The 61,061-nt window shown below is 48.6% G+C and overlaps 1 protein-coding gene across 2 annotated transcripts; it reads right to left on the bottom strand.

Annotated features, from left to right (window-relative positions):
* Positions 1 to 17,402: 17,402 nt before the first annotated feature.
* Positions 17,403 to 41,768, bottom strand: LOC109280990 (C-type lectin domain family 2 member B-like). 2 transcript variants are annotated; one of them, XM_059715071.1, is made up of 7 exons: positions 41,449 to 41,768; positions 36,617 to 36,765; positions 24,121 to 24,676; positions 23,047 to 23,142; positions 21,942 to 22,108; positions 20,275 to 20,378; positions 17,403 to 19,271 (listed from the first exon to the last, which is right to left on the bottom strand). In XM_059715071.1, exons 3-7 carry the CDS (start codon positions 24,260 to 24,262, stop codon positions 19,100 to 19,102), a joined length of 681 nt encoding a protein of 226 aa, XP_059571054.1. In that variant the 5' UTR covers positions 24,263 to 24,676; positions 36,617 to 36,765; positions 41,449 to 41,768; the 3' UTR covers positions 17,403 to 19,099. The 2 variants fall into 2 exon arrangements, with proteins under 2 accessions (XP_059571054.1, XP_059571055.1); XM_059715072.1 differs by lacking the exons at positions 36,617 to 36,765; positions 41,449 to 41,768 and adding an exon at positions 29,361 to 29,428.
* Between the last annotated feature and the right edge of the window lie 19,293 nt (positions 41,769 to 61,061).

The following is a 61,061-nucleotide window of genomic DNA, read 5'->3' as shown; positions in this document are numbered from 1 at the left end:
ACTCTGTCCAAGTTTGCAGATGACACAAAGCTATGGGGAGAAGTGGACACGCCAGAGGTCAGGGAACAGCTGCAAGCAGACCTGGATAAGTTGGACAAGTGGGCAGAAAACAACAGAATGCAGTTCAACAAGGAGAAATGCAAAGTGCTGCACCTAGGGAGGAAAAATGTCCAGCACACCTACAGCCTAGGGAATGACCTGCTGGGTGGCACGGAAGTGGAAAGGGATCTTGGAGTCCTAGTGGACTCTAAGATGAACATGAGTCGGCAGCGTGACGAAGCCATCAAAAAAGCCAATGGCACTTTATTGTGCATCAGCAGATGCATGACGAATAGGTCCAAGGAGGTGATACTTCCCCTCTATCAGGCGCTGGTCAGACCGCAGTTGGAGTACTGCGTGCAATTCTGGGTGCGGCACTTCAAGAGGGATGTGGATAACCTGGAGAGGGTCCAGAGAAGGGCCACTCATATGGTCAAGGGCCTGCAGACCAAGCCCTACGAGGAGAGACTAGAGAAACTAGATCTTTTCAGCCTCCGCAAGAGAAGGTTGAGAGGCGACCTTGTGGCTGCCTGTAAGTTCATCACAGGGGCACAGAAGGGTATTGGTAAGTATTTATTCACCAAGGTGCTCCCGGGGGTTACAAGAAATAATGGCCACAAGCTAGCAGAGAGCGGATTTAGATTGGACATTAGGAAGAACTTCTTCACAGTTCGAGTGGCCAAGGTCTGGAACGGGCTCCCAAGGGAGGTGGTGCTCTCCCCTTCCCTGGGGGTCTTCAAGAGGAGGTTAGATGAGTATCTAGCTGGGGTCATCTAGACCCAGCACTCTTTCCTGCCTATGCAGGGGGTCGGACTCGATGATCTATTGAGGTCCCTTCCGACCCTAACATCTATGAATCTATGTCAGCCCCAGGGGTAGTCACAGCAGCGGGAGACCCTACATATTCCTGGACAAGCTGCCTTGGCTCCGACCCTCCCATGACTCGTCCCAGCCCCGGGGACCATTCACCCCAGCCCCCCTCCCCCTGCTGTGCTCCCTACCTCACCGCCGGTGCCTCAATCTGTCCCCCCCATGCCCCTTCCCTTCCCCGCAGCCCTCTCCCTCCACACATTTACCTCCTGGGCTCTGCTCCACACATGGACCGGCTGGGCTGAGTTTCTAGCTGCCTGTGGACTCCGGATGCTCATCTGTGTCTGTGCACATCCTCTGCTGCAGCCACCCAGAGCCTGCGCCTGGGCTGCCCTGTGGTGCTCAGCCCTGCCACTGCTGCCCTGCGTTTGGGGAGGGCTACGCGCCATTATCCCAGCCTTCTGCCACCTATGGCATTGAAAGCCTTCAAGTATCAGCCCTGAGCTCAGGCCACTGGAGCTGCAGCAAGATGCCTTAACCAGCACATTTGAATCAGAGAATCAGAGAAAATGAGGGTTGGAAGGAACCTCAAGCGGTCACATCTAGTCCAACGCCCTGCTCAAAGCAGGACCAGCCCCAACTGCATCACCCCAGCCAAGGCTTTGTCTAACTGGGTCTTAAAATCCTCCAAGGATGGAGATGCCACCACCTCTCTGGGTTACCTGTTTCAATGCTTTACTGCCCTCCTAGTGAGAAAAATATTCCTAATATCTAACCTCAACTTCTCTTGCTACCACTTGAGACCTTTGCTCCTTGCTCTGTCACCTGCCACCAAAACTTCCAAAACTTGAAGATTCCCAAACTTGATTCAGTCACAGCCTTCCTTGCAGTCAGGGAAGTGTCTGTGGTCCCCTACATGGAGCGCTCCTTTCCAGGTACCAGGGAGAGGCAGCTTGCAGCGAATGAAGCAGGGCTAAGGGCTTTGGCACAGGTTACGTGTGCATCATCAGAAACCTGTAGTGTGTTGTGATGTCATAAAGTTATGGCACGTTTAGAGTGGTCTCAGGGCCTTGTTACATGTTACAATGTGACCCGCACAACTGTTGATCCTCTTAGTGGTAGTTTGCAGTCACACCTGCAATATCTGTGGGAAATGACTGGGTTATGTGGAAGAGGAGCTGGGTTATGAGGATCCAGAGAGAATCCTGCCCTGGAGTGGCATAACTTGGAGCCACATAACAAGTGCTTTAAGCCACTTAAAGGTGTTAACGTGAGGACAATGCAGAGGTTAAGGGCTCCACGAGCCCCCCAAATTAATGTATAACAAGGCTCTCAGATGAAAGCATCCTGTTGTTTCAGCCTGAGTGTGACTTGCTCCTAGAGGGCTGGTAAACTGGGGCATGGACAGGAAGCCAGCCTTCCTCCCCTGTGGTGGCAGAGGAGCGGGGAGTGTGGCATGTAGCATTCAGGTGGAGAAACCAGAATGGGGTCTGTGGCTTCCCTCCCTCCACAGCCAGCAGGAGCCCAGCCAAAGCAGAGAATGGGAGGGGAGAAATCTTGAAAAACTGAAGTGAGTTTAGAGGGAGTAAAGAGAAAGGAGTGGGGGGAAAAGATTTAAAAAGAACCAATTAAAGGATTAAAATCTTGCATACATCTCACTAATTGGGATTGTGTTTGGAGGAGTTGGGTTAGGGGCAGCAGAGGTCATGCTGCCTGGGATGGGGGAGCTGTCCTGGCTCGGAGGACTAAGGGAGGGGAGGAATAGCCAGGGCACAAGGCTGAAAACCAGCATGTTTGCTGCATGGCACAGAGCACACATCAGGGCAGAACTGAGAAGCAGAGGGTTTGCAGGGCCAGGGGGACTGAGGCAGAACGAAGCTTCCCCCGTTTTGTGGCTTCCAGTTAACTGAGCCCCTGCGGCTCCCCATGAAGCACAAAGCCCCACACATGGAGACCATGCAGCTGGGACAAGTTGCACCATCCCCCTTGAATAGAGCCCCAGTGGTGCTGAGCCCCAGTGCTGAGTATGGAGACCCCAGGCAATGAGACCGTGCAACTGGGCTACATGGTTTCTCTGCAGCTGAACACTGAAAGGGCTGTTCTCAGCATGAAAGCAGGGGAGGGGAAGACCACTAGAGATTTGGTGCGTGGGGAGGTTGGGACCTGTGTATCCTGGGATGAAAGTAAGTTTTATTTCCGCAGGGCATCCATACAATACTCTGAACATCCTGGGCAAAACAAATCAAGGAGAAGTCTCAGCTGTATTGGCATATTTTTGACACATTTAGAGAAGTGGTTTTCAACCTTTTTCCATTTGTAAATCCCTCAAAAAATTTGAATGGCGGTGTAGACCCCTTTTAATCATAAGTGTGGATAGTCACACATTTTTGATTGATCACAGTCATCTTTTGTGGACAGCTTAAATATAGTCTGCTGACCCACAGGGGTCCACACACCACAGGTTGAAAACCACTGGTTCAACGGTTACTTATGGTGGTTTACCACCTCTCATCTGCGGTCCTTCTAAATATCTGTATGATGTTTTTAAGGCAGCCTGTGGCAAAGCCCCACCCTGTTCCTGGACTGAAGGAGAGGAGAGGAAACAGCTGAGGTGCAGTAAGCCTCTGCCCCTTGCTAACTGCAGCAGCGAGCGGGCTGTGCATTTGCTTGGACCCTGCCACAGGTGCAGGCTGAGCAGAGCACGCTGCCTTGCTCCCTGTCAGTTAAAAGCACTCGGGGTAATTGTGGGATTCAGGGAGTTGGAGGCAGAGAGGGATTTTGGCTTCACTTGGGTTTGCAGTTCCTGGTTTGGGAATTGCTGACTTCACTGTGCTGTCACAGCACCTCCTTTCTGGAGGGCGAGAAGGAGGGAAGGGTATGGTGGAGAGGGACTTACTGGAAATACCCAGAGCCCCAGGCATGGAGGTGGAGAACAGGGGCACTTGTTGGAGATGAATAGCCAGGTTGAGAGGATAAGTGTGGGGGGGCCTCACAGAGCTCCTGGCATATTGGGGAGAGAAAGGTCTGAGGAAGTTAAGACATGTAGTCCCCCACCCCACCCCCTGCAAGAAAAACCCAACCCTCTTGGTGTTACAAGAGACTTGTGAAACTCAGAATAGCTTGCCAGGGAGACTGGGATCTGTGGAGTGCACAGATTGCATAGACATTAGGGCTGGACGGGACCGTGTAAGATCATCGGGTCCAGATCTGCTCATGAGGCACGCGGGTTCATATCTGATGACACACAATGGAAATTATGCTTTTTTGTTCTGTTTTTTTTTTTTCTTCTTCAATAAGGAAATGACTTGTGATAATGTATATGTTAAAACCACAGTGATTTACGTGGGTTGGGCATGGGAATATTTATGTGGCGGGCCCCCCTCTATTTTATTTTGTAGAAATATAGATAGAAGGAAAGTTTTCTGAGTGCTTTCTGCAAACACTTTTCTTCCTGCCTCCAGGTGCAGACCTGTGGGCAGCTGAGCATCCATTTTTGCTAGGGATGTTATGAAGTCAGGGGTGTCAAATTCCCACTGGCTTGCCCCCACCCCGGTCAGATCCAGACAGTGGGGTCCTCATGGGCTGGATCTGACGGCAGCAGCAGGTGAGTGGCAGCAGCGGTGGTGGGGGACTAATGCTGCCATTGCTCAGCCCAGGCCACTAACACATCCCAGTGGGCCCCCATCCCCTTTGCTCTGGTTTCACTGGCTTATCAGCTGAAAAAGCAATGACATAGTTTGATTCCCTTAAAGGGCGCTCGTACAGGAAAGGTGACAACGGTTCTAACCAGACGCTCAGGGAGAAAATCTAGCTAATTGTTGCTGTAGAGCTCTTGTTTCCTTGCACCGACCTGCTCAGCAACCGTAGCATTTCCTATGGGTTTCATGGCGGCATCTGGACTTGGAGAAGACAGAGGGGAAGAAGGAGAAGAAGAAGAATCTCAACCTACAGCCTGCTCTCCTCTGCGGAAACACCTGCAAAGGCTGCGGATGGATCCATGGTTCAATGACTGAATTCAATCACTTCCAGACCCATCAATGATTCGTGATAGAGATCAGCCTTAGTATAACGCCTGCCCAGCTTAATGGTAAAGTGCTGCTGAGATATCTTATTTCCTGCTTCCTGGCTGATACTCTTGATGGCTGGCAAAACAAAAGCACAGGAGAGCTCATGCTCTGTAGATCCGTGGTTCTCAACCTTTTTTCTATCAGGACCTATTTGTAAACATGAATGGCCAGTCCCAACCCATTGCCCTCTACCCCCAGGTCCCAGCCCCTCAGTGTGTGGGGCTGGGAGGTATGGGGAAGGCGGGGGCCAAGCAGTGCTTTGAAGGCTGGCACTTGGCCAGCTGGCAAGGGAAAAACCACGGTTCCCCACCCTTGTCTTCTTTAAAGGAGAATCCATTTTTAAAGTTTGTTGGTCCATTTTTTAAAGTTTGTTCGTAACCCTGTCGTGTATTCTCGTGACCCACTTTTGGGTTGGTACCCAAGGGTTGAGAAGCACTGCTGTAGAGCTAGCTCTCCCTCGTATCAGCTGCTCTAATCTGTTCGTTGATGTTGCTTACTCATTTTGGCCACTAAGTCTTCATACTGCCACACCAGCCTCGGTAGATGCTGAGCAGGCAGCTGAGATGCTGCCCGGTCCTTGCCCTAGGCATCAAGTTAGTGTGCAGGGCTTTGTGGCATCTTCATGTGAGTCTTGGTCTTTGCAGGATGAATGACGTGGCACTAGGCTGGCACGCAAGAGGTCAGGGGTTGGCTCCCACTTCTTCCACTAACGAACGGTCCAGGGCAAGTTGCTGCATTTCCCGGGGTCTTAGTTCTGCACCCCTGAACTGGGGCTGGTCATGCTTCTCTGCCCACGTAGCTGTGTGCTCTGTGAGGCAGCAGGCATGGTTTCACCCAGTCTTCCTGCAGAACCAGCACAGGACCCTGATCTCAGCTGGGCCAGGGGCCCTGGGTGTCTGTGCAGCACCCAACACAACGGGCTCTGTGCTCAGCTGGGAGACGGAGGCAGTTTCTCTGGGGGTTGCAGCAGTGCTGGACACAGCAGGGCCCTAATCCCCTGCTTGCTGTAACGTGAACAACAGCAATGAGCAGGCTTCTCCCCATGTAGGCATTTCCAATCAGCTCTGCGTCTGCACAGTAGGTACCTGCTTGTGTTGGGGCGGATCCTCTGCAGAAGCATGTTAGCCACAGCTGGCTCTGGTCACAGGCACCGCAGCTTCCACAGTACAGTGGCATTGTGCACGTCACACCCCTCCACACAGTTTAGGTGACAATGCGGTGTGGTCTGTAAATGTCAGTGCTAGAACAGGAAACGGAGGCTTTTGCCACAGATCCAGTTATATAAAAAGGAGAAAAACAACTCGACACTCACCAGATATTGCACATGGCTCTTTTCTACTTCTCTCTCTTTTGTGCTGAAAAATTGTATCCCTTCATAAAGATCTCCAGGTAACTTTCACCAGGTTTTCACACTTCTTTTTTTTCTTTTTCTTTTTGCTCTGAGAAGGTCCTGGACAGACTTCACCGCAAAGTCCCAGAATTATGAAATATGAAGCGTGTTAGGAATTGTTTAGACAAAGGGAATACAGGAAGTACTTGGACTTATGACACAAGTGGTTCCTGAAAACCGCATCTTAAGTCAAAACGTGGTAAGTTGGAACTAATTTTGTCATAAGAAACAGTGTTATAATTGGGGGATTGGTTTCTGAACCAAGGCCCAATACCCTATTTTCACCAAAAATACCCCAGAATTATGTACTTGAACAATTATAAACAAGTAATATAGCTGCATTAATGTATTTATATTGTAAATAACAAACATATTGATTTGGAAGCACTTCTTTGAAGTGACTTTGCTGGACTTTTTGAAGGGTTCTCGGCTAGAGTCTTCTCAGGAGTCCTGGCTGCAGGTTTTTCTGGAGTCTTGTCTGCTTTCTTACAGAAAGCGCCCAAGGAAGTTTGGACAGATGTTCTCCAGGGAGATGAGCGATGCAGCAAACTTGTTTGCTGGTGTAGTGTTGCATCGAATCAAGTGTTGAAAAGTTGAAACTGATGTCAGCAAATTGAAACAGGGTGTCAATTTATAAAAGTTGTAAGTGCAAAAAGTTGTAACTCGAAACATTGTAAGTTGAGGACTGCTTGTATTAATAAACCTGGCATCCAGAGTATTTAGAGCGGCTGAAAGTTGGTAGTTGGCTGACCCAGGGTATTAGTGTTTCAGCTGCAAGCCATTTCTAAGGTGATCATATATGCGTAAGTGAAAACTGGAGGCATTTTTAGGGCAGAATATTTCAATTAAGAGGAAATGTTTAGTTCTGGTTGTGCTATTCTTGCAAAATTATGGATGATGTTTTCTTCTCAGTATGGTAGTTTTCTTTTTGTGACTTCAGGTTGGTCTTTTGTTTTTAGCATGAGAGCACTCATGTTGAATGAAGATAGTGGCTCTTACAGGAAATAAAAGATATATATCTTTGACCACCCCACCTGGAAATAAGATTGTTCTCTTCCCAGTAACAGGTTTTCAGCTTAGGTTAGTAGGAAACTCTAATTTTAGATGGATTTGAGGTGTTTTTGCTCATAAAAAGGCCACTTGGGCTTGAAGGGCCAGGTGACAAGGAAGGATGAACACCAGGGCCTGGTCAGGCAGATACTTAGTAAAACAGGACACAGCACCACAGTTCATTCGCAGCTTTACCTATCTAAACAATTGTTTTCCATTTCCTCCCTCTTGTTGGATGGGCTTGAGCCTGATGGCTTTGGACCCTAGACTCCCCCTCTGCCAGACTGTTTGTTGTGACTTCTTATTTCACCTTTCTCTGCCTCATTTTCCCTCTCTGTAAACTGCGGATCCTGTTCCTTCCTTTGCCTCAGGTACTTTGGGCAAGCAGTGTTTCTTGATAAATGTATGTGGGTGCATCATCCATCAGAAAGAGGCCTCAAGTTTACTGCCACAGGACAGAGAATAAATATCAGTGACATTGCAAAGAGCTCCCGGTCTTGCCTGGCACAAAAAACCAGAAGTGCCTAGTTGGGTCCCCATCCACTTAGTTCGGTCCCCCATCCGCATAGTGTCACCGACATTTTTGGTGCTTAGATGCTGGTTGATGGGAAGACTCTGGGACTAGGGGTATGTTGATGCTGCTACCTAGACCCTTCTCTCAGAGCTACTCTCTATCGTCTATCCCATATGTATTAAACAAACACTGTCGTCAGGTTGCTCCCTGAATCTCCTGAACACCATAGCTTGAAGCTGAGCGTTCATCTAGCTCGCCCTTCCCAACAGAGTGCTCAGAAAGATGGAGACACAACAAATCTTCCCATGACCCTTCTGCACCACTCTGCCTCCAGGCTACGCTTCCTATCATTCAAGCACGAAAGGACAGACAAATAGTCAGCATGAGCCCTAGAAAGGCTCTGCTTGAATTTTGTGCTCCTGCCCTGTGGCGCTCTTCCAGGAATCAATGTGCCCTCTCCTTGTCTCTCCTCTGCTTCCCACAGGCTGCCAAAGCATTATAAGATGGACAGGGAAGAGGGCTTGTGTGGTTTGGGAGTGAGCCTTCAAGTCATGTCAAAAGAGAGGTACAGACATGTCCTATGAAGCTGTGTAATAGTATGGATCTGCTCACATGTTAGGAGAGGAACAGGTCCTGTGTTGTAATTTAGCTAAACCTGGATGGGATGGTGGAGGGAAAAGAAGTCGGATGTGCCCCTTCCACAAGGACAGGCCTGGGCGATGCTGAGCTCTAGGTGCCACTCTCAGCTGGTGTAAATGGATTGCACCTGTAGGCAGGCAGTGGAGCTTGATCCAAGCTGATGTAAATCCATGCAGGTCCACTGGGTCAGTGGGTACAGACAGATCCCCAGCTGTTGTAACTCCATCTTCTCATTGATCTCCCTGTACATCTGTCCCTCCAGACATCCCCCCTCTTTCCTTGCAGCTAAGAGCTAACAGTGACCCAGGGAGCAGAGAATAAATTGGGACCCCAGACAGTCTGGGGAGAATTCAAGTGAGATCAGGTAGGAGGGAGAGGGCTTTGAGGAGACAGCATCCAGTGGGCACAGGGAGTGAGGGAACTAGAGGAAAAACCTGGGCACTCCCCTAGAAGTAATGTGGGGGGACATGCTATTGGCTTGATCTTCTCCCCTAGCCCAGATTAGGAAACATAGACATAGACATTAGGGCAGGAATGGACCTTGGAAGATCATCGACTCCAGCTCCGTGCCCCAGAAACCAACCACATATGTTGAGGGAATCCCCTTTGAAATGGAGATGTCCTCATCATAGTGAAGAGCTAGCACAGCCAATTATAAGACTTCCCTCTCCATAGCTCCCAGCACTGGTGCCAGTGAGTACAAGTGGTTAGAACCAGTCTCTGCTGGTATGTGTCTCCTAGATGACTATTTTCAATTGATGCAAGTTAGTGTCACCATTAGCATGTTTAAATTGGCCTTGGGACAGTGAATCAGGGAGCTGTAGCCTCCCACCACTGTGCTCAGTACTGAATCAGGCCTTTTGACTGCAGTTTCCATGGAGATAGATTGGATGGGTCCAGGAGTCAGTCAGATGAGGGCCAGTTGGAGTAGTGGGTGCCACCTTCCCGCTGTGCCTGTCAGAGCCAAGCTGGCTTGGCAAAAGCTCTGCAGAAAAAGGCCTGGGGGTGACAGTGGACAATAAGATGAATATGAGCCAGCAGTGTGCCCTTATTGCCAAAAAAGCTAACAGCTTCATTGTAGAAGTGTTGCCAGCAGGTCAAGGGGAGTGATTCTTCCCCTCTATTCAGCACTGGTGAGGCCACGTCTAGAGTAGTGTGTTCAGTTTTGGCCCCCCCACTACAGAAAGGATGTGGACAAATTGGAGAGAGTCCAGTGGGGGGCAACAAAAATGGTTTTTGGGGCTGGGACTTAAGAGGAAAGGCCAGGTGGTGTGGAGATCAGGGTTGCAAACCGTGTGGGGTTTGGACTGGGAATCCAGGGCAGGAGCCATTAGCTCACCCCCACAGCCAACCAGGCTGGAGCAGAGATTGGCACTCCCTAGCAGTTCAGCAGCCTTACGTCAGTTCACCAAAGGGAGCTTGACAACGCAGAGGGAACTGGCACCTCCCAGTGGTCAGCGATGGTGAGGGAGATTATGAATTCAAATTCCCGGAGACCGTAGGCACCTGGTAGGGAAGCATGGGGGGGCATGTGCCCCCACTGTGACAGGGCCCTCCCCCACCACCGCTGGTGGCTTTTGAAGGTGTTCACCAGCCCAAGCCCCACCACCAACACTGCCAGCACCTTCTGCAGGTGCTTGCCAGCCCTGTCCCCGCTGGCTTCTGCAGGCAGTGGCAATGTGTAGGGGATGCATGGGGGTGCACTTGCACCCCCTGAGAGTGCTGGTGCACGGCCTGCCTGGCCATGCTCCCCGCGTAGGTGACAGGCAAAAGGGCAGGCAGGAGCGCCGGTGCCCCCCTGTGAACACTGGCCAGGGAGCGGGGCTGCCAGGAAAAGTGGCCACACTGCTTTTTGGTGAGTGAGATCAGCCCCCCGGTCAGTGAGATTGGCTGTGGGGGACCCCTCCCCCCCCGGTCTGTGTGATCACCCACTAGGGGACCCCCTCCCCATTCCCTGACTCAAGAGGCACCAGTCACCCATGTCAGGGACTAACCCCTTCTGGGTCGAGACTCTCTGACTGCTGAGCCTGGGGTTGAAGGCTCCCCAGTAGGGTAGGAATGATACAGGTTATACTTTGAACTGGGACAGTGTGTTGGGGTTTTTTTGTAGTTGTATTTTGTGTTCTTATGTTGCCTCTGTAATAAGTCAGGGGTTTGTCTTCATACTGCTTGTCTGGTAAGGGTTTTTAGTTTTATTGGACAACCTTATGATTCATTTGGTGTTTTCCAGGTAGTCTGGGTGAGGGCTTGAGCCAAGGTAATATATATTTAGTACCCCAAAATTGAACCCGACCCTTGTTGCTGCTGACAGGTGCTCAGCAGAAGGGTTGTATTCTGGAGGCTTGACTAGGGTGTGGTTTCATTTTGGGTGACTACACTCAAAAATGTTTTGGGGTGTCACTATACCCTGAGACATTTGGGGGTAACTGCACCCATGGTATTATTGGGGTTCCTGCTGCATCCCATGGTTTAAGGAGGTTATATCCCAAAGTTTTTTGGGGGGTGCTCTCTACCCCTTGCCAGCAACTGCACATATTAGTGAATGAGATGGCACTGTCATTGTTGGCAACTTGGTGTGGGGAAGTGCAAGCAGATCCAGAGAACTCCTTACTAGTCATGGGTATGTCAAAGGAGCTCACTGAGGAGACAGTAAAGGGCCTCTTGCAAAAATTTCTCCCTTATCTTAGAAAGTGCAAGGTGTGAGGACTGAAGGCTAACCCAGGGAGAAAGGCCAGGCTGTGCTGCGTGAGCTACCAGTACCAAAAGGCCCTTTGAAAATCCCATTATTGCTGGAGGTGGATGATAAATGATAATGAGGTTTTGACTTGGACTGCTTCTAGGGGCCTGATCCAGGGTGTGCCCAGTGCTGAAGGTCCACCCAAGTCAGGGGAAGATGGGAGCAGGGCAAAAGTAGATGTGTCTCGTGGGGTAGGGTTTTCTACCCCCACTTTAAACATAGCCACCCTGAGAGATCCTTTGGAGAAATGGTAGCAGCGCCATGGCAGGCTATGAAGGAGGCTGTGCAGCCTCATTCGGAGTCTGTTCCATATAAGAAGCGTAAGGTGTTTTCAGGGATAAACCCCCACATTGCCTAGTGAGGAACCACTTGAAGCCTGGTATTCTCATGTGTCGGAGACACTCAATAAGTGGTAAGTGCCGGATAGGGAGAAACGATGCTATCTAATGGACAGGCTTGGGGAGTTGGCTTTTGGAGTGGTCTGTGCTTTAAAGCGTGATGATCCTATGATAATTACCAAAGAGTGTCTTGAAGCCTTGGTCGGGGTGTTCGGAGGAGCAGAAGGGGACGGTGAATTGCATTATAACTTTTGCAGCACCTACCAGGATAAAGGGGGGAAGGTGTCAGCTTATGTGCTGCAGTTGGAAAAGATGCTAGAGAAGGTGATAGTCAAAGAAGGTCTCACCCGAGAAGGAGTGAACCTTGCTAGGCTCAACCAGGTATTGATAGGGGTGGTATGCAATAACAAGATATTGGACAGCCTTAACCTTGCTAACCAGAAGGCAAATCCAACAGGTCTTAGACAAGTGATAAAAGACATCCAGGAAGTGGAAGGTCAGCAAGCAGTGAAGGAGTCTATTTGGCCTTATGGCAAGGCCAACCCTCATCCTGCAACCATTAGGACTTTGGTAGTGGACACCCAGGATCTCCAGGGGCGGGATGAGGCCCTGAGGGAGCAGGTGGCTGTGCTTCCAAGCAGGGCGAATCCAACAGGCCCCAAACTTCGCAAGTCTGTTGAGCCTGCTGGAGCCACTCGGGGGTTAGTCACCCAGCAACCCCGTAATCACATTGGGCATCCCTTCTTTTGCTATGAATTCGGGGAGGATGGGCATCACAGTAGGCATTGTGGGAATGCTGAAAATCCCACAATGGCATGGCAGATATTAAGAGCTGGCTGGGAGGAGCTGGGAAACAGGGAGCAGGTAGGGCTAGGAGCTGCCAGAACCCGCAAACCCCAAAGGCTCCAACGTCCCAGGCTCACCTGGACTCCTGCCTGCAGGATGGGTGGGACCCCAGGCACGGGTTGCAGTGAAGATCAAGGGGAAAAAATGCCTTACAATACTGGATAGTGGGTCTCTGTTGACTATCATTTTCCAGCCATTTTATGAAGAATAACTGAGGCACTTGCCCCTCCAAACTTTAATGGGTTTGGGTTTGTGTGCACTGAGCCAAGAGCAGTATCCCTACTCTGGCTATATGATCATCTGATTGGAGTTCAGGGAAGAAATTGTAGGGGTCCAGGAGGAAGTAACTTCTGCTGCTCTGCTGTGCCTAAATCCAAAGGTTATTCAAGGTGCTGCAGGAAAAGCGGGCACCAACTCCAGTCTTTCTAGAATATCGGTTCAATACTGTAAGCAACAAGCAGGGGAGTGCCATCGCAACACTTTAAGGACGCATTATTTTTGCGCCCAGGCGTACAAACGAATCATCCCCCCTGCTAAAGATGGGGCCTGGGAATTGGGGGGTGGGGACCCTGTCTTGGAGTATTATGCTATAAAGGCAGGACTCCTATATAGATGCCTGCAAAAAGTAACCAAATGCAGTTGACCACTTGCTCCTGCCCAAATGGTCATTGCAGCAGTGGAATGCCCCAATTGAGCCATCCAGTGGAGGATGCTTCCCTAGAGGGATGTTGATCCCCAGGGGGGTGGTCTTAGTAACGGGTGGGTTGTGAGCAGAGATCGGTGCTGGTGGTAAATAATATTGGCACAGACCATGTAGTGAAGGCCAGCCAGAGGGTAGATGACCTTGTAGAAGTCAATGTTGTGATAACTCCCCCTATTGTCAATTTTGTGATATTTCATATATTTCATAGACATTAGGGCTGGAAGGGACCTCGGAAGATCATCGAGTCCAGCCCCCTGCCCAAAGGGCAGGAAGTCAGCTGGGGTCACAGGATCCCAGCAAGATAAGCATCCAGTTTCGTCTTGAAGGTGTTCAATGTAGGTGCTTGAACCACCTCCGGTGGCAGGCTGTTCCAGACCTTGGGGGCTCGGACAGTAAAGAAATTCTTTCTTATGTCCAGCCTGAAACGGTCTTGTAGTAGTTTATGACCGTTCGACCTAGTCGTCATCCCTTGGGGTGCTCTGGTGAACAAACGTTCCCCCAGATACTGGTGGTCACCCCTGATAAATTTATAGGTGGCCATCAGATCACCTCTGAGCCTACACTTTTCCAGGCTAAAGAGCCCCAGGGCTCTCAGCCTGTCATTGTAGGGTCTGCTTCCCTGACCTCTGATCATGCGTGTGGCTCTCCTCTGGACTCTCTCAAGCTTCTCCACATCCTTTTTGAAATGTGGAGCCCAAAACTGGACACAGTACTCCAGCTGCAGTCTCACCAAGGCCGAGTACAAGGGGAGAATGACGTCCCGGGATTGGCTTGAGAAGCATCTATGGATGCAAACCAGCGTTTTGGTCGCTTTACTAGCTGCAGCTTTACTGCTTCCCCTATTGTTGTAGTGTGGAAAAAAAAAGTGGAAAAATTAAAATGTGCATAGATTATCGCATGCTAAACAGTTGCACATTAACAGAGCAGTATAGTTTGCCTAGGGTGGAAGATGCCTTAGATTGCCTGGTTGGGAGTCAGTGGTTCTCCGTATTAGACCTTTGGAGCGGGTACTACAGGTTTCCACTGGGGCCTGAAGATAAGGACAAAACTGCTTTTATCTGCCCACTTGGCTTCTGTGTTTGAATGCATGCCCCAGGGAATATCTGGGGGTCTGGCCACTTTCCAGAGACTTATGGAAAAGGCTGTAGGTGACATGAACCTGTTGCAAGTTCTCGTTTGTTTGGATGACATTACTGTGTTTGGTAGGACTTTGGAGTAATGCGAGGAAAGGCTGATGAAAGTGCTACACTGACTGGAGGATTATGGACTAAATCTAGCCATTGTTAAGTGTCAGTTCTGTTAAATTTCTGTCAAGTATGTGGGTCCCATGGGGTCTCAGCAGGAGGTCAGTACTGAACCAAAGAAGATTCAAGCAGTGACTACTTGGCCCCAGCCCAGGAACTACTGAGAGTTAAAAAGATTCTTGGGATTTACTGGTTATTATTGACGGTTTATAAAAGACTGTGCCATTATTATTAAACCATTAAATGATCACACTTGTGGTTACCAGCTGGGAAAAACCAGGAAAATTCCCAAGAGGGAGGAAAAGGAGAAATCTGTGGGTGACCCTTTAGTGCTATTTGGACCACGTTGGGATAGTAAGTGGGAAAAGGCTTTCCAGAACATAATTACCTGGCTCACCCAGGCCCCAGTGCTGGCCTTTGCAGATCCCAGCAGACTCTTTTTCCTCCACACTAATGCCAGTTTTGAAGGGCTGGATGCTGTTCTCTACCAGGAGTGTGAGGAGTGAGGAAGCCCGTGGCTTTTGCCCCCAGAGGACTAGTGGACAGTGAAACCCACTATCCTATAGACAAGTTGAAGTTTCTCACTTTCAAATGGGCTGTTATGGAAAAGTTCAAGGATTACTCGTATGGGGACAGATTTGAGGTATGTATGGACAGATTATAGCCCCTTGACATATGTGCTGACTAGCGCCAAGCTGGATGCCACAGGGCACTGGTGGGTGGCTGCATTGGCAATTTACGTGTTTAGTATCCACTATCATGTGGGGAAACATAATGTGGATGCTGTCGCAGCAGCCCCGTGGCCCTGAAACTAGGGTGATATCCGTGGATGGCATAAGGGGTATATGCAATCACAGTGGTCACCAAAGTGCACTGCAGAAATGCTGGGCATACCCTCTGAAAGTGTCCCCCAGGTATTTCTTAACTATGTGGTGTTGAACCAATTCCCTTTGCCTAGACTAAATGCTGCTGGTCGGTGAGAAGTACACAAGCAAGACCCAGACATATGGGATGTCCTAAAAGGTGAATGACAGGGGAATTCCTCCCATCAGGTTAGTCCCAAAACTGCAGATGCTAAGCTGCTCCTAAAGGAATGGGGAAAAATCTAAGCTGTCTTCTTCTTGACTTCTAACTAATGAGGCTAGCTCCACCTATTGAGAAGAGCCCAGAGGAGTAGGAACTGAGCACCCAGGACACACAGGTCCCTTTGAAGAATACCATACAGGGTACTTTGACAACCATGAAGTAACAGGGGTGATCCTGCCATGACCAGAGGGTGTAGCAGATGACTTCCTGAGGTCCCTTCCATCCCTGTATTTCTATTATTCTTGTTTATTCTCTCTTACTTTGTTTTTATAGAGTTCTGTTTCGGAGACTAGCCAAAGTTTTTTTTGTTCTGCTAGTAATTAAAAAACATCATAAAAATGTTTGCATTGACCCAAAAACTGATTTTAAAAATGAGTTCCTGGTAAAATAAGTGGTGAGAAAACTATTTGGATATCAAAAGGTTTGCTTCATTTAGACTGTACTTTTATGATTATTAATCGTTTAAACTATAAAACAAAAAAATTTAAAAGAGAAATTTTCCAAATAAAAATGGTAAGATTTCACTTTTAAAACACCCCCCCGCCTATATTTCAATTTTCAGATTGTTTTGCCTTGTTTTTTAGGTGTTTTGATTCAGAAAATCATTGTTAATGTTGCATTTTTCTGGAAAAAATGTTTTGGGTGGAAAATTGGAGAATCTTAAGACACAGAATGTATGAAGAGTTTGTAAGGTCATGGCCTTGAATTTGTTTCCAAACTGCTGTAGTTAAATGGGTGCAAAGTCACAACTAATGTTCTTATTTTGTTTTTCTTTAAAACTGATCAGAAGCAATTAAAACCAAAATAACACACTCCTACACTGAGATTTGACTATCCACAGAAGGCAGAATTATATTATACTTTGCCTACCTAGACATGTTTTTCCACCCTGGTAAGAGGTGTTTTACACAGCGTGCAATTCTCTTTTGGGTCATGACCCATGGGTTGAGAAACGCTGATATAGGGTAACCCAGTATTTCCATGCAGAAAGCGTGGCATGGTGGCACCTTCGAGACTGTCAGTCCCCAAGGTGCCACTATGCCTTGATCTCAGACTAGCATGGGTAACTTCCTCTCTCTACTCAATATCTTCATAGGGGAGACCTCATCTTGGTAGCAAGGGTAGATTTATCTTATCTACCCCTTTTCCACTTGTTCTTCTTCTCCCTTCCCCTCTCCCTCTCCGGGTGGTTCACATGCACCTCCTGCTATAATACATTAGGAAAGACATTTCTAGGAGGTAAATTGGTATTTGACTCCCTCTATTGACACCTGTGGGGAATGCCACACGGGGGTTTAACTCATTCAAAAGCACAAAAACATCAGTTAGGCACACACTCGCACACCGTGCATACACCCACACACTACCAACTCAGGCACACACACACATCCAAAATTACCAGCCTAGACACACGCACACCCCTATTACCAATTCAAGCTCATACACACTATACAGATGGAAAATTAGATCACAATCGGTTGTCAATACCCACACACTCAGTACACATACACGGATCACTAATTTATATGTCATGCATACTATATGACATGAACATCAATTCACACACACACACCACCCACCTACACATACACACAGGTAAGTTCCTAACTTGGATGGTATGGGTGTGTGCGTGTGTGCTTTGGGTACCTGGGATACTTGGGGGAAGGTTAAGGTGAGAGAGAAAGTGTAGGTAGTGAAAGTTGCCAGAACTGGGATTTCAGCTGGTAGACTAGAGAGGAGCTGGCTGAGGAACTGAAGCTTTGGATTCCTTAAGGTCAAGTGGCCCCGGGCTTACTCGAGGTCACTGGTGCAAGGGAAAAAGCCCAGTGCCAAGGAAGAGACAGCCAGGAAAGAGAGAGCGGCAGAAAGCTGGGAGCTCAGGCAGCAGATAAGTGGTGGCAAGGAGTAAACAGTCAGGAAACAGACAAAAACCCACCTCGGGGTTTCAAAAAAACAGGTTTATTAAACAGACAAACAAAAAATTTGATATCTTTTATATATTAAAATAATTAGCCTGATGAAGGGTTTTTGAACCTGAAAGCTTGCTTAATAACTATTCTCCAACCATTTGGGTTGGTCTAATAAAAGATATCAAATTCACCCAAGGAACCTTGTCTGCCTGTGTCCTTAGACCAACACGGCTACAACCTAAACCCCTTAAACAGACAAGACACTTCAGAGCCCATGAAGGTCTTGGTTCCTGCACACACACAAGCACTCACATTGGTATCAGGAGAAAGAGACTCAGTGGAAGGGTTGGAGTCCAGGTAGGGCAGAGAACCAGAGTCCAAGTCCTTGGTTGAAGAGATGGTGGGGGTGATAGCTACGTATCCAGGCTGGAAAGGGGTCTGTGTCTAGCAGGTGTTGGCCAGTGGTGGGTCGCTGGCAGTGCGTCTGGGTGGAGAGGTGGTGTGGCATGGTGCTGGTCCAGATGAAGAGGGCGTGCCACTGGCTCTGTCTTCACTACCCTTTTTATGGGGGATACTACCCATAACCCTAGTGGCAGGGTTAGGCCCAGGAAAGAGTGAGCCCCTGGTATACTGAGCATGTGCACTCCTAGGTAAGAACAGGCAGTTTCAGGTGTCTGCGATGGTGGGCTCACTGATTTCTGCAGCACTCTGTCTTCCAAATTGTGAGCCAGGGAGGGGCAATGCGGGGTGATGGTTGGGTCGTCAAGTTGATGGTTCGGTCTTTCAGAGGGAGCTATTTTTAGCCGTACTGCCATTGTCTCTCAAGAGCCCTCATTCATCCCCATTCATTCAGGAACCAAGTTACATAGGAGGGCTAGGTGTGAGTCATAGGTTACAACATACTTACACAACAGGGCATGGACACAAGATGGGAACAAGATGGGAACCTGTCACATAAAATGGATACTTGACATCACTCATGCCAACCCGCACTGCAGGCCTAAATCATACACTGTTAATATGAAACAATACAAATCAATGCACAAATGATAGGATCCAATCTGATCCAATATACAACAGTAAAAATGAATACAAACAGAACACTATTTACCATACAAAAAGGGACTTATTACAATAATAGCGTACAGGAGCTTAGCTTAGCTTACCTAGTACTGCTTGTTATCGCTTAAAAGGGATAGAGAGGGCAGAGAGAAAGTCAGAAATGGTTGGGGAAGGGGAGGGAATTAATTTTAAAATTAAAAAAAAAGTAAAACGGGGGGTGTGCTATACCACTGTTCACAGGATTAGTCCTCAGGTGTTCCCTTCCCCCTGTGGACTTTTCTCTCTCCTCCTGCACCATCTCTGGAGACTCGCTCCGCACGCCGCCGCACCCTCTTCCCGGCCGATCTGTCCTAAAGTGACAGCTGCTCTGGAAGCGGTGTTCTCCTCTCTTCGTCACTTCTTCGTTCTGTATCCTTGCAGCGTTAGTCAATGTCTCTTCACACACCTAAAGTGGTGGAACTGCACCGGATGGCTCGGCTGGAACAGGCCCACTCAGCACTTCGGTATTTTCCTGCTGTCTCCCTCTGAAGTCCTGTAGTGTAAGGTGTTCAGGGTCTGGCTGCTGCTTTCCTCCTTACTTCAAGTAACAGAGTTGCATCAGCTCCTGATGGTCATTCAATGGCAGGGGCAGGAACACACAAGTATTGTGATTTACCTTAAACAGTTATAGTCTACTTGGGAAGGGGACGATTGGAAGGCTCACTTGCCTCAGTGGCGATGAGGTAAGGAGTGGGCGCGAGATACTGCAAATCCATTTCCTATCTGTGGAACAACTGGAACTGCCAATTCCTCCATCATTCAGATAAGCACAATCACCTCCTCCTCGTACTGTGATCCTGCACCACCAATAGAAGCAAATTATTCTTGCTACTCAGGCTGCGTCTACACAAGATGTTGACTGTGCAGTAGCTCACTACTACTATGCAATAGCATCACGTGGCATGAAGCATGATGCGATGCTACTGCGCAGTAGGAATGCGCTTCTGTGCAGTCAGTATCACCTAAATGCTGTTGGGTGTTGCTAGTAATGCAAGTCCTAAATGACTGCACAGTAACAATTGCACAGTCAGCATCTCTTGTAGACACGGCCCTTGTGCAATAAATATTCAGCCCTGTTCTGTGCGCTCAGGGAATGAGTTTTGATTTAGCTCACTAGCCTTTTGGAGGCTGAGAAGGGTCCAGTGTAACCACTGGTGATGTGTAGGTGGTGCATGCGGGTGCATGAGCACCTCCTGAGATTGGCTGTGCACCCCATGGAAGCACCAGCTGCAAAACCGGAAATGCCAGCAGATGTGCACTTCCAGTTGTTTCTGTGCACTTGCAGTGCTCAATACAAGGAGGCCTGTTTTTATTTAGGGACTCTGGGAGCTGCTAAAATAGACATATTCAGAATGGGTTGAAATTTTTCACGTGAAAAATCCAGTGAAAAGGTTTCATTTAAAAAAAATGAAATATTTACATGAAATGGTTGGATTAAAAAAAAAATTCTAGGTTGAGATAAACTCACAAAATGAATTTATCTTTATACTCCCTTTTCTTTGAAAGCAGAGCAGAAGGAGGGAAGGAGAAAGAGGCAATGGTGACGTCTCAAACCCAACATTTTAAAACAATTTTTTTGTGAAAACCTGCACCTTGTCCTACCTTTCAAGCTGAAGGTGACTGCAGAATTTTCCCACGTCCCACCTAAAAAGCACCACTCTCAAACTACCTCTACATCTAAGAACATCGAGAGCCACCACTATACTAGTCTGCATCTAATACACAGAAAACCAAGAGCTAGTCTTTGTGTACGGGGAGCATTGCAAATGCGTGCTTTAACTCACTGGACAAAAAGCTCACCCTTCATTGAATGTTGTGCCATTGGCCCATTTCCAGGATTGGTCCAGATCCCTCCAGAGGCCGATCCAATGATCAGAAGTCCCTTTGTAACGCAGCATGAACCTCTTTTTAAAGAGATATGTAAATGTACATTGCAACCCTCAATCTTCCTAATTTTCTCTACAGTCCCCCTTCTGTATTCGGTTTGAAGCACCTGCCTAACTTGAAGCACATGAATAATCCCAGGAAAGTTCATGGACTTTGTTGCTTTGCTGAAGTGCCTTGCTGAAAGCTGCCACATGCGTCATTGGGCCAAACGTCCTCACTGGGAGCTTTTCACCCAGAGTTTCCACTGCTCAGAGGTGTCTCCCACCTTAGGATGGACATATTACCAAGGGGAAAGCCCAGCATGGCAGCAGGTGGTGATGAAAAGAGATGGGCAAGTTTCCTATGTTGCCATCCAAGCAGCAAGCCCTCCTGAAGCGTGGCACCCTCGTCTCCTTTGAAACCATATTGTCCCCTTCCCAGGTAGTCTCATGCAATCATGAAAAAAAGAGGACTGGCGTGGCTCTAGAGCAGTCACATCTAGTCCAGCCTCCTTCCAGGAGTGTGTGGCTAATGTAGCTAGGGATGATCTTGCCGCAGGCAGGGGGTGGTCCTAGATGGTCGCTGGAGATCCCTTCCAGCCCTACTTCTCTATGGGCGTGTCTACATGTGCTAATTAAGGTGCCTTAGCCTTATTTAAGGCACATTAAGGGTGTGTGTCTACATGTGCGCACCCTTAATGCACCTTAAAAATGGCAATTTTAGGCTATTCGTGCCTAAATTTGAAACCTGCAAAAGGAGATATCAAATTTAGGTACAAGTAGCCGTGAGTCCAAATTGCCTTAATGTACATTAAACTAATGTGCATTAAGTTTAGGCATGCCAAATGCACGTGTAGACGTGCCCTATGACTCTATGGTTGTCTCTACAGAAGCCTTTGTTGCATTTGAAGACTATTCTCAAACCCCCATCATGACCCTCGAGTTCTCTCTTCAAATTAAATAATCCGCATTGTCCATACTCCTGGTGACATAAAAGGCTCTCGCTGTCTGGCTCCCCCTCCTGTCCAGGCTTTTGGAGAAGCAGCAGCTTCAAAGTTGTTTTGCTCCCTACTTCCCATCCCTGGCATTAAAACAGCAGTGGGCTTCAGGTGTTGGGCTTCCTCCCTGGGCTCTGACCTTTCTGCCCCTCTAGGGGCTGTACTCAGTCATGCTTGGATTTAATTTACACAGCAAGGCGAGCCCAGTCTCGTGCATCTAAAAAGTGCCTGTCTCCTTGCCTGAGAGGCGGGACTGGAGAGCAGCGGGATACCCCCAGATGGAAATCCCTCAGCCCAGAGAGTTTCTCCACCATCAGGACAAGTTGGCACTACTCATGCAAACCAGCAGCAGGTGGCTGAGCTGCAGCATATGCCCTAAAAATACCTGCCTGTTGTAGACTAAACCACTCCATGTCACATCCTCTCACAAAGCAGCAGGCTGAAGCAGGAGAGTGTAGGCGCCTGCGTGTGTGGTACCTGGGAAGCTGATAAAGGACTGGCCACACTGGGAGAAGCCCTAGATTACGAGGGGCACCAAGCCACCTTGGTCATCCCAAACCACTCCACACCTCCTGGATTGGGCATCTCAGGGTCCCTCCCTCACCTGTTCCTCCTCACTGTCAATCGCAACCAGTGAAGAATTGAGCGCAGAGCAGTGGCTCTGGCCTTGCGTCCAGTTCCCTTCGGCCTCTGAGAAATAGTAGCATTTCCTCCTGTACACAATCCAGTCATCCCAGCATGGGCTGGCCAGATGTATTTCAGCTGTTCTCCCTGGCGGGGAGAAAGCATCTTAGAGACACCAAACAGATGCATTTATCAACATCAACCCCCTCTTCCCAGCAGTCCTCCGCTATTCATCACAAGGCACCTTCCCCATCACGCACCCTGCCCTGGAAATGCAAGGGGCTTTCCTCACTGCAATTCTCCCACTGATGCGCTCAAAGAACATGTCTACACTGTAGTGACACCCTGCCCCCGCTCTGATGTTTCCCAACATGTCTTATACACCACCTCCTCCAGCTTCCAAAGTGGTGAGCATGATCTGGGGTCATCGCCAGTGGCCAGAGGCCGCGGTCTCAAGACAAGCTGCAAAGGGGACGCCCCATGGTAGTACAGTCATGCCCAGTGTGGACATCTTCCACTGGATGGTTCAGTCACCTTGCAGTGAGGCAGTCACCTGTATGACCTGAGCCATTCAAGAGACAGTGGTGGGGGAGGCCTTGGTGAAAAGTCAGTGCTTTACACTAGTATTGTGATGAAAAATCTGCCCTTCCTCCCATTCCCCTCCAGAAAGTCATAACACTCATATTTGCCTTATATACAGGGTTGACCTACCCTCCAGCACCCTACAAAACTGACATTTGCACTTGCAGTGCTTCTGCACATGCAATAGAAATACCAAGTGTGAAACCCCATGAGTGCAATTTCCCCCCAGTATTTTAGTGTATTCAACTGTTGGGCTTTCCTTGGTGTTTTGGTTTCCTGTGGGATTTTATAAGGAGCCATAGCAGTGCTGGGTCTTTATCTTTGATTACTGCCTTGGATTCAGTGGGTGGGGGGGAGCTGCTTTTGTCCACTACAAATAAAATCTGAAAATGTGGCATTGACTAAAACAATATGGTCAGCTGAGGACTGGCCCAATGTCAGATGCTGACATTTTTAGCACCGAAATGAAAGCAGAGGTGGGCCAAAGGAATCGTTCCACTCACATGGCTGTGCAATGAAGAACCCGATCAGAATGATGTTGAGAGCCATGCTCATCACTGCAACGGCATACAGGGATAGTTGGACCCTAGGGACAGAGGCTGAAAGAGAAAGAGTCATTAATACAATTCATCTAACGTGCTTATGGCTAAGTAGCTTATGGCTACTTTTCCCAAAGTACTGACCCTAGGACCACTCTGTTGTTAACAGTATCACGACTGTACAAAATTTTAAATAAAATAAAGTGGCTTCACTAACCTTTTTTTTAAAATTTAAGAAATAGATCTTCTCCCTCTTAAAAACATTTTCTTCACTTCATAAATCTAAACATACCTAAAAAATATTTTCTGATTTAAGATTTTTTCTAGATTTATTTTTCCCTTTTTTGTAATTTTTCTAGGGGGAATAAATGAATGAAGTAAAAAGGGAAGGAGGGGAGAGGTATTCAAATCTAGGAAAGAAAGAACTGTAAACCTCTTCTGGCTTGGGGAGAGGAAAATGTAAAGTGAAACTTTTTTTAAATTTGCAGTGAATTTTTTTCTTGTTCGTTTCATTGCTTTTTAAGAAAAGCAATCCCCCAAAATTTCTAATGAAATGTGTTGTTTGTTTTGTTGCCTCAGTAAACTGAACAGAATATTTTTTCCGAAGGCCTTGTGTTGCCATTTTTGGCTATCTTGGACGAAAGAGCATCCTCTTAAAGACTTTTCCTCGTGCTCCCTACAGAAGAGAGCAAGTTCAGATGGCCTCCCAACCCCGCATCCCCAGCTCATTCACTCACCCAGTTACCCAGGTAGCTGGGAAGTTCAGTTATATATAAATTTACATTGTTACGAATTATTCCATATAGGGGACATGTGAAAATGGCTGATGAGGGAGCCAGGGTTAACTGGTGCACTCAGCATCAGGAGGAAGAATGGGAGTAATTAGGTAGGTGTAGAATCTGTGATCGGTGCATCCAAAGGCACTTGCACACATCATGGGGTTTAATCCTCATTAAAAATACAAGTCTTTCTGCCCACACAATTACTAAGAGCAGTCCTTGTCTAGGGGAAAAGGTTCCAAAGAAGACTGGTTTGTACCTATAAGACATTCCTTGTTCCTCTTGTCATCCTTTTGTGGGATTTTTACATGAGTTTCTCCATTTTGGTTTACTGTATCCTCCTTGGAAATCAGGAGTCGAACTGGGTCTGTCGCCTCGGCAGAATGTCGCAGAGGCTCCATTGCTCCTTTGCTAGCAGGCCTCGGGGACTCTGACGCTGGCACCAAGCTCTTTTGATTCAGCTTTTAGGAAATGAGGATCGTGCTGCCCTGCTTCCAGCAAGGCACGGTGATAGCTTTTGCAGAGACTGTTTCAAAACAGCTGATTCAATTACAAGTCAAAAATGGTTTGGCTAGGTAGGGTGATGAGAGAAAACCCTTTTCAAATATGACTTGAACTTGAGCTATGCACTAACACTTCAACCAGCAATGCTGTCCTGGAGCTGTGTTTGAATGTTTTAAAACAAATCACTGATGCCATTTCTGTCATCAGGTTCAACAAGTCCTGAACAAATACGGACAATAAGTTCCTGTTTGCCACCTCAGTTCAGATCCTTCTTGTGTAGTCTCTTGTTCAGTCTGCATATGAGGCTTCAGCTGTGGAAGCAATTTAGAGTTATTATGATTGGTTTCATACATGTGTACATGTGTATACATATGAGTATATCTGTGTGCACGCTAGGGCTGTGCGAAGCTTCGGGTGGTGATTAGATTCGGAGGAGATCTGGCCCGATTCGGTGGCTGAACCTCTGAATCCGAATTGAATCAGGAGACCAATTTAAAAGTCTGAATCGATTCAAAGTGGTTTGGTGATTCAGGCAGTCCCCGGTGGCTGCAGCAGGGAGCTGCAGCCACTCTGAGCGGGTAAGTATTAGGGGCGAGGGGAGGGGATCATAGGGGGACCCCTGCCAGTCCCCCTCGACCCCCTCGCTCCCCCAGCCCTCCCAACCCCTGCCTGCTCCCCCAGCCCCCACACAGCTGCCCCCACCGCCCCAGCTCAGTACCTTAAAGAAAAGCCCCAGTCCTCACCGGGTGCTACCAGCAGGGGGTGATCCCTGCTGCCCACCACTGCCCCATGCTGCACGAGCCTCCTAACTCCCCGCTCATTCCCCCGGCCCCCCACGACTGCCCCATGCAGGTCAGCTCCGGCCCTCTAACAAAAAAAACCCAACAAAACACTGAGAAAAGCCCCAGGATTCACTGGGGTCCTGCAGCAGCCTCTGGGCTTCAGGGTCTCATGCAGAGCCCCCCATGTGGCACGGGGAAATGGGGGGCAGTGGGTATCACCCCCACTGGCAGGAGTGGTGAGTCCCGGGGGTTTGGGGGTTTTTTTTTTCCTTAAAGGTCCAGAGCTGGCCCATGTGTGGCATCGGTGGGGGGGAGGGGGGGTTGGGGGGGTGAGTGTGGGTCAGGAGGCTCATGCAGAGCCCCCCATGCAGCACGGGGCAGTGGAGGGTAGCAGGGATCACTCCCCCGCCTGGCAGCCCCTGGTGAGCTAGGGCTTCTTTGTTTTTTTTACAAGTGCCAGGAGCTGGGGCAGCCATTGGTGGACTGGGAGAGGGGCGGGGGTGGGGCCTGGCCTCCTAGTTAATTCCAAGATTCGGCTGCTGCCAGATCTCTGAATCTGATTTGGCCGAATCAAATCGAGACAGTGATTCGAATCACCGAATCGAATCAATGTCCCCCAAATTGGCTGAATCCAAATCTGAAGTGAATACTAGCCACTTCACACAGGCCTAGTGTGCACCTCCATCTGCCTTGCTCACCAAGGAGCCTCCAAACTGCTAGCAGTATAATTACACCGGCATTTCTAAAATGCTTTTAATCTGAAGGTCCAAATTTCCAGATAGACCTCCAGAAAGACAAAATTATTTCATGCTGGAAAGAGACCAGAGCTGACTGGGAAAAAAAATCTCCCTTCCTAAAATTTGAAGCTATTAACTCACATATGCTCAAGTTTTTGAGGAAAATTTTAAGTTGGGGCCAAAATTTGAAAATCAGAATGTTTGGATTTGGAAATTCCCTGGTCGTTCCTCTTCTGGGCCATCATTCAGGTGCCTGATTATCAGGGGTTCTGGTTTCCTATGATTAAAAAATCACAAATTCTCTGATATAAAATGGCAAATTCTCTGATAAAGACCCCAAAAACCGTGATTAAAATGAAACACTACTATATATACAGGTATCAACTGAACTCAATGTTTTATTGATATATTTCCAATTGAAAAGCAAATTGGAGGCCTACCAGTGCCTCAATCACTATAATAAAATACATTCTAAATACCTATACATTTTGGTGTTTAATCTGGGTTATTTTTTTTTTTATAATGGAAAATCAGAGCTTCCCCTGCTCCCTTTGCTCACAGACTGCAGGTCAAGGCCCCTCGTCCCAAGCCCTAGCCCTGCCAATGCCCCTCACTCTCCACCGACAGCCCCATGGCCCAGCCCTGCCCAACTCCCTCCTTCCTTATGGAGACCTCAATCCCCCTTCCCCACCCGTGCCGGATTTACCTGAGGGAGCTGCTTTCCAGGCTGCCTGGGGCCATGTGCATATACATATACACAGTATCCTCTGCCTGACCACCCTCCTCCTGCTCCCCCAGCCCCCTGCAGGGTGGACCTCTGCCAACCTGCAGACAGCTCTTTGCAAAAGTGAAAAATCAACATGGTTCTCCATTAAAATAAAAAAAAATCCAGGTCTTCCTTGGGTAAAAGGGGAAATTCACATGATTTTTTTCTGTTTTCTCGTGGGAAATGGAAAACCTAGATCCCCGCTGGTCATCCTACTGTCTTGTAGGGGGTAGTCTTTCACTGAACTCCATCTCTCACAACTTCTTGGGCTAAGTAGAGACAGTCAAAAAGCCCAAGGCTGAGTTGATTCAATCTTCGTGAGTTAGTCAAAAATGCACAGATTGAACCGATAAGCAAACCGACATTCACTTTTCATTCTGGAAATGCAGCCACATGCCTGCAGTGGCCCAGGCCAGAAACTGGAGGGCGCTAGAGCACAACTCCCTGCTCTGCTGGAGCAGACAGTTTGGGCCAAGCTTAGCCTGCCCACCCTGCGAGCAGGGCTTGCAGGGGAGCTGCAAAGCAGCCTGGGATACTGGGAGATTGTGAGTTAACTTGAATCTGGAGGGAATCTGGGACAGAAGTTTAATAAAGCGATATAACCTAAATCAGTTAAGTCTGATACTACATCCCTCAAAGTTTGTCTTAAACTGGTTTTGGCCATTTTGAAAGTAATTTATGTGCACTTATCTCCTGTTGTTTTACAGATTTGAACCAGTTTCTCATCATTTTTAGCAGTTTCTGTGTAATTTCTGTCCCTAGCCCTGATCATCTCTTTTGGCGAGGAAGGTGGAGGCCTTTTGGGACTGCTGGCTATGGTACCTAGGGGGACATACACCCCAGATTTGAAGTTCAGCTTGCAAGTCAGTATGAGTACATGCGACACCCCGGCTACAACTGCCCTAAGGCACTGTTGAAACTTTTAATAAAAAGCTGAAATTTTCGATGAAAAGCAGACACCCACATGTCCATCAAAGGATAGTTCAGAGGGAAAGTTGTGGTTTTTTTATCAGCTCTTCTTTCCCATGAGTTGGGACTCTGAGTCTTTATGATATAGGGCAGGTAACACAAAAAAAAGCTCACTTGGTAAACACCCTTCCCCCTTCTTCCGCTTCTGCTTTTCTGTTCCTGATAATGATCCTCCCTTAATTTGTGACCCTTCCTAAGTTTCCTCTTGACTCACACCTCCCTCACCAACCCACATGTTATAACTGGCTTCTAAACAGAGATTCTTGTCTCCCTAGAAAAAAAAAAACCATGGGTGGATGTGTGGGTTTCCAGGGCTCAATATGTGAATTTGTCATGATGTACAAAAAAACAGCCCAGAAGACATTTTTTTATAAGGTACTGAACTTATCACTGATTTCAAGAGTAAGTTAAGCGTCTAAATGGACCAGAACCTAGTGATGAGTTGACTACATCTACATGAGACGCTGGCTGCACAGTCATTACCGTGCAGTCACATTACTTGTAGAAACAAACTTGTATAAATTACTACTGTCCATTAGTCTCATCACGCTTCCTGCCACGCGACACTTCTGCATAGTAGTAATGAGCTACTGCACAGTCAGCATCTTGTAAAGACGTGGCCAGTGAGAACTAGGGACCAATTTGCTGTCAGGATATCTACACACATTGCTATTCTGATTAAAAGCATCCCTGGGCTTGTGGCTGCTTTGCTTTTGAGAGCTCATGTTCAAAATGAAAAACCACAATGCTAAGTTTTCAAATTCCCTCTTAGAGGCAACAAATAACAACCCAAAGCTTGCTTTGCAAAGCATTTCTGCCAGCATTACTTCTGGTGTCACTAATGCAGAAAAGGATAGGCAATCCTACTAACTAATACAAGGAAGGACACAAGTGAGATTGGTAATAGGATGCCAGAAAAATACTGAACCAGTACCACCGAGACAGTGCAGGCAAGAGCCTATATACACTTGAGAGTGTCCCTGCTCCACTTTGTGCAAGTCCCTTCACAAAAGGGTCTTTTGCAACATGCCATCACCTGAGTCTTAAGAATACATCACAGAAAAGCGGTCAGGAGGGAGACTACTCTCCATAGCTGGAGGGAGAAAATATTTTTTGGGGGAGCTGAGTAAAACTTTAAAGATACTTCTACACAAACAGACAGACAGACACACACACACATACTTACCCACCCATAGCAAAGGAAATTTTTCAGGGTGAAACAAGGGCACATTTGTGTGCCTAAGTGCACTTAGGTGCCTAATAAGTAGAGTGAGATCTGTCCCTGAGCTTGCTACCTTCTTGGCGGTGCTGGCCTTTCCCCAGCACACACTCCCCTGTGAGGAGGTGCCAAGCAAAAGAGAAAAAAGATCAAATAAGTAGTAAGGCTTCCAGCTATATTAACTAATACTGGTTAACACTGAGGTAGTTTCATCTTCCTTGTCTCCAACTAATGCATCTGAACACCTTGATGAACACAAATCAGGTGCCATTTCAGACACCTTTGCAGGCTGGTGTAAAGACCAGGGCCCCTAGTACTTAACAAAACAGGCAGTGGTGATAGTATCAGGACAGCTCTCACAGCAGAGTTAGCAATGGCTTAATTAGCTTGCTTTAAATTTCAAGTTTAGTAAAACTACTACAGGTCGGAACAAGATCCCAGCCCCGAGAGTGACCCTGAGGGGAAGAGCAGAAAACCTGGGACAGAAGCCACCCGCCACCCTGCCCCTTGGGCTCAGCTCACCAGATATGGTGTTCCCGCTGGGGACAGCATCGGAAACTCTGCAGATGAGAAATGCTGCAGGTCTAACGGAAACCTTGTGGTTATGGTGCAGCTGTAGATGCAGAAAAACCACACCTCTTGCTGGGGGACTGACTTTCCATCCAGCTGTTTGACACCACTCAGCAGGTAAACGTGTGCACAGGTAAACGAGCGGGGTGAACGGGGCCCCAGGGCCAGCGCAGGATGTGGGAGAGTCGTTGCCCGGGCAGCTTGTGCAGAGGTGCGGAGGGGCTCCCACCTCTGTGCACACCCCCAACGCAGGCATGGGGGACACACAGCCCCCAGCTCTGTGTGCTGGGCTTCCCCGAGGTGGCTGCTGCTTTTGGCTGGGCCCTGCACCCCACTGCCCATGCCCTGGCAGCCACGTGACAACAGAGGCCTCCTGTGAGCTGGCTGCGCACCAGCAGCAGGGTGCAGAGCCCAGTCTGCAGCAGCAGTCGCCTCCGCAAAGCCCTGTGCACAGACCCAGCGGGCACATGTCCCCCATGCCAGCCCCAGGGGTAGTCACAGCAGCGGGAGACCCTACATATTCCTGTACAAGCTGCCTTGGCTCCGACCCTCCCACGACTCGTCCCAGCCCCGGGGACCATTCACCCCAGCCCCCTGCTCCTGCTGCGCTCCCTCCCTCACTGCTGGTGCCTCAATCTGTCCCCCCCATGCCCCTTCCCTTCCCCGCAGCCCTCTCCCTCCACACATTTACCTCCTGGGCTCTGCTCCACACATGGACGGGCTGGGCTGAGTTTCCAGCTGCCTGTGGACTCCGGACGCTCATCTGTGTCTGTGCGCACCCCTCCCCCCCGCTGCAGACACCTTGGGCCTTTGCCCGGGCTGCCCTGTGGTGCTTGGCCCTGCCACTGCTGCCCTGCGTTTGGGGTGGGCTAAGCACCATTAGCCCAGCCTTCTGCCGCCTATGGCATTGAAAGCATTCAAGTATCAGCCCTGAGCTCAGGCCACTGGAGCTGCAGCAAGATGCCTTAACCAGCAGATTTGAATCAGAGAATCAGAGAAAATGAGTGTTGAAAGGCACCTTAGGAGGTCACATCTAGTCCAACGCCCTGCTCAAAGCAGGACCAGCCCTAACTAGATCACCCCAACCAAGGCTTTGTCTAACTGGTTCTTAAAAACCTCCAAGGATGGAGATGCCACCACCTCTCTGGATTACCTGTTTCAATGCTTTACTACCCTCCTAGTGAGTAACTTATTCCTAATATGTAACCTCAACTTCCCTTGCTACCACTTGAGACCTTTGCTCCTTGCTCTGTCACCTGCCACCAAAACTTCCAGAACTTCCAGATTCCCAAACTTGATCCAGTCACAGCCTCCCTTCCCTAGCACTATGGAAGAAAGAGACTTGGGGGTCATCACTGACCACAAGATGAACATGAGCCTGCAATGCGATGCTGCGGCTAGTAAAGCGACCAAAACGCTGGCTTGCATCCATAGATGCTTCTCAAGCAAATCCCGGGACATCATTCTCCCCCTGTACTCGGCCTTAGTGAGGCCGCAGCTGGAGTACTATGTCCAGTTTTGGGCTCCACAATTCAAAAAGGATGTGGAGAAGCTTGAGAGAGTCCAGAGAAGAGCCACGCGCATGATCAGAGGTCAGGGAAGCAGACGCTACAATGACAGGCTGAGAGCCCAGGGGCTCTTTAGCCTGGAAAAGCGCAGGCTCAGGGGTGATCTGATGGCCACCTACAAGTTTATCAGGGGTGACCACCAGTATCTGGGGGAACGTTTGTTCACCAGAGCGCCCCAAGGGATGACGACTAGGTCGAACCATCACAAACTACTTCAAGATCGTTTCAGGCTGGACATAAGGAAGAATTTCTTTACTGTCCGAGCCCCCAAGGTCTGGAACAGCCTGCCACCAGAGGTGGTTCAAGCGCCTTCATTGAACACCTTCAAGATGAAACTGGATGCTTATCTTGCTGGGATCCTATGACCCCAGCTGACTTCCTGCCCTTTGGGCAGGGGGCTGGACTCGATGATCTTCCAAGGTCCCTTCCAGCCCTAATGTCTATGAAATCTATGAAATCCCTTGCAGTCAGGGAAATGTCTGTGGCCCCCTACATGGAGGACTGCTGTCCAGGTACCAGGGAGAGGCAGCTTGCAGCGAATGAAGCAGGGCTAAGGGCTTTGGCACAGGTTACGTGTGCATCATCAGAAGCCTGTAGTATGTTGTGATGTCATAAAATTATGGCATGTTTAGAGTGGTCTCAGGCCCTTATTACACGTTACACTGCGACCTGCACAACTGTTGATCCCCTTAGTGGTAGTTTGCAGTCACACCTGCAATATCTGTGGGAAATGACTGGGTTATGTGGAAGAGGAGCTGGGTTATGAGGATCCAGAGAGAATCCTGCCCTGGAGTGGCATAACTTGGAGCCACATAACAAGTGCTTTAAGCCACTTAAATGTGTTAATGTGAGGACAATGCAGAGGTTAAGGGCTCCACGAGCCCCCCAAATTAATGTATAACAAGGCTCTCAGATGAAGGCATCCTGTTATTTCAGCCTGTCTGAGTGTGCCTTGCTCCTAGAGGACTGGTAAACTGGGGCATGGGCAGGAAGCCAGGACTCTTCCTCCCCTGTGGTGGCAGAGGAGTGGGGAGGGTGGCATGTAGCATTCAGGTGGAGAAACCAGAATGGGGTCTGTGGCTTCCCTCCCTCCACAGCCAGCAGAAGCCCAGCCAAAGCAGAGGGCGGGAGGGGAGAAATCTTGGAAAACTGAAGTGAGGTTAGAGGGAGTAAGGAGAAATGAGTAGAGGAATAAAAGATTAAAAAAGAAACAAATGATTAAAATCTTGCATACGTCTCAGCTAATTTGGATTGCAATTGGAGGAGTTGGGTTAGGGGCAGCAGAGATTGTGCTGGCTGACATGGGGTCTTGGAGGACTAAGGGAGGGGAGGAATAGCTAGGGCACAAGGCTGACAACAAGCGTGTTTGCTGCATGGCACAGAGCACACATCAGGGCAGAACTGAGAAGCAGAGGGTTTGCAGGGCCAGGGGGACTGAGGCAGAACGAAGCTTCCCCCGTTTTGTGGCTTCCAGTTAACTGAGCCCCTGCGGCTCCCCATGAAGCACAAAGCCCCACCCATGGAGACCATGCAGCTGGGACAAGTTGCACCATCCCCCTTGAATAGAGCCCCAGTGGTGCTGAGCCCCAGTGCTGAGTATGGAGACCCCAGGCAATGAGACCATGCAACTGGGCTACATGGTTTCTCTGCAGCTGAACAGTGATAGGGCTGTTCTCAGTGTGGAAGCAGGGGAGGGGAAGACTACTAGAGATTTGGTGCGTGGGGAGGTTGGGACCTGTGTATCCTGGGATGAAAGTAAGTTTTATTTCCGCAGGGCATCCATACAATACTCTGAACATCCTGGGCAAAACAAATCAAGGAGAAGTCTCAGCTGTATTGGCATATCTTTGACACATTTAGAGAAGTGGTTTTCAACCTTTTTCCATTTGTAAATCCCTAAAAAATTTTGAATGGGGGTGTAGACCCCTTTTAATCATAAGTGTGGATATTCACACATTTTTAATTAATCACAGTCATCTTTTGTGGACACCTTAAATATAGTCTGCTGACCCGCAGGGGTCCACACACCACAGGTTGAAAACCACTGGTTCAACGGTTACTTATGGTGGTTTAACACCTCTCATCTGCGGTCCTTTTAAATATCTGTATGATGTTTTTAAGGCAGCCTGTGGCAAAGCCCCACCCTGTTCCTGGACTGAAGGAGAGGAGAGGAAACAGCTGAGGTGCAGTAAGCCTCTGCCCCTTGCTAACTGCAGCAGCGAGCAGGCTGTGCATTTGCTTGGACCCTGCCACAGGTGCAGGCTGAGCAGAGCACGCTGCCTTGCTCCCTGTCAGTTAAAAGCACTCGGGGTAATTGTGAGATTCAGGAAGTTGGAGGCAGAGAGGGATTGTGGCTTCACTTGGGTTTGCAGTTCCTGGTTTGGGAATTGCTGACTTCACTGTGCTGTCACAGCACCTCCTTTCTGGAGGGCGAGAAGGAGGGAAGGGTATGGTGGAGAGGGACTTACTGGAAATACCCAGAGCCCCAGGCATGGAGGTGGAGAACAGGGGCACTTGTTGGAGATGAACAGCCAGGTTGAGAGGATAAGTGTGGGGGGGCCTCACAGAGCTTCTGGCATATGGGGGAGAGAAAGGGAGGCAGTTAAGACATGTAGTCCCCCACTCCACCCCCCGCAAAAACCCCCCATCCCTCTTGGTGTTACAAGAGACTTGCAAAACTCAGAATAGCTTGCCAAGGGGACTGGGATCTGTGGAGTGCACAGATTGCATAGACATTAGGGCTGGAGCGGACCTTGTAAGATCATTGGGTTCAGATCTGCTCATGAGGCACGCGGGTTCATATCTGATGACACGCAATGGAAATCTGCTTTTTTGTTCGGGTTTTATTTTTATTCTTAAATAAGAAAATCATATGCCTTCTGATAAGGTATATGTTAACACCACAGTGATATATGTGGGTTCGGCATGGAAATATGTATGTGGTGGGCCCCCCTCTATTTTATTTTGTAAAGATATAGATAGAAGGAATGTTTTCCTAGTGCTTTCTGCAAACACTTTTCTTCCTGGAGGTGGAGAAAGGGGGCACTTGTGTGGGTGGAGGGATGAACAGACAGGTGGTGGGGTTAAATGTGGGGGGCCTCACAGAGCTCCTGGCATAGGGGGGAGAGAAAGGTCTGAGGCAGTTAAGACATGGAGGCCCCCCCCCCCATGGCTCCTGGTGTCACAAAAGAACTGGGAATAGCTTGCCAAGGAGCCTGGGATTGTGGTGGAGCAACCATGGAAGTAGGGATGTGCCAGGAGGCAGTAGCCCTGGGGGTCAATTTAAAAGGGGTGCCAAAATGGTGGATTCTGGGGAACCTGCACTGGGCAGCAGCAGTAACAGCAGCACATGTTTGAAGAGGTAACTACATAGCACCCCTGGTTTATGTTCACTGAACTCGTATTCTGCTACAGGTTTAAACTAGTTTCTGATCACTTAAACTGGGACTCCACCCATGACTGGACCACGGGTATAGATGGCTATACCTTGTATTGGAGAGATCGAGTAGATAAAAGGGGCAGGGGTGTAGCTCTCTATGTTAAGGAAGCTGCGTGTCCCTGTTGTTCTGTTGTTTCCCTGACCTTCTGCAAACACTTTTCTTCCTGCCCCCAGGTGCAGACCTATGGGCAGCTGAGCATCCATTTTTGCTAGGGAAGTTATGAAGTCAGGGGTGTCAAAATCCCAGTGACTTGCCCCCACCCCGGTCAGATCCAGACTGTGGGGTCCTCATGGGCTGGATCTGATGTCAGCAATAGGTGAGTGGCAGCAGCGATGGTGGGGGACTAATGCTGCCATTGCTCAGCCCAGGCCACTAACACATCCCAGTGGGCCTCCTTCCCCTTTGTTCTGCTTTCACTGGCTTATCAGCTGGAAAAGCAATGGCATAGTTTGATTCCCTTAAAGGGCGCTCGTACAGGAAAGGTGACAACGGTTCTAACCAGACGCTCAGGGAGAAAATCTAGCTAATTGTTGCTGTAGAGCTCTTGTTTCCTTGCACAGACCTGCTCAGCAACCGTAGCATTTCCTATGGGTTTCATGGGGGCATCTGGACTCGGAGAAGACAGAGGGGAAGAAGGAGAAGAAGAAGAATCTCAGCCTACAGCCTACACTCCTCTGCGGAAAAACCTGCAACTGCTGCGGATGGATCCGTGGCTCAATGACTGGACTCAATCATTTCCAGACCCATCAATGATTTGTGATAGAGATCAGCCTTAGTATAACACCTGCCCAGCTTAATGGTAAACAAGGCTAGGTTGCCCTCTGTGAAGGCCCCTGGGCTCCACCTCCTGCAACTAGAAACTGTTTCCAAAGTGCCACTGTTTTTCTTGCTTTACAGCTGCAAGTGCTGCTGAGATATCTTATTTCCTGCTTCCTGGCTGATACTCTTGAAGGCTGGCAAAACAAAACCACAATAGAGCTTATGCTCTGTACATCAGTGGCTCTCAACCTTTTTTCTATCAGGACCTATTTGTAAACATGGATGGCCAGTCCCAACCCAGTGCCCCCATCCCCAGGCCCCAGCCCCCCAGTGTGTGGGGCTGGGAGGTATGGGAAGCGAGGGCCCAAGCAGTCCTTTGAAGGCTGGCACTCTACCAGCTGGCAAGGGAAAAACCACGGTTCCCCATGCTTGTCTCCTTTAAAGGAGAATCTGTTTTTAAAGTTTGTTCGTCCATTTTTTAAAGTTTGTTCGCAACCCTGTCATATATTCTCGTGACCCACTTCTGGGTCGCGACCCAAAGGTTGAGAAGCACTGCTGTAGAGCTAGCTCTCCCTCGTATCAGCTGCCTAAATCTGTTGGTTAATGTTGCTTATTCATGTTGGCCACTAAGTCTTCATACTGCCTCACCAGCCTGGGCAGAAGCTGAACAGGGAGCTGAGACTGCTGCCCGGCCCTTGCCCTAGGCATCAAGTTAGTGTGCAGGGCTTTGTGGCACCTTCATGTGAGTCTTGGTCTTTGCAGGGTGAATGACATGGCACTAGGCTGGCACGCAAGAGGTCAGGGGTTGGCTCCCGCTTCTTCCACTAATGAACGGTCCAGGGCAAGTTGCTGCATTTCCCGGGGGCTTAGTTCTGCACCCCTGAACTGGGGCTGGTCATGCTTCTCTGCCCACGTAGCTGTGTGCTCTGTGAGGCAGCAGGCATGGTTTCACCCAGGCTTTCTGCAGAACCAGCACAGGACCCTGATCTCAGCTGGGCCAGGGGCCCTGGGTGTCTGTGCAGCACCCAACACAACGGGCTCTGTGCTCAGCTGGGAGACGGAGGCAGTTTCTCTGGGGGTTGGAGCAGTGCTGGACACAGCAGGGCCCTAATCCCCTGCTTGCTGTAACGTGAACAACAGCAATGAGCAGGCTTCTCCCCATGTAGGCATTTCCAATCAGCTCTGCGTCTGCACAGTAGGCACCTGCTTGTGTTGGGGCGGATCCTCTGCAGAAACATGTTAGCCACAGCTGGCCCTGGTCACAGGCACCGCAGCTTCCACAGTACAGAGGCAGTGCGCACGTCACACCCCGCCACACAGTCTAGGTGACAATGCGGTGTGGTCTGTAAATGTCAGTGCTAGAACAGGAAACGGAGGTTTTTAGCCTCAGTTAGGAGTAAGTTGACTAAAGTAAAAAGGAGAAAAACAATTCGACACTCACCAGATATTGCACATGGCTCTTTTGTATTTCTCTCTCTTTTGTGCTGAAAATGTGTATCCCTTCATAAAGATCTCCAGGTAACTTTCACCAGGTTTTAACACTTAATTTTTTTCTCTGAGAAGGCCCTTGACAGACTTCACCCCAAATTCCTGGAATGATGAGATGCGAAGCATGTTAGGAATTGTTTAGCCAAAGTGAATATTAATAAACTTGGTATCCAGAAGATTTAGAGTGGTTGGAAGTTAGTAGTTGGCTGACCCAGGGTATTAGAGTTTCAGCTGCAAGCCATTTTTAAGGTGATCATATATGCGTAAGTGAAACTGGAGGCATTTTTAGGGGAGGCTATTTCAATTAAGAGGAAATGATTAGTTTTGGTTGTGCTATTCTTGCAAGATTGTGACTGATACATTTTTTTCAGTATGGTAGTTTTATTTTTGTGACTTCAGATTGGTCTTTAGTTTTTAGCATGAGAGCAGCAGTCCGGTTGAACGAAGATAGTGGCTCTTACAGGAAACAAAAGATATATATCTTTGACCACCCCACCCAGAAATAAGATTGTTCCCTTCCCAGTAACACGCTTTCAGCTTAGATTAGTAGGAAACCCTAATTTTAGATCGATTTGAGGTGTTTTTGCTCATAAAAAGGCTACTTGGGCTTGAAGGGCCAGGTGACAAGGAAGGATGAACACCAGGGCCTGGTCAGGCAGATACTTAGTAAAACAGGACACAGCACCACAGTTCATTCGCAGCTTTACCTATCTAAACAATTGTTTTCCATTTCCTCCCTCTCGTTGGATGGGCTTGAGCCTGATGGCTTTGGACCCTAGACTCCCCCTCTGCCAGACTGTTTGTTGTGACTTCTTATTTCACCTTTCTCTGCCTCATTTTCCCTCTCTGTAAACTGGGGATCCTGTTCCTTCCTTTGGGTTGGATACTTTGGGCAAGCAGTGTTTCTTGATAAGTGCATGTGGATGTATCATCCAGCAGTAATGGGCTTCAATTTTACTGCCTCAGGACAGAGAATAAATATCAATGACACTGTAAAGAGCTCCTGATCTTGCCTGGCACAAAGAAACCAGAAGTGCCCAGTTGGGTCCCCATCCACATAGTGTCACTTATATTTTTGGAGCAGTCCACAGGTTGCTCCCTGAATTTCCAGAACACCATAGCTTGAAGCTGAGCATTCATCTAGCCCACCCTTCCCAACACAGTGCTCAGAAAGATGGAGACGCAACAAGTCTTCCTATGACCCTTCTGCACCACTCTGCCTCCAAGCTATGCTTCCCATCATTCACTCACAAAAGGACAGACAAATAGTCAGCATGAGCCCTAGAAAGGCTCTGCTTGAATTTTGTGCTCCTGCCCAGTGGAGCTCTTCCAGGAATCAATGTGCCCTCTCCTTGTCTCTCCTCTGCTTCCCACAGGCTGCCAAAGCATTATAAGATGGACAGGGAAGAGGGCTTGTGTGGTTTGGGAGTGAGCCTTCATGTCATGTCAAAAGAGAGGTACAGACATGTCCTATGAAGCTGTGTAATAGTATGGGTCTGCTCACGTGTTAGGAGAGGAACAGGTCCTGTGTTGTAATTTAGCTAAACCTGGATGGGATGGTGGAGGGAAAAGAAGTTGGATGTGACCCTTCCACAAGGACAGGCCTGGGAGATGCTGAGCTCTAGGTGCCACTCTCAGCTGGTGTAAACCGATTGCACCTGTAGGGCAGGCGGTGGAGCTTGATCCAAGCTGATGTAAATCCACGCAGGTCCTCTGGGTCAGTGGGTACAGACAGATCCCCAGCTGTTGTAACTCCATCTTCTCATTGATCTCCCTGTACATCTGTCCCTCCAGACATCCCCCCTCTTTCCTTGCAGCTAAGAGCTAACAGTGACCCAGGGAGCAGAGGATAAATTGGGACCCCAGACTGTCTGGGGAGACTTCAAGAGAGATCAGGTAGTAGGGAGAGGGCCTTGAGGAGACAGCAATGGGATCAAGGGATCAGGTGGGCACAGGGAGTAAGAAAACTAGAGGAAAAATCTGGAGACTCCCCTAGAAGTAATGTGGGGGGGCATGCTATTGGCTTGATCTTCTCCCCTAGCCCAGATTAGAACCAGAAATGAACCAAAGATGTTCCACTCATGGGATCCCCTTTAAAATGGAAATGTCCTCAGCACAGTCAAGAGCCAGTGCAGCCAATTATGACACTTCTGTCCCCATAGCTCCCAGCACCGGTGCCAGCGAGTACAAGTGGTTAGAACCAGTCTCTGCTAGTATGTGTCTCCTATATGACTATTTTCAGTTGGTGCAAGTTAGAGTCACCATTAGCATGTTTAAATTGGCCTTGGGATAGTGGATCAGGGAGCTGTAGCCTCCCACCACTGTGCTCAGTACTGAATGAGGCCTTTTGACTGCAATTTCCATGGAGCTAGATTGGATGGGCTCAGGAGTCCGTCAGATGAGGGCGTACATCTACATCAGATGAAGGTCTACAACTAGGTCCTCGAGCTAGATTGGATGGGTCCAGGAGTCAGTCAGATGAGGGCCAGTTCGGGTAGTGGTTGCCACCTTTCGCTCTGCCTGTCAGAGCCAAGTTGGCTTGGCAGAAGCTCTGCAGAAAAAGGCCTGGGGGTGACAGTGGACAATAAGATGAATATGAGCCAGCAGTGTGCCCTTCTTGCCAAGGAAGCTAACAGCTTCCTGGGCTGGGTTGGTAGAAGTGCTGCCAGCAGGTCAAGGGGAGTGATTCTTCCCCTCTATTCAGCACTGGTGAGGCCACGTCTAGAGTAGTGTGTTCAGTTTTGGACCTCCCCACTACAGAAAGGATGTGGAAAAATTGGAGAGAGTCCAGCCGGGGGCAACAAAAATGGTTTTGGGGCTGGGACTTATGAGGAAAGGCTGAGGGACCTGGGCTTATTTAGTCTAGAGAAGAGGAGACTGGGAGGGGATTTAATAACAGCCTTCAGCTCCCTGCAGGGTGGTTCCAGAGATTCATAGATCATAGATTCTTAGAGTCGGAAGGGACCTCAGTGGGCCGTCTAGTCCAACCCCCCGCCCCTGGCAGGAAGAAAAGAGTCACCGACCCTGGGCTCATGTGATCCCAGCCATGTCCAGTCTCCTCCTGAAGACCCCCAACATTGAGGCGAGCACCACCTCCTTTGGGAGCCCAATCCAGATTTTGGCGACCCTGTCCATGAAGAACATTCTCCTAATGTCCAGACTAAACCTTCTCTCTACCGAGGATGGAACTGGGCTGTTCTCAGTGGTGGCAGATGACAGAACAAGGAGCAAGAGGCCCATGTTGCAGTTAGGGAAGCTTAGCTTAGATATCAGGAAAAACCTTCTCACTAGGAAGGCAGTAAAACACAGGAACAGGTTACCCGGAGAGGTGGTGGAATCTCCATCCTTGGAGGTCTTTAAGACCCGGGTAGACAAAGCCTTGGTTGGGATGATGTAGTTGGGGCTGGTCTTGCTTTGAGCAGGCGGTTGGACTAGATGTAATCTCCTGAGGTCCCTTCCAGCCCTTGTTTTCTATGACCCTATGATTCTAAGTTACAGTGGAGCAAGGGAGAATTAGTGAGTTGACAAAGGAAAGGGAGCAGGAAGGCAGTAGAGGATTTGGGCTCCAGTCTCCACCTGGCGGGGGTGCAGGGTGCCTCAAGATGGGGGAGCTGGCAGCCTTGGGCTGGCTGCTCCCTTGTCTCCATGTGCCTCAGCATGGGGGCTCTACTGCCCACATCCCACTCCCTGGCTGGAAGGGGCACAGGGTGCCTCAGCTCAGGGGATGGCTAGCCCCTACTGAGGCACCTAGTGCCCCAGCCAGGCCGTCCTCCTCCCCCCTGCTCCTAGCACATGGAGCAGCAGGATAATGTATTCCACTCCAAAGCACACGGGCAGGGGCGTGCACTGGAGTGCAAATCTGTGCCGCTACTATTTGTGCTGCTGTAAAGGCATGCCCTTCCTTGTGTGGACCCGGCCCAGAAGTCCTGAGTCCCAGCCTCCCTTCCCAGCTCTGGTTCTAACCTGCTGTACTCACTCCCCTCCGTCCACCAGCAAGACATCCTGGCAGCCTCCTGTCCTTGCCGCAAACTCTAGATGCCGTGCCATAGCAAGCAGGGCGCGAGCGGGGCAACTGCCCCGGCACCGAAGTGAAGGGGTCCCAACAGGTGCTGCCCAGGTGGGGCAGTGTGTGGGATGGAGCCACGAGAGGCTCATTTGCAGAGACATGGGGATGGGGAAAGCACGGCTCCCACCTCTGCATGCATTCCTGGGCAAGCATGAGGGCGGCCTGTGCCCCCCAGTTCTGTGTGCCAGGCAAAGGTGGGCTGCCACTGTGGGCTTTGCCCCGGGCACCAAACTTAGCTGCTGCAGCACTGTCTAGCTGCCCCCATTGAAGTCCCTGCTGGTGTTCTCACCAGCCACTGCTGGATTTAGGCTTAAGGTACTTAAGCTACAGTTTAGGGCCTCACAATATGAGGGGCATCTAAATTAGAAAAAAAACCCTGACTCAGTATCAAGTTTTATAATAATCAGTTGGTAAAGAAAGGAGATAAAGGAGATATGGGAAAATGACTCTAAATATTGACATTTTCATTCTAATATGACAAAAATATACATATATATAGCTCCACAGTTATTATCCACATTGAGTACATAAATTTGTTCAGAGATAATAATAATTCATCTTCAAATGCCATGTAAATCCATTTTCATTGATTTCGTAGATTATTTTTATCTTAAGGGGCCTCTTAAACTGGACATAGTTTAGGGCCTCAGTCTGTCATAATTCGGCACTGTCACCAGCAGGTCATCCCAACCCCCTCCCCTATATTAACTTTTTAATACCATTGCAGTTCCTCATGCTGTGCTTGGCCGTCACGCCTGCGTTTCCTTGTACCTGGTGCTACATCCTCTGCATCTCATTCATGCCCCCTGTACGTGGCAGGAGCACTGGTCTCCATCCCAGCTTCCCTCATCTTCTCCATGACTTTTCCTTCCATTTTATAATCCAGCCACCGAATGGGGAAAATAATCCACATGCCCTGATAAACTCCCCAGGGCATTGCAGTGGTGAGAAATTAGCCCCTTCTCATCTCTGTGCCTGAGAGACATAGGAATGAACGGGCACCGCTGCAGTCAGGCATATCCACGCCTCTGAGATGCGTTGCTCGGGTTGGAGGTTGGCAGTAATGGGCGTGGGAGCCTTTTGTGATGAAAGTCCTGGGGGCTAGGTGTGAAGTAGATGGTTGGGGCAGGCTCTCTGCAGTGTACAACCCTTTTATGGATCCTGTAGTGCCCTCTAGTGTCTATTTAGACCCCAGAGCTAGAGCTAGCAATGGCCCATCCAGCCATCCCTAAACCTTCTCATGTCATGCTATAACAGGGCCCTGCTCTGTTACTAGAGGCTCGGGGGAGTATGAACAGCGTCACACACCAGAAACACGTCTGCACACCCACCCCAGACTGGGGAGAACTCACCAGAGGCTGGGGAACCGAGATCTGGGTGAGTCCCATAGCAAGGGGGCTGACACTGGTGTGGGGAGTGAGAGAGGATTAGCTATGTGAGCCCAGAGTGGGAGGATAAAAGACACTGAAAGCAGCCTCAAGGGGCTGCACCTGGCCAGGGAGCAGACTGCCTGGAGTTAGGCAGCCACCAGGAAAGCCTGGAGCAGGGCTCCCATCTCCTTTCCTGCTTGCTTGATCATTTGCTTTGTTGCACAAGCCTGCGGGCTCTGCAAAGCTACAGAAAGATGAGATGCGGGCAGGGGGTGAAGCCTGGAAGAACCACTGGAAGATGGATAAGTGTTACCTTATTTAACTTCCTTTTTGTTTGTTTGCATGGCTAACGAGCCTGGGGTGGTCTCTGGGTATTATCCACTAGCCTGGCTACAGCAGAACCAAGGGCCTTGACCAGTGGGTTCTTGGCCAAAGCCTGCAGCAAAAGCAAAGCTGGTCAGCTCAATGAGCTTGACTAAACGTTCCCTGCTGTGATCTGCCCATAGCAGCCTGTACGTGCCTAATATTACCCTATGGGGGTTTGCTCAGCTGACTCGAGCAGAGCTGTGTCTAATGCAGGCCAAAGTTTTCAAATGTCACTAATGATTGCAGGTGTTTGTGGTTAAGTGTCCCCAAAGGAACTGGTTTTCACAGGGCAAGTACAGAGCACTCTGGAAAAATGGCAGCCTTATCCTTAAGATTCACTAATCAGTCTTAAATCTTGGCTTTAGTTCGTCATTGATTCTTATGCTTCAAGCCAAAAAGGACCACTACAGTCACCCACCTGAAGTCCTCTGGACCTGTGTTGGACAGGCTTAAATGCTCCAGTTCCATTGCTGTTAACAGTTATGAAGCAGAAAAATATTAGAGACCTTTTAAACCAACAGAAGTTTTAATTACTCCAACATTGACTCTTGGCTAGTTTGTGGGTTCAGTAAGATCTACTTCTCTTCCTCTGGCTAAATTGGTTCCCGTATTCTGTGGTTCATTCTGTTGCAATTTTTTAGCAATTGCCAAGCATATTTCATTCATTGACACTAGCACCAAGTCACTTCTCCCTCCCACCCAAGGTGTGACTGGGCCAGGCAGCTCACAGGGGCACAGACTAGTTTGAAAGGGAGGGGTAAGGGCAGGTAGGGGAGATAAAGGGGGTGCTGGGAGGAGCAAGGTAGAAGGGCAGATTGGGGTCCTGGTGAGCTGGGGTTTCCCTCCCAGGCAGGGACGGTGTCCCCATGAGTTGAGGCTACCCAATCCAAATCCCTATCCTAATCCCAATTTATTAAAATACGCGACTCTAATTTATTTACTCTTTTTAATAAAAACAATCTTTTTTTTTTATCCTTTAGTAGCTGAGTTCCTTCATTTCATCACCCAGCTCCCAGCTGCCATTCCCACCCATTGCCTCTTGATCTCCCATTTCACTACTCACTCCACATCATTCAATTCTCTCCCTTCCAGCCTCATGCTTCTGCCCCAGCCAACCCCTCTCTCCAAGCCACCCCCACCTAGGGCAGGGATAGAAACCTGTCCTGGCTCCGCAGCCTTCTAGCAGTCAGTCACAGTTGTGCAGGTTGGGCATAGTCAGTAAAGGATTTTTATCTTGGACATGTAACTAACTTTACGCTAACACCAGTCAACATTTGAGAAACTTTAAGTGTGATGCATAACAAAGCACAGGGAAATTACCAAGGACCTCTAACCTGTAAATACATACAGACTAAAGCTAGCAATCCTCAAATTAAGGAATTTTCTTTTCATTCTGTGCTTGCATTTGTTTGCACTTCCAGGTTCTTCTCCTCAAGGTTATAGTTATGTTTTTGCAAAGTAGTTTCCCTATGGAGAGTACAGCCAGCTCTGACTTTTTGTATAACACTTCTTTTTCCTTCAGTCACTGAGGCATATTGACAAACCCAACCCCATTTCAAAGATTAATCTTCACAAACAGGATGCATCCTGCAGAGAAATTCTTAGTGCACTGACATGTGATAAAAGGTAGAGGCCCATAGAAATTTAAGATGGAAAATTCCTTCAATATTCTGTCCCCCTACCCTGCAGGGGCAAACAAGTGTATTGTTTGCCTGTCTGCAAGCTCAAGCCAGCAAAGATATAGATAGGCATGTGGTCTGGCTACTGCAGGCAGCAATTTAGCTTCACCTGTAGTAACTCATATCTCCAGCTACTACCGGGGGACAATGGTTTAATACTTTCTGTTGGCCAATGTCACAAGAGCCAGGACCAGCATGTGGGGTTGGTCCAGAGACTCCAGGCCATATGTTTGACACCCCTACTCTATGGGACTGTAATACTTTGACTAGATTAGTATAGTTAGAAGTGCAGCCTTTCAGTTTGGACCCAGGTGCAAAGCTGTTGGATGTTGCACAGTGCACACTTGAAAACATCTCCCCAAGAGACTCTTGGGCATCTCTGTGTTCAGCAAAGGTCCATTAGGAAGTCTAGATAAATTAATATAAAGAGCATTTCTGTAATGGTGGTCACTCATACAGGTTGGGGAACTGCTACCCTGAAATGTAACATCTCTAGAGACTTGGGGATTACGGTGGAAACCAACAAAACATGAGTATGCAGGGAAATCTTGTAGCTAGGAGGATACCCTCCTATAACCAGGAGTTTAATAAGTTGGAGCAAGGACGTGGCATTACCTCTGAATGACATTTAATGAGCCCACTACAGGATGCCATATCCAGTTCTAGCATTTATGTTTCATAAGACACTGAAAAATTGTAGGGTGCAAAGAAGAGTTATGAGAATGGTCTGCCTTCCAGCAAGAGGCCAAAAGAGCTCCCTTTAGTCAGTATATCCAAGCCCAGAGGCAACTGTATCAGCCCATTGGTTTCTACATGGGGAAAAGATATCTGATACTAGAGGGCACTTTAACTTCAGTCGCAAAGGCAGAGAGGACTTCAGTGGCAAGTGGCTAAAACAAGACTGATGAAGAACAGAAAAGAGGCACAGAATTTTAATGAGGAGGTTGTTTAGCCACAGGATCAGCTGTCAAGATGACTGGTTTCAACACTTTCCCATTGAAAATTTCATTGAAGTCAACAGATGCAAATATTCTGGCTCTGAGCTGTTTCCCCACAACTGTCAGCTGAATTTTTTCCTCTCTACATAAAACAACACAAGCCAAATGAATTTTTCACATCTTTTTATTCACTCATATACATGTGATTGTACTGGCCCTCCTGGCCAGAGGCATGGGCAACAATTAAACTGTCTTAAAATTAATTAAACAGATCTTAAATAACGTAAGCCCATAATTGAGCCACAAAAAACTTTGTTGTTGCAGCTAGCTGCAAGCATTGGAAAAAAGGAGCAGACCCAACATTTTGAAATGCAGCTGGGTAGAAAAAGGCAATCAGGACTCGTAGTAGAGATGATACCTTTTATTAGACCAACAAGATTTTTGCAAAAAAAAATCTTTAATTGCAAACTTTTGGACACAAACACACTTCATTGGGCATTGGATAAAAGATTGTAAAAGTTCTCGTAGGTAGAAATGAAAGTTCATATTTCATAGGATTTCACAGAGGTCCTCTGTGGTCCACAGAGGTCCTTAATTGATTTATTTGCTTTTTCTTACGCAACTCAGATATCAAACGTTTCTACCAAAAGACATTCAGTACACATTAACACCCATATATTATATTACATTTTCCATATATTATTTTACAAATATACATACATACATTATGCATACACTATAATGTATATGCAAGGTAACTTATGTTGGCTACAAATGTCCAACTCGGGATCCTTAAAATTCTGGTTTAATAGGCAGATTGAAGCACTGTAATGAAGTTAAATCATAAGTCTTGGGGCTGGTCCCCCCCCACACACATGCACACACACAGTAGCAAGCTACAAGAGTCAGGTATACCTATCCCACAGGTGCTGGAGTCTGTCGTTGAGGCTTCTTTCAGCGTGGTGTTATCTTCCAGAAGGGTCGCCGGCTGGTCCTTCTGGCTGGACAGGTTGGGTGCTGGTCAATTTGGAGATCAAGAGGGCGCCACTGAGGGTCACTTTTCACTGCTTTTTATCTGTCCTTGGCAGACTTTGGTGACTCCCCAGTTTTCAGGTTTGCCCAATCCAGGGGTTGTTGACCCTCGTGGGGCTTCCCCCCTCGGTGGCTACTGGATGGCATCTGTCAGCCCCAGGGGTCGTCCGCATGTACGTGCAGGTTTGGGAGTCCGTTGATGAATTTAGAATAGGGCTCTGGGAGTGGTCGATCTGGAGATATTCAGCCCAAAAGTTGGTCCCCGGCATTGATTAACTCATGCCAGGGCTTCTAGCCCTTGAGCAGTGACGTTTAGAGATGTCCCGGTTGTTACATTGTCTTCTATTGAGTTCTTTCCTTGGTTGATCTGCAGTTTCCCAGGTGTTAATCGCTGCCTGCTACCATGTTACACATTCAATCACTGATTCACTCACTCTTTCAGGGGCCAGCCTGATACAGGGAAGGGCAGTTTAACTCCTGCCCTTGTTAACATTGTTACAATGTAGAACTTATTTCTGAAACTAAACACATTTAGTTGAAAGTTGAAAGGTGAGGAGTATAAAATATAAGCTACAAAAGTAATGCCATGGCACACAAATAGATAAAAATACCAAAATACAAGGGGATAAATACAATAAAATGCACGTATACAAATTTCAAAACACAATTCCTTATCTTAAAGTGAAAGAAAGAGGAAGGAAGAAAAGGTAGAAGAGGAAAACATATCCAAGGAGGGGAGAGCAACTGCAGGCAAGAGGAAAAGGGGCTTTCTGCTACATTATTCCCCCCCTTGACATCGGCCTTACACAAGGGTGATGTCACTATACTGTTTGAACACCATTGTTCAGCTATATAGACAGGAGGCGTGTCATCTTCAGCTGGTTTGAAGTTAAAACAAAACTTAGGCAGTTAAAAGATATTGAAAGAGAAAAGCCTTGGGGGGCGGAGAGAGAAAATAACATAAGGAGGTTGATTTGAACAGTTACAATGGTATAGTTGTCTCTTTGCTTATTAAAATATGACTTTGAATGCAGTTTTTTACACACAACTTGTTATACTGATATTCTAAATAGCATTTAAATCCTTAAGAGAAGTACAGAGAAAAAACAAAAACAAACCAAACCCAAAAAACAAAGTACACATGACCTTTAATAAATATCCTTTTGCTAACCAAGTGGAATATAAAACCTTTTGAGAATTGCTGCCCTTGTTTCAAATATCAGAACAACTTTCCAGTCCAACCAGATGGAAGTGTTGTGGTCTGGGATCCACAGACAGGTTCAATTTTTTGAGGGTTTATTACCAATTACTCTTATTATACTTTTATGATATCCTATGTATTTAAACTGTGACAACATAAAACAAACCAAACAAACAAACACAAAACATATAACAAGACAACACAAACAGACAAGACAATTTTTGCCATGGCTGTGATGAGGAAGATGCTGCTGGTGGTAATGAGGCCTCATGGTTTGTCGGTCACCTTTGACTACACTGTGGCTTCTGCAAACAAAAACAAACACACACAAACCTGACAAGGAAAACTCCTTGCATGGCTGATTATTCATATTTACAAAGTGCAATGCTGACATGTGCAGTGGCAGTGCACACAGCATTTTCCATTCTTGGGGTGCTTTTCTTTTATACTGCAAAATTGGAGCAGTTACCTACAGGAGGGTGGCCATCCTAAGTTGAAGATTTTTCTGGCCTCTTCCTGCCTCAACATCGAGGTGGGCACTGATCAGCCCGTCCGATGCGTATTTTCCAACGGCTCAGAGCCGTTCCTTCCTGCTAGCCAAGAAGGGTGGCCGGCAGGATTAAAAAATTGGTTACTCTGTTCCTTGAGGGTCAGGTGGTTGGTGGCTCTCTTTTTTTTTCTTTTCTCCAAGCTGGGTCACTGGGATGCTCTCCTCATGACACAAGGAATCCTATTAAGAAAGCTAGATTCAGGGTTAGATCTATTCCACCCCCTTAAACAGTTTCAGTTGGGACACATGTACCCATTTTCCTGATTTAGGTCCCATTTCCTCCAGAATACATTTAACGCAGCTCCGGTGTTCAGGAGTGCACTGGTGTGCCCTTGAGTAACAGGTATTTGGGGTCTCCCTCCTGGATCCCAATTGAGGGTCCCCAATTTCTCCCATGAGCCAGGGCTTTGCTCAGGGGTCCCATTACGGGGGCTCCATCAGCGCTCCTCGGAGACCGGGGCTGAGGCTGCTACCCCGTTAGAAAGGGGAGGTGCTGCTCCCTCCCCAGTCAGCTCTGCCATTCTGATAAGCAGCTCGGCTAGAGGCTTTCCATGCCATCTCCCTTTCGGTTCCCCATGCTGCATTAAAAACTTCCACACTGCTGACCGAATCCTGTTTCCCCCCTCTCTTTTCTTTGATACCCTCAGGTTAACCCAGTGTGGGCTGGGGCTAATTTGGACCCCCAACCCCCCTATCAGGTTTAATAGATTTCATAGATTTCATAGACATTAGGGCTGGAAGGGACCTCGGAAGATCATCGAGTCCAGCCCCCCACCCAAAGGCCAGGAAGTCAGCTGGGGTCATAGGATCCCAGCAAGATAAGCATCCAGTTTCGTCTTGAAGGTGCTCAATGTAGGTGCTTGAACCACCTCTGGTAGCAGGCTGTTCCAGACCTTGGGGGCTCAGACAGTAAAGAAATTCTTCCTTATGTCCAGCCTGAAACAGTCTTGTAGTAGTTTGTGACCATTCAACCTCGTCATCCCTTGGGGCGCTCTGGTGAACAAACGTTCCCCCAGATACTGGTGGTCACCCCTGATAAACTTATAGGTGGCCATCAGATCACCCCGGAGCCTGCGCTTTTCCAGGCTAAAGAGCCCCAGGGCTCTCAGCCTGTCATCGTAGGGTCTGCTTCCCTGACCTCTGATCTTGCGCGTGGCTCTTCTCTGGACTCTCTCAAGCTTCTCCACATCCTTTTTGAATTGTGGAGCCCAAAACTGGACACAGTACTCCAGCTGTGGCCTCACTAAGGCCGAGTACAAGAGGAGAATGACATCCCGGGATTTGCTTGAGAAGCATCTATGGATGCAAGCCAGCGTTTTGGTTGCTTTTCTAGCGCAGCATCGCATTGCAGGCTCATGTTCATCTTGTAGTCAATGATGACCCCCAAGTCTCTTTCTTCCATAGTGCTAGCCAACATAGCACTGCCGAGCCTATAAGGATGCTACGGGTTTTTCCTCCCAAGGTGAAGAACCTTGCATTTATCGGCGCTGAACACCATCAGATTCTCGTCCGCCCACTTGCTGAGCCTGTCCAGGTCAGCCTGGATCACCCGCCTGTCTTCTGGTGTGGATGCTTTGCCCCAAAGTTTGGTGTCATCGGCGAACTTGGCCAGTCCGCTTCTGACTCCAGTGTCCACATCATTAATGAAGATGTTGAACAGTATGGGTCCAAGGACAGAGCCTTGGGGAACCTCACTGGTCACAGGACACCACGATGAGTGACTCCCATCAATTACTACCCTCTGGGTCCGACCATGGAGCCAGTTTTCCAGCCAGTGGATAGTGGAGGACGCAAGGCGACAATTGGCCAGTTTCACCAAGAGGTGATCATGGGAAACCAGATCGAAGGCTTTTTTGAAGTCAAGATATATGACATTAATCTTTTCTCCCTTGTCCAGTTGATAGGTCACCTGGTCGTAGAAGGAAATGAGATTGGTCAAGCAAGACCTACCTGCAACAAACCCGTGCTGGCTAGCCCTTAAGATGTTGGCCAGTCCATTAAGGATGGCCTCCTTAATAAACTTTTCTAAGATCTTCCCCGGGATAGAAGTCAGGCTGATGGGCCTATAGTTAGCCGGATCCACTTTCCTCCCTTTTTTGAAGATAGGCACCACATTGGCCTTCTTCCAGTCTTCGGGCACTACACCAGAGCGCCAAGAGTTTTCAAAAATCCGCGCTAGAGGCTGGGCTATGATGCTCGCCAGCTCCTTGAGTACCCTGGGGTGAAGATTGTCAGGGCCGGCTGACTTGAAGGTATCCAGCTTCTCCAGATGTTCCTTCACGAAGTCAGCATTAATGGAGGGCAGGGGATCACCCTCACCCGGACTTCCCTGTCCCGTAGCAGGCATGGGCGTCCCATGGGGCTGATGAAAGACCGACGCAAAGTACCTATTTAATAGGTTGGCTTTTTCCTGGGCGTCAGTTGTCAGTTGCCCCATCTGGTTCAGCAGGAGTCCAATGTTGCCCCTGCTTTTCCTCTGGCTCCCCACATATCTGAAAAAGGACTTTTTATTGTCCTTGATGCTCAAAGCTAGCTGGAGTTCAGTTGCAGCCTTGGCTTTCCTCGTATGCTCCCTGCAGGACCGGACCAGTGCAGAATAATCCTCCTTGGAGGTAACTCCCATCCTCCATCCTTTGTAGGCCTTTCTTTTTAGCCTCAGGAGGTCTGCTAGGTCCCTGGAGAGCCAGGGGGGCTGCTGTGCCCTCTTGCTGCCTTTCCTCCGAGATGGAATAGACTTAGTTTGTGCATTGAGGATCGCTCCCTTGAGGAGCAACCAGTCTTCTTGAACTCTGCTCTCCCTGTGGTCACGGTCCCTTAGGGCCTCACTGACAAGCCTCCTGAGCTTGTCAAAGTCGGCTTTCCTGAAGTCAAGGACTTCCGTGTTGCTGACTGACTTGCCAGCTTTTCGGCGGATGGTGAAGGTGATCAGCTCGTGGTCGCTGTCACCCAGCTTCCCATCGATCACTAGGTCGCCGACTAGGTCATCCCCAGTAGCCAGTACCAGGTCGAGCAGCGCTTTGTCTCTCATTGGCCCATAGACTTCTTGAGTCAGGTAGAGGTCATCCACGCACGAGAGGAAGCTCTGCGACCACTCAGATTTTGCTGAGCGATCCTCCCACGAGATGTCCGGGTAATTGAAGTCACCAATGACAACCATGGTCCTGGAGCATGCGGCCTCAGCCAGACTCCTGGTCAAGCTCAGGACTTTGGGTGGGAGGTCTGTAATAGACTCCCACCATTGTGTCCCCTGTGCCGTGTTCCCCACGGATTTTAACCCAAAGGGTCTCCAGTTGTCCACTCTGGTCGCCAATATCGGCTTGCAGGGACGTGTAGCTTTCCTTAACATAGAGAGCTACACCCCCGCCCCTTTTCTCTACACGATCCCTCCTGTACAGGGTATAGCCATCTATCCCCGTGGTCCAGTCATGGGTGGAGTCCCACCAGGTCTCTGTTATCCCTATGACATCATAATTGTTTGTACTGAGCAGGAGGATGAGCTCCTCCTGCTTATTCCCCAAGCTCCTGGCATTAGTGTACAGGCAGGCAAGTGCCCCCTGGGGGGCTCCTTCCTTGCCCACAGATTTTACCAGGGCTGGGGCAGGGGTGGGCTCCCTTAAGTGCCTTGAGCTGCTGGCTTTGCAAGGATTGCTCAGTGGACCAGCAGTGGCGGTAGTCCCCCCGTCCCCCAGTGAGCTTAGTTTAAAGCCCAGTGGAGCAGGTCAGCCAGTCTGGCTGAGAAGAGCCTCCTCCATAGGTTTGGGGTATGCACTTTCATTAGAATAGGTAGCCATATAATTCAGTGTGTCATTAAGCTTTTCTCTTAACTGGGTGGCTGCACTCGCCCCCCTTGACATCCAATTAACCTCTTTGCATCCTGAGCCCGGGCTAGGACTTCTCCCAGCACATATCTCCCAGTCTCTCGGAGTGGTCCCATCAGTCCAATTATGGACTGATGCATGCCCTCTTGTACCTCCTTCCAAAACCCAGGAGGGTAATCTATACTTCTTATGTCTGATGTCCGTTTGTTCTCCTTGTCTAGGGGCAGAACCGTTCCTGACAGCAATCCCAACATAACACACTGGATCACATAGTCCCTAACAGGCTCCCCAGGTGTCTGGTGGCTAGCCCCAAACTGTCCCTTAAATGTCTTTCTTCCCAAACTGATCCCCAAACCCACTATGCTCCGGAGAATATTGTCTCCCCCAAAGCTGTCCTCCTGATCCATAGCTGCCTGAATCTCTGGGGTGGCGCAAGCCCTTAGTAGGCGGTGCCATTCCCGGACACTCAGGGTTTCACACTCCACTACATTCAGGGATTTCTGTAACCACTTTCCCAAATTCCTAACGTTAGCAGATCCCAGGGTCTTGCCCAGGGCTGCTAGATCAGCTCCACTGAGGGGGACCATTACCTGTGTGGTTTCTGTGGGTTTTCCCTGAGCATCCCAAGTGACTGAGGTCTGCGTGATTGTGCTCACCTCAGGCATCAGGGTCCTTTCCTGATCTGACTTAGGGTCTTCAGGAGAGGGCTCCCTTGCATTCTCTGGATCTCCCCACATCTCCCCACCCCAAATCTCTCCCGGATTGAAGGGCATGTCTGGATCCCTGGCTTGGTCTCCCTGGATGACAGCTGCTACTTGCAGGCTGCGCTCCTGGAGTTCCTTTTTCAAATGGTTAATGGTATTTAGACAGGCGCCATCATTGACCTTGGCTCCCTTCTTAGCTTGGTCTTTAGCCATTGTCTTTACCAATTTTTGCAAGGCTTCTCAGCCAGCCTTTTCTTGGTCCAATAATTCCAATTGTTGGGCATTGTCTTGATTTATTTTTCTCAATTGCTCATTCTTATTTTCCAAGTTCCGAGACAACCCCTTTAGAGTCTGATTACTGGTTTCCAATTGGACACATCTATCTTTTAGAATTTGGATTAGCTCCTCCTTTTCCTCAATTTCAGAGGCTCACTGAGCTTTTTCCTCAACTGCTGTTTTTACAGCATGCCATAGTAGCCAGACCAAGGCACTGTGTTGCCTTTGAACCGAGGGTTTTTCACAAAGGCAAAATCTTTTAAATTGGGATTCAGTGTCCCCTATGGAAAAGCCTGGCATGCACACATCCTCCCTCCATGGGCTGGGTCCACCTTTCAGAATCTCCCTATGGAGAGGGGAAATTTCCTCCCTCCGTACCCACTTATCTTCTTGGCCTCCTGCTCCAAACTTAGGGTTTTTTTTCCTAAACAAAGACATTTTCCTCAACATGCCTCAAGCCTCTCAGTTTCCTTGAGCCCTCGCGCTCCCAACCGACTCTGCCCCTGTGCCTGCAGTTCTACAACCCAATCCCTTCCTTGGGATATGCCCACCCCCTTGGGTGACTTCTAAATCCAGACTCTCCTTGAGTCTGCCCACCCCCTTGGGTGAGTCTAAATCCTAGTCCACCCCCTTGGGTGACTTCTAAATCCAGACTCTCCTTGAGTCTGCCCACCCCCTTGGGTGAGTCTAAATCCTAGTCCACCCCCTTGGGTGACTTCTAAATCCAGACCCTCCTTGAGTCTGCCCACCCCCTTGGGTGACTATTGTCCACCCACCTCCGTGGATGTGAGTTCTATCTGGAGACACAGTCTCCCCAATTACCAATCCGCTAATAATCCTAGAATATTGCCTGTGTTCTCCACCAAATAATATTGGCTACAAATGTCCAACTCGGGATCCTTAAAATTCTGCTTTATTAGGCAGATTGAAGGACTGTAATGAAGTTAAACATAAACCTTGGGGCTGGTCCACCCCCCCCACACACACATGCACACACACAGTAGCAAGCTACAAGAGTCAGGTATACCTATCCCACAGGCACTGGAGTCTGTCGTCGAGGCTTCTTTCAGCGTGGTGTTATCTTCCAGAAGGGGGTCGCCGGCTGGTCCTTCTGGCTGGACAGGTCAGGTGCTGGTCAATTTGGAGATCAAGAGGGCGCCACTGAGGGTCACTTTCACTGCTTTTTATCTGTCCTTGGCAGACTTTGGTGACTCCCTAGTTTTCAGGTTTGCCCAATCCAGGGGTCATTGACCCTCGTGGGACTTCCCCCCTCGGTGGCTACTGGATGGCATCTGTCAGCCCCAGGGGTCATCCACATGTACATGCAGGTTTGGGAGTCCGTTGATGAATTTTGAATAGGGCTCTGGGAGCGGTTGATCTGGAGATATTCAGCCCAAATTTGGTCCCCGGCGTTGATTAACTCAGGCCAGGGCTTCTAGCCCTTGATCAGTGATGTTTAGAGATGTCCCGGTTGTTACATTGTCTTCTATTGAGTTCTTTCCTTGCTTGATCTGCAGTTTCCTTAGGTGTTAATCGCTGCCTGCTACCGTGTTACACATTCAATCACTGATTCACTCACTCTTTCAGGGGCCAGCCTGATACAGGGAAGGGCAGTTTAACTCCTGCCCTTGTTAACATTGTTACAATGTAGAACTTATTTCTGAAACTAAACACATTTAGTTGAAAGTTGAAAGGTGAGGAGTATAAAATATAAGCTACAAAAGTAATGCCATGGCACACAAATAGATAAAAATACCAAAATACAAGGGGAGATACAAAATGCACGCACACAAATTTCAAACCACAATTCCTTATCTTAAAGTGAAAAAAAGAGGAAGGAAGAAAAGGTAGAAGAGGAAAAACATATCCAAGGCGGGAGAGCAACTTCAGGCAAGAGGAAAAGGGGCTTTCTGTTACACTTACATTATATATCTAATATGCAGGTGTGTATATATGGGCCCATGAGCCACTGCTACCATATCTATATCTATATCTATATCTATATCTATATCTATATCTATATCTATTTGATTGATTGAGAGATATATATACACCCTTAATTGCTAGATCCCACTCATGCCAACAATGTACCCTTTGGCTATGGCTATATTAAAAGTAGCACTGGTTTATCTTAAGGCAGGGCTGTCCAGCCAGTGGCTCATGGGCCCATATATACACACCTACATATTATATGTATATACAAGGTAACTTACATTATATATTATAGTGTATGCATAATGTATTTATGTTTTTATGTAAAATAATTTTTGGAAAATATAATATAATATAATATAATATAATATAATATAATATAATATAATATAATATAATATATGGGTGTTAAAGTGTACTGACTGTCTTTTGGTAGAAATGTTTGATATCTGAGTTGTGTAGGAAAAAGCAAAGAAATTTTGGAGAAAAGGCACTTTCTGAGCTTGTAAAAATGTTTTCTCAAAACTTTTCTGTGGAAAACTGGGTTCTTATCTGAAAAGTGTCTGCTATATCTGGAAAATTTGTTTGCTTTTTTTTTTTAACTGAAGAGGTAGATGCCTGACAGCCCAAATACTTTGGTTGTGAAATGGCCCTGTGGAATGTCAGGGAAACTGTAGTTGATTTGCATGGTGATCGGGCCAAGAGGTGAAACTCCCGCAGGAATCACTGAAGGACTCTTCAGCCACCTCTATGAGAGAGCAAAGAGGATCATCTTCCATCCAAAAATCTGGCAGGAAAAAAATCCTCTTTGAACTTTTCTGGGAAGAAGAATGTTCATTTTTCTGCAGGAACTTTCTAAACAACATATAGAGATCTTCAGGCAATTGTTGACATCTTTACCAAGGCATGCAAGAAAATGGGACTGACACTTTACATTCAGAAGACTAAGGTCCTCCATCGACAAGCTCCTTGTCACAGAGCACTGAGGTGCCCTGCTCCTAAAGAGGGGAAACTGCTAGGGAAAGAGCCATAGCAGGGAGTAAAGAGCACAGCTGTTGGTTGCCAGGGCAACTGGAGCTAGCAAGTGAGCACACCTGCCAGCAGTCAGCTGACTGAAGGGGGCAGGACCTGGCTCCCTTATAAACCCTAGGTTTGGGTGAGGCTATTAGGGGTTGGAGGAGGCCTCATAGGGGACCCACAGCAGTGTGGGGACCCCAGTGCCAGTGAGGGCACAGCATTCAGGGGCACTGACCCCAGCCCCAGAGAGGGGGCATTGATGAGAAGCCTCAGTGCGGGTGTGGAGAGCCCCAGAGAAGCGGGGCAGCATTATTGGGAAGCCCCAGAGAAGGGGGCAGATTAAGACAGGGCCACACAGGGCCCAGAGAGAACAAGGAGGCCAAATTATAACAGGGCCTGGACAGAACAACGTCTACTCCATCTGCGAGGCTTGGGGCGTGGTAAAGGGGTGGCTGGAACCACGCATAGCCCCTAAGGCTAGGGTGCCCCTGCAGCACCTATTGCAGAACAGGACCCATGAGGGGTCCAGGAAACCACAGGGTCTGAGCGTTCATCAAGACGTGACCAAGAGGGCGTAAAAGGCAACCTCTCTTATATATTGTGTCATCAAAGACATGGTGGGCGAGAATTTGAGGGTGCCCTTGGGCCAACTTGGCACGGGAAGGGGGCCTTGAGGAGATCACGGCCCTCCTGCAGGACCCCATGCTGTGACACTCCTAATGAGCAGTCCCCAGCTCAGATTCACGGCGATACTCTGGAGAACATTGAATATTTTTTTGTACCTTGGAAGTTATCTCTCACAGAATGCTAACATTGACAATGAAATCCAACATCACCTCAAATGTACAAGTGCAGCCTTTGGACGCCTGAGGAGACAGGTGTTTGAAGAATACCACATCAGATCTGAAACCAAGCCCATGGTTTATCAAGCAGTCGTGATCCCCATCTTACTGTATAGAGCTGAGATGTGGGTAACCTCCTGGAGGAACCTCAAGTCGTTGGAGAACTACCATCAACACTGTCTGTGGAAAATCCTTTGAATCTAGCAGGCAGACACACGCACCAACATTAGCATCCTCTCACAAGCAAACACAATGAGCATCAAGGCAACGATCATCTGGCATCAACTTTGTTGGGCCGGCCATGTCACCTGGATGTCTGGCTTCAGACTCCTGAAGCAAGTTTGATTCTCCCAGCTCAATCAAGCCATATGCTCAAGAGGAGGGCAGAGAAGGCTTCAAGGATGTCCTCAAGGCCAACTTGAAAAAATGCAGTGTTGACACCAATTCATAGGAGACTATTGTCCAGGACTGCCCCAAATGGAGGAAGAGTCTGCTAAAGAGTCTCAGTACTTTGAAACCTTATGATGACAACAGGGATGGAAAAGTGGGAGCAGCAGAAAAAGCATGTCATGGACTGAATCAAAAATCTGGAGCCACTCACCCCACATGGAAACATGTGCGGGAGCTACAGGAGTCTGTTGATCCCCGACTGGCCTTGCCAGCCATCTTTGGACCCACAGATAAGGCAGTCATGGAAGACAATCAACCTTGACTGTGAGGGATTGCTAAAGAAGAAGAGTGCCAGGCACTACACAGGGGCGGCCCTGATCCTACAAGCTCCCAGTCCAAAAAGTAAGGGAAGAAAAAGGTCTCTTGTGTTCTAGCCCTGAGGCATTTGGCAGAGATGATGAGCGGTAGGGGCCTATCACAGACCTGTAAGGCAACTGCTGACTCCAGCTGTTTCAGCCTCCTGACACTTCATCTGAGACATCTCTGGTAAGTTGATCTTGGACACACACAATCTGGGCCATCCTGATGCTGAAGTCACTTCAGACCACGGGGTTAATGGGCATCTATACAAGTGCTCTGGGGTAGAGGGCAGTGGGTGCTTTAATTAGAGTAGCTCTTGTTCAACAAACTCTAATTAAGTGCTCCCACCAGCATTTTAAAATGTGGAGATACTGAATACATGTGACGTGGGAGGCTGCTGGAGCATGCTAATTAGCATGTTCCAGAAGACCTGATTTATTAAGTCTGCTCCAGCGCATGCTAATTAGTGTGCATCAGAGCAGAGCTCTGTCATGTGCATAGGTGCCCAATGTATCCACACTTTGCATGTGAGCAGCTGCTGTAATTACTACAGGGATGTGAACTAGGGCGGCAGGGTGAGGAGGAACAGGTGGGAAAGAGGAAATTCTAAGGAACAAGCCAAGAGGTAGGGCTTGGTGACCCCCTTTCCAGCAGGCTCTTCCTCCACCACGACAGATATGTCCTCCTCCAGTATGGAAATAATGGGTGCCACCATGTCATTTCTTTACCACCGTCCCTGCCTGTGCAGCACACACTGAAACATTGCCCTGAATGGCCGCTAGGTGCCCCTGCTGTATACAGCACCAGCTGAGGCAGGTTCAGGGACTGAGCTGCACCCATACGATAAACCAGGCCAGCAGACAGGAGAGGGCAGTAGGTTCCTGCTCTGTGCAGCTCTCCAGGCCTGGGAGGGCAGCAGCTGATTGCACAGTCAGGGACCCAGTGAGCAGTGGTTGCCTGCAGGGCTGGTCCTGGTTGGGGGCTTAGGCTTTGCACCAGCTGAGCTTGGAAATCCTGCTGGCGTGTGCTGTTTTCTGCTGTGCAGGAGAATCCATGCCCAGGAGCTGCCGGGGTCTTTCCTGTTTTGGATACCAGTCAGACAACTTCAGACCAGCATCAGGGTGAATGACAGCAGCCCCTCGGTATCACGTGAGGTTCACTAGGCTGCAGGACCAGCAGTCTTACAGACCCCTCGGACACAGCTCGTTGAGATCCACCTCCCACTTCCCCTAGACGGGCTACAAAGCAGCCAGGAAGGGGCATGGTATAAAGGGCATGCCAGTGAGAACTGAGGGCCAAAATCCCCTGAGCTCATGTCAAAATCCACCTAGCATCTAACCCAGCATCCCATCTCCAGCCATAGACCATGGTAATGACATTGCCTGCCCCCCCACCCCCCCGAGAGGTTTTATTGACCCCCAGCCAGGAAGAAGCTGGTTTCTGCCCTGAAGCAGATGGGCACATACCCCTGCTAGCCCCATGGGTTGTTTTTCCTGGTGCTCTGTTTGCCCTGATTCTCCATGTAAATGTCCTAGCTTCTCCCTGAGTTTTTCTGAGTTTTCCCCATGTCCAGCAAGGAACCCAGGCTAAAGACCAGTACACCAGCCCCAAGTGAGACAGCTTCAGCTATTCACCACAGGCTGCCAGAGGAAGCATAGCACCTCTCAGCCCAGTTCCAAGAGTGATGCAAACCCAGTGAGGGCTGGTACAGGAGGAAGGCCTAGAAAACAATCAGTGCAAATCTCAGGTCCCAGCCCCGGGAGCGAAGGGACTGAGACAAGATTGCAGTTAAGTACATTTCTAGCCCTCATGGTTGGCGAGAGGGGATAGGAAGCATGAAATGCAAGGCCTGGTGTAAATTGGAATTGGTTATTGGTCCCATGCATCAGCTCTGCCCAGAATTGGGCCCTGCATGTGCCTGGAGGTGCATGAGATGAAGGTGAAACAGCTCCGTGTGCTGGTGTGAGGCAATGCCAGGCAGGTAGAGAATGCCCTGAGATACGGATGTGCCTCTCTCTCCCTGCCTTGTGCTGAGATGCTGATTGCAGGTCCGTGAGACAGCAGTACGCTGGGAGAAATCTCTCTCCTTTGCTTCCCCCCCAGCTGCTCCTCCTGTCTGCACCCCTGACCTACACTCATACCCCCACCACAGGGTCCTTTCTCTTCAGACACCTGACCCCAAAGGCTATTCTGCCATCACAGGGACCCTGAATTCAGGAAACTCTGAGACTTTCCCACACTCCCTTCTATCAGAGAGTTGACTACAACAGGTCATGGGTGTTAGCCTTGGCGAAAGAACAGGAACTTCAGCTCTTCAGCAGTTCCCAAGCAGCAGTGCTTCCCCACCCTTGGGGAAAGTGATGATGTAGCTGTTCCTGTGAACTTTGCTTTGCTTTTTGCACATTTGCTGTGAAAATGCACAAAATGCTATTGTGTGAACATCATGGCCCTTCTGATTCCCCCTCACTGAGTCCACTCCTGTCTCCAATCCTTATTTTCTCCTTCTGACCTTCACCAATTGACAGTGGCTCACTCTTTAGGAGCAGTAGGATGACTGGTTCCTATGTCCTTGATTCCTGCAGGTCCCACTGTAGGAAGCAGTTCAACCCTTTGCAGAGGAGTAGCAGTAATCTGTTCACTGTCACCTGACCTTGATCCAGTGACTCCTAATCTTGCTTGATATTTGGCCTTGACATCTTGAAGCAGGGACTGCACTTCTTGACATGTTCTTGGATGGGTGCCCTCAGTCGCAATAGCAGAGCCTCCAGGAAGGGAATTCATTTGTGCATCACCTAGCACACTGGGTGCTGGGACCTCATTTGGGGCTCTTTTGTTTGCAACCTAAACCCAAATAATTCCACTAAATCATGAGGAGGATGGCTGAGGAGGCTGCTGGAGAAATCAAAACTTGTTCATTTTGTTCTTTGCTCCTTGCAAATTTGTTCAGGCTGAAGAGAACCTCTCCAGGGTGTTAGGTAGCAATTTGATTTAGAAACCTACAGCGGTGAATTGAAATGGTTTTGCCAGAGGGAATTTCTCCTGGCATAACAGCTAGTGTTAAAGATCCACACTTAAAGAAGTGAAATACAAACAACTCTGAATTTTACTAAAAAATACTGCAATGTGTGCACTTAAAGTTTAGATAATAAATCCATTTTTAGGCAAGTAATCAAGGTCCTTGTTACTCATTAATTTTAGCTAAATCCTGAAGTTTTTAATCCCTGGATTGCCCACACATTAACACCTGAAACTGGTTTTAAGCACATTTTAGTCAGTTTGAAGTTATACCACTCCAGGCCAGGTTTATCCCTGATCTATATTACCCAAGTTGTGTTCTGTTAATGTGTGGTCACTCCCCACAGATGAGCTACGGGCACTTCCATCTGGAGGAAAAAGGAAAGGGGTAAAAACCTCCCCCAACAGTCTGAGGTCAGAGAAGCAGATTCTGGCTGGCGATTAAGCCCCATTCCACCCAGTCGGGGAAATTCACCATCAGAAAGCACCCTGATGGGACTGGGAAGGAGAGTATCCCCACCGGAGAAGCCAAGGCATTTTAAACTAGGGCAAATAATGGGAAGGCAGGAGGGGCTGAGAAAGGTGGGAGGATCCTCCTTTACTTCTAGATTTCAGAACAACTGGCCACACAGGAGGCAGGAGCCAGCTATGGGACCCTGGTACCTCCTGCTGCCTCTGTGTAAAGTCTCTCTGCATTGGGTTTGGGTTTGGGCCTGGAGGACTGAGGAGAGCCAAGCTCTCAACATGCTTTTCATGCAAAGAGGAAAGGAAGGGCAGAGGGCACCCAGGGGGAAGTGGAAGTGAAGTGGCAACCCTGGGGTGAAGTCTGTTCCTGGACACTC

This window comes from Alligator mississippiensis, chromosome 11, assembly GCF_030867095.1.
Source record: "Alligator mississippiensis isolate rAllMis1 chromosome 11, rAllMis1, whole genome shotgun sequence".
Classification (NCBI taxonomy): domain Eukaryota; kingdom Metazoa; phylum Chordata; order Crocodylia; family Alligatoridae; genus Alligator; species Alligator mississippiensis.
The sequence above is the reverse complement of the archived record's forward strand: the minus strand, read 5'-3'. Positions and strand labels throughout refer to the sequence as shown.

Coding starts and splice junctions, on each gene's coding strand:
- LOC109280990 (XM_059715071.1), bottom strand. CDS start 24,262: ATGGAGCCTCTGCGACATTCTGCCGAGGCGACAGACCCAGTTCGACTC. Junction 22,109..23,046: donor GTTCTTCATTGCACAGCCAT/GTGAGTGGAACG, acceptor TCTCCCCGCCAG/GGAGAACAGCTGAAATACAT. Junction 19,272..20,274: donor GGCACAACATTCAATGAAGG/GTGAGCTTTTTG, acceptor TTGGTGGTGCAG/GATCACAGTACGAGGAGGAG.